This window comes from Ochlerotatus camptorhynchus, unplaced genomic scaffold, assembly GCF_037179485.1.
Source record: "Ochlerotatus camptorhynchus isolate MF236.1 unplaced genomic scaffold, CSIRO-AGI_Acam_v1.1 ptg000066l, whole genome shotgun sequence".
Taxonomy (NCBI): Eukaryota; Metazoa; Arthropoda; class Insecta; order Diptera; family Culicidae; genus Ochlerotatus; species Ochlerotatus camptorhynchus.
In genome coordinates this window covers 740879-812967 of record NW_027040556.1, presented here as the reverse complement: position 1 = coordinate 812967, position 72089 = coordinate 740879, and the positions used below count along the sequence as shown (strand labels likewise).

At 40.8% G+C, this 72089-nt stretch overlaps 1 protein-coding gene across 1 annotated transcript; it reads left to right on the top strand.

The window, feature by feature from the left end:
- The first annotated feature begins 51139 nt into the window (after positions 1 to 51139).
- Positions 51140 to 70553, top strand: LOC135697079 (aminopeptidase N-like). The gene is made up of 6 exons (XM_065216677.1): positions 51140 to 52143; positions 61538 to 61551; positions 61670 to 61674; positions 68519 to 70096; positions 70160 to 70238; positions 70301 to 70553. The coding sequence occupies exons 1-6, from the start codon at positions 51141 to 51143 to the stop codon at positions 70454 to 70456; spliced, it is 2835 nt and encodes a 944-aa protein (XP_065072749.1). The 5' UTR covers position 51140; the 3' UTR covers positions 70457 to 70553.
- Positions 70554 to 72089: the final 1536 nt, after the last annotated feature.

Genomic DNA, 72089 nt, shown 5'->3' with positions numbered 1-72089 from the left:
ACTGCGGTTGATTAGCGTAGAGCTCAGAATGTGTGATGTTGCTGAAATGTGCTGATTCGCACAAAGGGCTGTTCTGGCTGTGCAGCCCTTCTTAGTTGAAGTTGACGAAGCAGCGTCAAAACCGGTCACTAAATAGCTTATTTAATGCAATCCATCCGTCTCTCGGTTCCCATTTGTCAACCAAACCGGGGCGAAATAAAGCACCAATTAAAACTACAAAAAAGTAATAATGATGAAGATAGCACTTCCATCTAATCAAGAGGAGTGCATATAATTATCATTTCCCTTACCGTCGTTTTTTCCCACATCGCCTTCGGCGTAAAGATGGTTTCGCTGTTCGGATATTCCTTCGTGCATAAGCAGCTATAATAAATATACATATTCTTTTTATTGTCACGATGACCAACCGAAGCGATCCGTCCATTCGTGGCCACCACCGCTGCCACTCGTCGTTCGTTCGTCCATCTCCAGACGGTATTATTTGCACGCTTTTATTGGGCTAATTTAAATATTAATAAAAACGTCCATAAACTTGAAGCCCATCGGCTAGGCTATAGAGCTCTTTACTTTAAAATGGACAAGCCCCGTGAACAAATAGTAGGGAACCCCCTCATACGGGGTGGAGGGAGTTTGGGATGTTAAGTATCGATGCGAAAAAAAAATGAGTTTAATGCATTCATCCAACTTTGCTGGGTTCTGATGGATGGTGATGTCACAATTTGCTGAAATCGGAAATCTACGAAAATCTACAAACCATAGATAATTGGTGACGGAATTGACGGACTGTAATTCCCAAGTAAGTGAAAAGCTCGATAATTGGCCTTTTTTTTTTTTTTTTTTTTTTTTTTTTTTTTTTATTTTTTTTTTTTTTTTTTTTTTTTGTAAAAGTGAAGTTTTATTTGTCAGTTTAGCATACAAAGCTTTTTTGTTTTACCGTCAATTTGCTACATCAAGATTAAAGTTCAAATCAGCTAAATCAATTCTTCCGTTACAATCGTTAACGAAGCAGATATATGTAATAAACATATTCAGAATTGCCACTCTATGTCTGTCGTTTATTCCTAATAGGGCAGGTCTTAGCAAGTCTTCGAACTCGAGTCGCCTCCATCCACCCAAGATGACTGCTATTCTCTGCTGAAGAACCGTCCAAGCCGGGCCGACGCGAGCATAAGCACAAAATTTGTGGGAGAGAGTTTCTGCTGTACGGTTGCCACAATGCGTACAGTTTTCGTCATCTACTCGCCGCATCACGAATAGCAGTTTGCGGTGCTCTATCTTCTCGTTCACCAACAAGTAAAGCTTCGTCCTCTGCGCTGAAGTAAGTTGCCTCGATGCAATGTTTCGCCATATGCGTGACCAGCCACTTGCTGGACTGTTACGTTCCACCCTTGGTAGCTCAGTTTGCTGGACGAAGTACTGGTGAATTTGATCGGTGGAGGGGTTCTGTTGGATTTGGTGGGGAATTTGGGATAAGTTTGATAGGATTTGTCTAAGGTCGGGAAGATCTATTGAGATGGCTGGGCGGGGATTATCGTGGAAAAGAAGGGATCTATAAAAAGGAAGGGATTCGATCTCTTGTAGGTGTCGGTTGATTGCGAGTGACTTACATTTCAGAGCTGGTAATTGCAGCTTCAGGCCTCCATTCTCTCTGCTGCGTGCCAGCTGCATCATTGGGACACGGGCGACAGTCCCTCTCCAGAGGAACGTACCCATTGCTGATGTGATTTTTGCCGTATGCACTCCCAACGGCGGTAGTATGGACGCGAGGTACCATATCCTTGACGTTCCGAACGTGTTGAGCATGATGACCCTTTGGTGCAGCGTCAGCGTGCGCAGAGAATGCAGCCACATTTGTTGTGCGAACTTCCCCACTAGCGCATTCCAGTTCATCGTTGTCATCAGTCGTATTGAATTTGCGAAAACAACACCCAGAATTTTAACTACATTGACTGTTTGTAGCCACTGAGTGTTGATTCTGTTGCCTTCGCAAAGGCCAACATCGACGGCAACAGTTTTCCGCAAATTTAATTTTGCGCCAGCAGCTCTCTCGAAACGAGTGAACAGCCTATTTATCTCATCGATTTGCCTGGTCGATGTGACGATCACACTGATGTCGTCCGCATACGCCACTAGCAGATCATTCCCGCACACTCTTTCGAGTCTGCACACTAGTGGATGCAGGTAAAGAACGAAGAGATGCATTGATAGCGGATCCCCTTGCCGTACAGAGCGTTGAATTTCGAACGGACGAGAAAGGTGCCCATTGATCAACAACCGAGAGGTGGACCGGCTGGCGATTCGCGAGAGTAGAGCGATGAGATCCTGGTTGAAGCCGAGCGAGCGCATGGTTTCGAAGAGAAAAGAGTGCCGGACCCGATCGAAAGCGTGATCGAGATCAAAGCTGATTAACTTCCCGGCACGGCGGTGGTGGCGGAGATGTGCTATCCGGTCCTTGAGAGCAAGAGTGGCTTGAAATATGTTGTGCTCTGAGTTGGAGCATTTCTGCCCGTCGCTCAAGACGTGGTGCTCTCTCATCACTTGCTCGAGTCTGGTTTTGAGAATGCGGGAGAAGAGCTTGTAGTCGCTGTTGAGCAGCGAGATCGGACGATATGAACGGGCTGTGTCGTCGCCGCCTCTCTTCTTAACCAGCACGATGATGCCATCGACAAACGCTGGAGGAAGATTACCGCTGAGTGCTTCATTCAGCAACAGATTCAACTCTCGGTGGATGACGTCGAACATGCGGTGGTAGAACTCTCTCGGAATACCATCGCAGCCGGGAGATTTTCGTGGGGCGCTCGCTTTTATTGCAGACCAGATTTCTGCCGTCGTAATGTCGTCCGTGCAGGCTTCATTCGATGGGTCGTTGGGTGGGATAACACTCTCGCAGACGAAACTGTTCTCATTCTCTTCTGTTTCCTCCTCCGAGTACAGCGTCGAGAAGTAGTCCATCATATGCGTCTCGATCGCTCGTGGCTCTGCTACCGTTCCGTCTTGCTCTGTCTGCAGCTGCGTGATGACGGTTCTCTTCCTTCGCCTCTCCCCCAATTGGAATATTGACATGGGTTCTCCAGCCACATGTGTTTCATTCATTCGCATGAACGTGTAGGAAAATCTCCGTTGAAGTGCTAGCATTTCACCTTTCAACCGGTTTATGGTGGTTATCATTTCAGGGTGCTGGTAGTACCCGTCGTAGGCTAACCGAAGCTCGCTGTAGAGATACTGATGTTCTCTGTGGAATTCATCAAAGACGGCTCGAGATTTCCACTTGAAAAAGCATTTGATCTTGGGCTTAGCGAACAAAATCCACCATTCGATCCAGGAGCCATAATTTCTGCGCTGCCGGGTCCAATATTGCCACTGGTATTGGAACTCGGCAACGTTCTCGTCACTCAGAAGATAGGGCCGAAGGGACCAAAATCCACGGCCATGCTCTTGACCAAGATGGGGGAGACAAAGTCGGAGTACCAGCGCTTTGTGGTCGGTAAATGAGCAGACGTGTGCATGTGCTGCTCGCAGGTGATCGCGCAAATCACTGCTGACGTAAATACGATCGAGTCGCGACTGTGCGTTACGGCAGACGTACGTGAAACCTGGATCACGCGGACACAGTTTCTCCCATACGTCGTGGAGCTGCAGTTGCTGGACGGCTGTTTTGAGGGCGGGACTAGTGTTTGGGCTGCTAGAATCACTTGTTCGAAGCACGCAATTGAAATCGCCGGCCAGAATGACATGCGTGGTACGATGGCGGAGATAGTAGGCAAGCGTCCCATTGAAAAAGTTCTCCCGAGCTGCACGTAGCGAAGATCCGGAGGGAGCGTAAACATTACAGATCGTTGTGTCTTGCACTCTCAGCGCAAGCAGTCGGCCGTCCAAGCTTCTCTCGATGTGAGTGGCCTGGATGTGTTCCTTCAGGGCAATAGCTGTTCCCCTTCTCGTATGGTCCACATTGAAGAAAACGACGTAGCCAGGCAAGGAGAGCTGCTCGTTCTCTACTTCTTGTAGACACACGATATCGAGGCTATGGCTGTTTATGAAGCTTCGGAGCGCGTTCAGTTTCGTGGGGTTCGTGATGGTGCCGATGTTGATGGACGAGATGTTGTACGACGTGAGAGCCATTTATAAGCGATTGTCCTCGTCCCTCTCGTCGTCGTCGTCATCCCGGCGGGGTTTTTTGCCGGCTGGTTTTCCTCGGCTTCGTCTACTGCTCGTGGAAGCGGAGGATTCATCGGTTTCGTTCCCGTTGCCGCTTCTGCTCTGCGATCGCAGCGCATTTTCTGGCTTTTTGAACACGTCATCCAAAGCCACGACAGCTTGTGGTGGTGTTAGGAACGAACTTGACACATTGTGCGTTCGTTGTACTTGCGCAGACCCTGCTGCAGGCTGGCTGCGTGTGTGTGTTTTCGGGCCTGAGAATTCACTCTGGCTCTTCGGCAGTTCGGGGAAAACGTCTGACTCTAACGATGGCGGAGTAGTGGATTTTTGACCGACTAGTTTCGTGTTTGGTGGTTTCGCACCAGCTTTTTTGGGTTGCTGATCGGCTGTTGACCTATTGGCCTGTCCAGTTTGCTTCGTGACATTCGCGTAGCTTTTCTGGTACAGTAGCTTTTTGTTCTGGACACATGATATGCCAGTGTGCGCTTGTTCTTTGCAGTGGCGGCAGGATTGCAGCTGTCCCTTGTAAACAACGAACGCTTGCTCTCCATCGACGGTGACCCACGAGTCAATGTTCCGCTTCACTAGCATACGAGCAGACCATATGCCGAGCGGTATGCCTTCACATTCGTTACTCTCACCCCACGATACCTCGTGAACTGAGATCACTTCCCCGAACGCACTTAGGAAACTAAAGACTTTCTCTTCAGACACATATTCGGGAAGGTCGTAAACCCGCACTTCAACACTACCATCTTCCAACGTGATCCGAAGCTTGTGTTTCTTCCCCTCACACTCCACTTCATGCTTCCCGTCATGTTCGTCAACGACTTTTTGTGCCAGCGTCAAGTCACTGACTTTGACGAAGGCACATGCTCCACCTCTGTGGCACTGAAGTCTTTTAATGTCTTCCCTATTTAGACCGAGAACCGAACGACAAAAACCATAGAGTTTTTCGACCGACGGCTTGACGGAGAACTGCGAATAGTCAATCTTAAAAGTGTTTTCTCGCCTCATCGCGAAACACTTTTGCACGCGACGCGGCGCAGCGGATAGAAGGGTATCCAAAACGTAAATGCTTCACTAGTGATAAGCGCAATCGAGAAAAACGTCTGCACGTCTCAGAAGCTGAGCGATAACTGCTCTTTACTTTAAAATGGACAAGCCCCGTGAACAAATAGTAGGGAACCCCCTCATACGGGGTGGAGGGAGTTTGGGATGTTAAGTATCGATGCGAAAAAAAAATGAGTTTAATGCATTCATCCAACTTTGCTGGGTTCTGATGGATGGTGATGTCACAATTTGCTGAAATCGGAAATCTACGAAAATCTACAATCCATAGATAATTGGTGACGGAATTGACGGACTGTAATTCCCAAGTAAGTGAAAAGCTCGATAATTGCCCTTTTCACAAAATAAGGCTCATGTATCATGTGTCATGATGCTCTATATTAACGTTTCCTAAGATCACCCGCATCAATGCGCTGCTTTTCGGGCTGCTAGTTTCACAACTTTAGCCATTGCTATTTTAGTTAGCAACCGGTCGTTGCTATCACGATTGTGAATTTACGTTTTCGGCTTTCGCACCGATAGTTGCTAAACTTATCGTTGAACTTCGAGCTGAAATTGATCACAGAGTTTCGTGATTGTTTTTTTTTTCGACAATATTGATATACCTAACCACAGAGACTGAAGATTGAAGGTTAAAATCCAACTACAGACCCAGGTACTCAAGAAACGGTCCTCCGGAAGATCCGAATAGCCCAGCGATTTGTTTTTTAAATCACTTGTTGTGATGCTACATGAATGAACTTGAATGTGGTCACGAAACTGTCCTCTGGTGAATTCGTATAAAAATGATCGAAATATCGATCTTCGTATGCACATCTTATAAAAGTTGCGCACCAAAATGCATAAAGGCATTTTCGGAAGCCCATCTGGATTACTAGATTACACATTTTACCGAATTCAATACGGTAGATCTATTATCATCAGAAACAAAATTTGAATCCTTTAAGAAGTTCTGATTGATAGAAGTGTGGGGAAGTTAGAAGGTCTATAAGAGTGAGTTTCGACAGCTCCAGAGCAATCTAATAGATTTCAGGAAAATTTACTTCACCGAAGATCAAGAGCTTCAGGGCAGTTCCATTAAATTCAGGGAAATTTAAGCTTAAAGACCTATGAGTAAGTTATGTGAACTTCTGGTAAGTTCTGAAAATGTTAGGACAGTTCTATGAATATCAGGAAAACTGTGGGAACTTGAGGGACGCTCCAGTAAAATAGAGGAAACCATCAAGAAGTTCTGAAAATTTAAGGATTGAAAAAAATTTCAGGGAATGAACTTACAAACATTCAGAAAGGTACACAGATGATCCATGCTTAAAGGGAAAGGAGATTGGGCTAATCCAGTCCTGTGATGTACACGAATGATATATATCTCATTTGAAAGGTCTCATTAAGACAAGACAAAGTTGGTATGGGGTCAAAATTGTTTATCGTGGGAGAAAAAAGTTATCCCGTATATTCTAAACGATTTTGAGCAGTTTTAGTTTTTTTTTTTTATGTATATTGAAAAAAAAAAGATGTCTCACATGTCAGTCCAACAATCAAAAAACGCTTTTGAAACTAAAGTAATATGAATAAATCAAAGTTATTAAATAATACGAAAAAAATAAAGACAATCTGTTTTCTCAACTGGAGTTAGTAAACTGATTAAAAGCATTATATTTTTTTAAAGCATTATTAGCGATATTTTAGCCCTTAGTTTTTTTTTTTTTTTTTCTTTATTAAAGGGATTTTTAGTCTTAGGATTTTAGCCCTTAGGTAGTTCATCGCGTAACATTATGTTAACATACGTTACAAGAGCATACTTATGAAATGTTATTTTGTTGGATGTAGCTTAAATTCATTATGAATCTCGTAGGCTGGTCAAATCATTTGTGGATATTGGTTGATTTAAAGGAATCATATATAACATATATAAGAATCAGTACGACGTCAAATATCGAGAAAGTTTAGTACTCATTAAAAAAACGTCAATGGTAGTTCATCACAAGATTTTTCAGCTGCAAATGAAGAAACAGCATAACGAAAAATGGTTTATTTTAATTTGATGTAAGAAAGCTAAACATAATATTGTAACACAAAGATTTTTGAAAAATGATACTATTTTTTGTTATATTGCTTATTCAGCAATTACATTATCTAAAAATTGAGCAGGATGATTAATGTTAGGCTGAAATCTTGTGTATCTTAAAAACCATACTACAGTCATTATATGTGCGCAACATCCTAGGGTTCTTTTTCCAGAAATGCATGAGCAATAATAATTACATATTGCCTCTCTACCCACCTAGTCTCGACCAACAAGAATGTAACTAAAGTATTTTCGTGATCCATCTTAGCAACCAAAGACTCCTGCTGAATCGTGGAACTCTGGTAGATCCCCAGACATTCGCAGTTGCTCGCTGCCTGTTCAAATTGTTGTTTATGACGTATTCAGACAATCGATTGGGCAGGTTGATTCTTTCATTAATGGTATAAAGAAAGTCGGGGGCCCGTGCGTTGTTCGCAACAAATGGGTGGAACGCATTTTTGAGGGTTTCTGCCACTCTGAAATCTTCAAACTTATGCCACATAACCACATTGAAATAACTTTGACGGAACATCTTCAAATCTCGCGTGAATCGTCCGTTAACTACCTTAATCACCCATCGACAGATGGTAACCAACCGTGACTGATTGGCCTGCTCCGTAGTCAGTTGGTCTTGATTCCGGCTTTTTGGAATGTGGCATTCATAGCCGAATAAACTCAGTTTTTACATAGCGTCCCGAAATTCTCTGTCCAAAATAAAAACATCACCTAGCCAATTCAGAACTCCTTCATCACTGTGCAACATATTTTTCAAAATTGTTGTATCCAACGTTGTAGCTGCATAAGAACCATTTGAACCATTATGAATCCATCACAGCAAACGATTAGAAAGGGTTTCAAAAGATTATCGTATTTATCGAGACTGTACGACTTTCGCTGGAAAGAGAAGTTGCTGCTTTTTTGAATATATACGTACGTGCCATCGCAGATAACGATTGCTTTTCGCATTTCCAGTGGAACATCCATGTTTCCGTGTATTGCGCCTGGGATCATGAGATTTCTTCTCACCACGCCTTCTCGGTCAATATGATCAAACCCTTAATGCATGGGTACAAATTCCAGTCATAAACATTCTCTGGCTTTGTTGAGAAGTCGTTCATGTGTCCGTTGGCTCATTTTAAACAATGTACTTAGATTTTCGTTTGATGCACCACTACGCAACTTTACAAGACCCAAAGCCGTACCTGGAGTGTCAAATCCTAGGGGAAGTATAACTTGATCTGAAGTAATATTTGATGTAAAAATTGCTCAAATTGGTAGATATTATAATTTTTAGTATAAATATTAATGATATTAACTGTCAAGCGGAAAGCTTCAAATTCCTAATTCCTGGGAATGGAAGTGCGGCCGATTATGTGCACTGAGAACAGTTACCAAAAAATGCCGAATTTATGAGAACAAGGAGCGGATTTTGGTGGCGGTGGCCAGCAAGATCACAAAGGAATGACTTGCCTCTCGTGTGAAATACATTTTTGATTAAACGAATGTCAAATGTACACTTTAAACAAAAATAGTCAAAAGCAAACAAAAAACAACTTTCAGACTAAGTGTAAGATTCGCAAATATCACACATATTAAAATATTTAATATTTCCACTATCGGTATTGATACTGATACTTGGAGCTGTCCTTCCCCTAGGTCAAATCTGTTTGTAAGGGACGGAATTTGCTCAAGAATTTGTTCGAACTGTTGTTTTTCAAATCCTACTAAATGATAAAGTTCATTATCGTCCATTTCCATTAAGTTTTGGAAATCTAATCCAATCTAATCTAATCCAAGCAGCTCTTAAAATATTAAACATTTCTCTTGTATGGGTGCCGTTGAAATCGTTAATCCACCCAATCCAATAATTCTTCCCATTCGTTTCCTCGAAAATGTTCCTGCCACACTCTGGAATTTTGTGGAACATAGTATTAATGGTGGATTAGCAAAAACTTCTTGCTTCCAGACGAAATACGGCATCTTGTTTCGTTGTTAGTTAGTAAAAATACAGCGATTTGAAGTATTTGCTGTCGTGAATACTCGTCAATCTCGAGGAATCCCACGGTATTAAGCTGTACATTTCCAGCACGAACATTTCGGTTAGCTCTGACCCAGTAAGCATGACAGAGATATTCCTCGTTATTAAAAACAATCTATGAATGAAAAGGTTAACAATTCAACAGATATAGTAACTAAGTCTTGCATTATATTTATTGTCGCTAGACTTGGAAACCGAAATGACCCACTCGCGACAATCGATTTTACTCTCGTTATGTACGTTAAACATAACGTTGCATCTACCCAACAAACATTGGAAGCGGAATAAGAGCTTATTCAGGCAAAAATATACTTCTTCGACTAAAAAATGGCTTATGCAGCCTTTAATCAGCTCAAATTGTTTGTTGGGTAGTGCTCTGTATTCGTTAAATTATGCGCTATAGTTCGCACTAGATGCGACGTTATCTTTAACGTACACCATGAGAGTAAAATCGATTGTCGCAAGTGGGTCTTTCGGTTTCCAACTCTAGCGACAATATATATGCACAATTCTGGTTTGTGTGAGATTGAATGACATTGAAAACGGCCACATAAGCGAATGCTCAACAAAGTGAAAAATGTAACACAAAATACCGAGATGTTAACAAATTCCGGCAATCAAAATGGAGTTGGCAATAAATCTGAGTGAATTTGGTTTACATAGGATACACTACTCGAGCTCCGTCGAAACGTTACCTGAACTGATAGAAAATCAGAAAAAACGAGCGAGATCAACAAATCAGAGAATAATTATATAATAGAGGCCATGGAGTGAATTTATTTTCACATAGGTCGTTGTACCCTTATTCAAAGCATCGAACAATGATGTATGATAATACAGGGTGCGTGACGAATTTTTGCAGTAAATGGCATATTTGAGAAAAAATACACCAGTTAGTTATTCTAGCAATGAATTTTGTGCGATTTATTTTCTTTCGCAACATATGGAAGTTGTAAGTAAATTTATTCAAAAAAATTGCCTTCCCTTTCGACGACTGTAGTTAGACGCTTCCGGAAACTGCAGTATGCACGTTTTAAAATGTTTCGATCCATAGATGTCATCACTGTCTTGATTTTAGCTCTTAGCGACTTAAGTGTGGTGTGAGGGGTTCTATTGGTATCCCGTTGGACGACGCCCTATACAAAATAATCCAACGGATTGATATCGGGACTGCTTGGGGGCCAAATTTCTTCTTCCCAAATTTACGAAATATTTTCCGTAAGCCATTTCTGTGCATTATTAGCAGTATGAGCAGGTGCTCCGTCTTATCACTTTCCCAAGCCTTTTTTAATATTATACACTGTTCTTTCAGACACATTTACCGACCGAATTATTTCTTTCATGCATACTCCGGCGCGCAACAAAGCGACAACGACTGACAGATTTCTCTCTTGTTTCTACATCTTTACGTTTACTCAACATTGTTTGTTTAAATCTTACACCTAACAGTATAAGCTATCCAGTGCTGCCAAATATATCTAAATCATGATGCACAAGCATGAGAAATTAATATTTGAAATATACTGCAAAAATTCGTCACGTACCCTGTAGTAAGCATATACGGGAATCTGAGGTCACTTGATCACTGTTATTCTTTTCCGGTGCTATTGGATCCTTGTTATTAAATTGTTTATTGAATTCTCTAACAATCATCAATTCCGATACTTTTATTCACTACTCATTATTTGGCTACTCATACTTATGTACTTGTTACATTCCGTTGATACGTAGCGTTAATCTGACTTAGTAGGCGCTAAAGCCAGATTTCTTTATTAAGTACCCCGAGAGACCCAATTAAAAAGATTAGTGGTGTAAGGCTGCTCGTGTTTACCTACAAGAGTATGTGAGATCAGCGAGCTTGTAGGAGCCACGAAGCATTTGAAAACCACCGCTCTAAGGGAGTGCCGGGAGGATAAAGGCTACAGGTGACAAACACACACGCAGACACACACCACATGCAAAAAGGAAAACATGATTAAATAGCAAAATGAGCAAAAATGGCCAATTGCCAACATTACGCCAGAAATAACTTTTTTCTCCCACGATAAAATTTTTTGACCTCATACCAACTTTTTCTTATCTCAATGATACCTTTCGAATGATATATCAGTCATTGAGGTATATTCTTGGACCAGTCTCCATACATTTTTGCCCAATCTCCTTTAAAGATCTTCTGGGCAGTTCCATTAATTTCTGAACAATTCCAGGAATATCATCAGGAAAACACAAGGGAAGTTCCGTAAACTCCAGGAAACAATAGAGAACTTCAGGAGAGTCTGAGGAATGGAAAGAAGTACTGACAATTTCAGGAAGTTTCATAGGCAAACTGCGGGAACAAACGGAAAGTTCCGCAAAATTTCTGGAAATTTTTGTGAACTTCAGGCATACTTCAGGATTTTTAAAGTGGTTCCAAACGTTTCAGGAAACTGCAGGAACTTTTAAGAAAATTTTAGAAATTCAGCGATTTCCAAAGAACTTGAGGGAAATTGACATTTTAAAGAACTTCCTTGAGGTACTTAACTAGCAGAAGTTAACCTAGAGAGCTTTAGGGAGTTTCAGATACATTAACGGCCAATAACTTCATAACTTCGAGAAATTCAAGGAATTCGAGACTTTCAGGGAAGTTAGACGATTTCCGGTCAATTCAAAAAATTCAGAAAAACTTCGAGAATTTTTGACAGTTCTATTTAGTTCATGGTAGTACCAAGAACTTCAATAGATTTGAGAGCAGGGTGCCTTCCATTCATTTTGACTAAAAAAATGTTTTAGGAAATTATGGAATAATAAGATATTATGATGGTATTTTGTATGTGTAAGGAACAAGAAAAGATTATAAAGTTTGTGTTTGACACATAAAACCTGCAAATTTAGCTTTGACAGAGCCACAATGAGCGATTTTCTGATCGCCTCTTCGCGAAGAGTGGGTGAGATAAATGACAAAATCGCTTATTGCCACTCTCATGCAGCAACATTGGCTGGTATTATGTGTCAAACACAAACTCCACAATCTTTTCTTGTTGCTTACACAAACAAAATATTATAATAATATCTTATTATTCCATAATTTCATAAAACATTTTTAAAGCCAAAATGAATGGAAGGCACCCTGTTTGAGAGTAGTTCTGGAATAGAAAAAAAAAAATAATAAATAAATAAATAAACTAATTTCATGGAAATTGATGAATGTTTAAGAAGTTCCAAGAAACTCAGGGAATTTCCGAAACTTCATCAAAGTACCCCAGTGCGGTTACTGCGTTATGGTGGAGGTTGCTAAAATAACTTGAGCAACGCATTGGTGCGGGTGCTCTAACAAATTAGCCGGCTGGATGGTGAATTGTATATAGCTAAAATAAAATGACCAAGTTCTACACAACCCATCAAAAAACAGGAACCAATACGCTCATTGATTTCCTGGGATTATTGGAACGAAAGATTTCGTTGTGCTGAAGAAAGCTGCACCGTCATTTGACAAGCATAATTCAAAATGGCGCTAATCGGTAACCTCAAAAACGTCCTGCATGACAACGGCTTCGGATTTCCATTTTAATTTTTAATTATTTAAATTCCGATCAAATTGCTCAAGTACGCATTTAGGGAAGAAAAGTAAGATAATTTCTGAATGATATGATGGTCTGTGTTCGAATTTTGATGCGATTCGTTTTGACTCATGGCAGATTATGGACAGGGATGATCAATGTATTCTTGTTTATCAACCTTGTAACAGGTACGCCAAGCGTACATTCCCTCTGCAAATATAATAGAAGTGTAAACACGTTGTTCGGTCGTAGATTTGTTCTCCGGCTCAGGGTGGCCATACCTACTGATTTTCTGGAAGCCTACCGATTCACAGACAAAAGGTTAAAACTACTGATGTTTCACTTTTCCTACCGAGAATCATAGATTTTAAGTAATCTTGAAAAATGTTCAATACCTAGGGGAAATGGATGTAATGTCGGCCTAAATGCCCCTAATTTGGGCCCATACATGAATTCAGTAATCGACTATATTTTCAATAGCGAACAAAAATATCCAGTTGTACCGTCCCAATGACGCGTTCATCTAGATAACATTTTAAAATATCAGATTTTTAGCGATGGGCCCAATCTTGGATCCATAGGCCAACATTAAAGCTATGTTTTCTTTTCCGTGTAGTCAGAATAGACTTCTCTGACGTTTATGAATTAGTGCAAACAAGTATTAGTGCAGAACTGTGGGTGAATTCAAAGGTTTTTTTGCACTAATACTTATAATTTGCAAGCACAATGATGACAACGGCACTGGTGGTGTAGTGGTAAGCGTGATTACCTCTCACCCCAGCAGGCCTGGGTTCAATCCCAGTCGGCACCGCCGGGATGTTCTGAGGCATAACATCTCTGATCACGCCTTCCTTCGGATGGGAAGTAAAGCCGTTGGTCCCCGGTTCATGAGTTGATGGGTCGATAGGTAGGGTCCAGGTGTGGGAGCTGCCTTCCTGGCACGTCGGTAGCATTGGTGCTCAGCACGGAAAACAAGATCGACGGAAAAAACAAACCAAAGGAAAAAAAAAATATAATTTGCCCGAGGGGGCGACACATCTAAATCTCAACTTTAGATGGTCAACAAATCTCACACTAGCGAATCAATCTTCGAACAATCTTCTTTCATTTGTCGCATCTACTTGCATCGCTCATCAATTTTTTGCAGGAAATCTTCAGAATCGTCATCAATCTTCTTTCTATCTACTCAGCGTGCGTGCAGCTAGCCACAGCAAAACACAATATTTTTTGCATCGTAGATAGAGTCGTACCCCTCGAATTTGCCCCAAGTTCGGCACTAATACTTGCGCATTTCACAAACGTCAGAGAAGTCTATTAGAAATATTGATTTCGACACGTTTAAAGCTAAGAGAAGAGGAGAAAATACGGGGGTGAAAACCAACCACTTTTCTATCAAACGCGAACCAGCTCACGATTGGCCGATTTGAAGTGCGTGAGATAGAGATAGAGATAGATATAAAAGAGTAAGAAGCCAGTTGTCTCCTCTTCCTCTTAGGTTTAAAGCAGAAGAACTGAAAGACAGTGTATTGTCCGGAAGCAGAGTCCCCCCCCCCCCCGCTCACAAAGGTTTCAAGTATCGGGAAAGCCTTCTTTAGACGGCCTACCGATAACTGCCGATAAAAGTTTTGAGAAGCTACCGATAATGAAAAAAAATCTGGCCACCCTGGTCCTAATTATCATATAACGCAAAGGAGCTTGATATTGAACCCACGGTCTTCTGCTCAGTAAGCAAAAACGTTTGCCACTAGGCTGACCAGCTCCTTTTTAATCATCGAGTTGCTGTTATTACCATGTAGTCATGTTAACAAATAAAACGATTGAAGAATCTTGAATGTGCATTGGCTTGAGATTAGACTCATGATGTTCTGCTCAGTAAGCAAAACCGGTTGCTCTAAGGCCACCGAGCCCCTCATATCACATTATAGCGTTACTCAAGTTTTTATAACTATTCAAACCTGGCACCGACGACAATGAAAAGTTTTACAAAATACACGTTAAACAAGCGATCATACCATACATTTTTAATATAAAAGGACCTGGGACCGTGTTTTTCTGCTCAGTAAGCAAGCCACTGCAACCGACGATCTTTGAAATCCTTAAACTAAAAGCTACGAAAGAGTACTTAGGCCTTCATTAAGATCCACTTTCACGCGACGCTCAATGTTTCGATTTTCTCTTTACGCATGGTTCAGGTAACAAGCTATGACCGACGTGACGATTGTTTAAGACCTGGTTAAACAAGCTATTCAAATGAAATTACGTTCTCGAATTTCACTTGGCATGTACTGAACAACAGAAATACGCGATAATTCATATTTTCAGCGGTTGATGGTTAATTTTAAATATACTAACGGTACTGCCTACGACTACCACGGCGATTACGACGCGACTACGACGGCGCCTACGACAACGACAACAGCGAATTTGTAACTTACCATTTGTCTAGGATAAACACCTTTGCCCGGCACCTCCACTGGTTCTTCATGTCCGCTATCTGTCACTGTTTGAAAAATATCTAATAGCAATTACCTTTGTTGTAATACTTCTTGGATTGCCATGGTCATCTTGGAGGAGGATCGCATCTAGTGCTTTCCCCAGGAATCGCTCACGACCACCAGCTACCGCCCGTCCAGTCTTGGGCGTATCCTTATCCAGCTTACTCACATATCCGACTCCCAATGCAAATCGCAGGCACACTTAGTTACAAAAAACACACCCGTACAAAGAAACGGATCCAATAAACGTCACTTCCCTAATAAACAAATACCATAAACGAACTGTATTCCGGATGGGTAAACTATCCCACAAATGGTTTGGATTATACCCTGAACACGTCGTTAAGCTCTCTTTTATGGTTATTTTTATTAGGATCTCGCGAAAACACACCCGTCGTCGTCGGTGGGCAATTTTGTGATACGGATTTCCAAAATCTACCGGGAATGCAAGAATTTCACCACACCCAATTGCGAAACACTTTCAGAAGCACTTTTGGTACACTTTCTTTCGAAAAAAAACGTATTTTTTTTTATATAAATGGTTGCGAGTGAACCTACATCATCACCGCGTAAATAAACTAAAATTAAAATTAACACTCGCGATGCCACAAATTTCTGGACCGGGAGAAAAAATCAAACAACGCAGATAGCGTCAAATCTTCTGTTGCTTCTGAAGGCAAGAATGACAACTGTATCAAAACCGAATACTTCATCATTTCTCAATAGTGTTGAAGTAATACGACATGCACTAAACTAAGGACACGGGATATACTACAATAGATCAAATTACTGGTTGGAGTAGTTTTATGTCCCGAACAGAGGTGAAAAAAAAACTTCTAATTTTACTCAACCTATGAAGAGCCAAACACAGAAAGAGTGGATATGTGGGCAATATCCTCCACGTGCATCCACGGGATGGTTGAGAATCTCCTTCCAACAACAGGATCATACAATCCTGATTAAAGTGGGCATCTTAGTGGAATACCTGTATAAAGAGAGAGAGAGAGAGAGAGAGAGAGAGATGGATTAGTAATTTCCAGGTCTTTTACGGGAATCCAATCCCATTCTATCCAGGATCAAAGGTCTCCCCAAAGTCCACAAACCGGGGAATGAAATGCGAGAGAGCGTGTCTGCAGTTGGTTCCCCCACCCACAAACTAGTCACAGAGTTCCAGAGTATTCCGAATCAGTTCCAGAGTAAAGCAGTTAGTAACACCCAGGAGTTCGCCCAGCAACTACAATCTTCAGGAGATATCAACGAGGACGAGATTATGGTATCTTTCGACGTCACAGCTCTTTTTTTTTCCCAGCTTACCGATCAAGTATGCGATCAACCATTTGGAGGACTGGCTATTAACACAACGAGAGGATGCAGCATAGATAAACAAGGTTCGGACGAACCTTAAGCTGACCCACCTTGGAAGACGAAGAAGAAGAAGAGAACTACTTCTTTTTCCGAGGTAAATTCTACAAGCAGACGAAAGGAGCCCCAATGGGAAACCCTCTATCTGCGTGAACTTTTCATGACCAACTTGGAGACAATCCTGAAGGAGAAAGGACTATTGCCAAACCGTTGGTGGAGGTTTGTTGACGATATCTTCAGCGTAGTTAAGGCACAGACAAACAGACATAACTCTCGCAAGTTGTTCATCGAACAAGCATTTAACGGACAATTTAAAAGTGTCGTAGTTGGTAATACCGCCACCTGTGGCGCGCACAGTCAATTCTCTTGCGTTTGACGTTTACACACTACCGCCACCTGTTAAGCGTAGTGCCTACCCGAGCAAAGCTGGAGATCAAATTGAAATCAAAATTTGCTGTTATGATGTAACTTATTTTGAATACTCCAGTTGATCTCATTTTGGTTGACTTAACGGTTAACACAGCAAAAATGAGAGCAAAATGTTACACTGTTGAATCAAACGGAAAACTAATCCTGCTATCAATTAAATCAATTTGATTACTGATTTTGCATTCATGTTGTTAAATTGAATACGGGCCTGGTATAAATGGTTAGCATCCATGCTTCTCACGCTGAATGACTTGAGCTCAAATCTCACCCCGGGCAAAACACGAATGATCTAAAATGTGTTATGCAAAACAAATAAACAATAATCGTTAGTACAAAAACAGATGAACTTAAATTAAATTTTAAAAAGGACGTTAACAGCAGAACTTCAAGTTAAGTTGTTTTATTTAAAATGTCTTGACTGCATAATGAAAGCACAATATGATATCAGACTTCTGTTGCGGCAATTGAAATCAAATTTAGTTTTCATTATGATAGGAACTGCAAACTTTAATATCGATTTGCTTTCATTTTGTTAACCTACTTTGCTCGGGTACCTCAGTGTAATCAACAGATGGCGGTTATGTTTTAGTGACGATGTTTCACAGTGAGAAGTTTTCAATGTGTTATGTCTGTTTGTCTGTGGTTAAGGGGTTACGCCTACCTGCAAACTTTCAAAAAATCGATTTTTTTTATTGTCCTAATCGAAAGTATATAAAGTCAAGAATATTTCCTCAAAAGATCAAGTTGATCCGATGAAAATTATGAAAGTTATGCGACGTACAAAAATATTCACTTATAGTGGACTACACCCAACTTGAAACTTTAAACGCGATTATCTCGGAATCATATTTTCAAAACCGGTGCCAAAAATTTCTCGAAATGTATACATTCGATTCGTCCGATTCGTTTTGATTTCTGTTCAGTACTATTTTGTGCAATCCACGATCGTTCGGATTTCGTCTATCATTTAATTTCGATTTTTTACAGCCGATCAAAGACAAATTTTAAGGATAAAAAATCGGCACTTCAACTTTGCAAGGCCGCCATTTTGTCAAAAAAATTAAAAAAAAAACCGAACGATCAAGGACTAGTCTAACACATGCTTAACGATTTGGCATGTTTTTTTTTTTTTATTTCAGATGATTACATCACAAACCACAGTCGGCACTGCAAAAAGCGTTTTTTAGAACATCGTCCACGGGGAGCAGCCGTGCGGGGCACCAGGACCTCGTTTTTACAGCATCGACTGATAAATGTACCATTTAATGTGTGTTCAATAAACGGCAGAAAACCGATTTTCAATATGTTGCGTCGTTTTCGAGAAAAAAAATCCAAACTTTCGCTTTTTTTCGGTCTTGCAGGTAGGCGTAACCCCTTAAACGGGAAGCCCTTCCACCAATTTTAAATGAGATCAACAGAATTCACAAGGATATAAAATTCACTCACGAGGTAGGAAAAGACGGGTAACTCGTAGGTAAGCGTGATTACCTCTCACCCCAGCAGGCCTGGGTTCAATCCTAGTCAGTGCCGCCGGGATGTTCTGAGGCATAACATCTCTGATCACGCCTTCCTTCGGATGGGAAGTAAAGCCGTTGGTCCCCGGTTCATGAGTTGATGGGTCGATAGGCAGGGTCTAGGTGTGGGAGCTGCCTTCCTAGCACGTCGGTAGCATTGGTACTCAGCACGGAAAACAAGATCGACGGAAAAAACAAACCAGAGGAAAAAAAAACAGCAAGCACTAAAAGAGTTATCCCCTATACTTCCAACCATTCGTTCCAGTAGAAAATGGCCGCCTTCATCGGATGCAGATTCTTCCACTCAGCGGTACAGGAAAGTTTAAGGAATTTCAGTACATCTACGAAACAGTGAGACTCAACGGATACAAGGAGACCACAATTCAGGCAATCATCGATAAAAAGCGAGAATTCTACAAAGGGGGTTATTGACAACCCTCACCGCAGCACCTGAGCCCTTGGAACAAGTGTCCGTTCCATTTGATCAAGATATTGCTTGTAACCTAAGACCAAAGTTTAAAACAAATCGGATTAGATTTAGTTTCCACCAGTAGACATAACCAGTTTAAATCATTGTCATGATCCACTAAAGACCCAGTTAATGTTTTAGGTAAAGCAGGTGTATATAAAATAAGCTGTAATCATTGTAACAAAGTATACGTAGGACAAACCAAGAGAACTTTAGTAACTAGGTTTAAAGAACATATAGCGGGGGCTCATAAGACCAAAAAGCAAGAGAAAAAGGCCTAATACATGATTTCAAATCAAAGGTTGCAGAACACATCCTCACATAGGACCACCAACTATCGACGGAGGACATCACGATTTTACGAACCGTATCTACTACATGGAAATTGGATGTTGCAGAGAGCCTAGAGATCAACAAACAACGGAATTCAACTTTACCCAACAGGGATCAAGGAAACGGACACACATGGCTTTTCAAGGACACATCAACGAGTAAACGGCGGAGTACCTGCTCCTACAGGAAATTAAATTTAAGTCTGCCTAGCTTCTATATGTGAAAATGTACCTGTGTTAATATATATTCGGTAAAATGCGATGTTTTTCTTCAGTCGAGTATTAGTACAAGACACTGAAGAAGTCTGAACATTGTACACGAAATACGTGGATCTGTCAAGCATAAGCAAATAAGGATCATACAACTGGTCAAGAAACAAACCATCCAACAGGATGAATGGGGAGAAGAGACCTCCATCTATTTATGAAATCAAAGGTCTTCAAAATGAATACATGTCTTCAAATCTGGCATCCCTGCTCTATGGGAGATAAGCATCTCACCGGCGCGACGAAGCCAATAAATAGGATAATAATTTTCGACCAATAGCCATTGATACAACCGAATACAGCATAAGCTTGAACCCAATACAGTGTCGCTCTAATGATAAAACGATATCACTGAGGCAGTATTGTGATCTGCGTTATCAATACTGATCAAGTTTGATTTAGATCCTGCACCCGAAATATATTCAAACTTTGAAACTTTTTCCAAAGTGGATTTCTCACAAAATGCAACTCAAATAAATGTTCCATGTTCAACCATAAAACATTCTTCATGAGACAAGTATTAAAAACCTTCATGAAACCGGCACATCCCTACCAGCCACGATTCTCAGGAATGCGACACTCGGTAATGCAGGAACCAGAATACGATATTAAAACTTTTCCTCTTCCTTTATATTTAATTTTAATATTTGTCTAGCAGCCTTTATGGCTTTCCTTTCCCCGCAAATCGCCTGGCCGCGCACCGTGAGTGTGTAATGTGATGGATTTACGCTGAAGTGGCGATGAATTGTAATGACCACCACGGTGTTACCATCTTGCAGCTCATCAACGTCGCCGTCGTCGTCGTCGGCTTTGGAAGGGGACAAACAGGGGCCACTCCGCAGGGTCGTAAAACAGAACTAAATATATGTGCAGCCGAAGGTAATTAAATAACCATATCTACAATGTCGCCCAGCACGAGTCCCCCTGGTGGCTTCCAACCAAGATCGTCGAACGATGATGGGTTATTGTAAGTGAATGATATGCAAATCCTAGCAGTAGAGGGGACATAAAAATGCAAACTCCAGCGTGCGAGCAAAGTGCAGAAAAGATGAATGAATTGCTTTTGGTTTCGGGGAGGTCCGAGAAGTGCTCAGCTAGGGTCATTTGTTATTCCCGTAACGAGCCTCGGAGAGCAACATGACAGTCCGATGCATATCGAGGGCCAATTTGGAAATGACCTTCCCTCGTCGTTGCATCGTTGCTACCGGAAAAGAAACTAATTGAGAATTATGCAGAGTAGTGTTTGTTCTTGTCACGACGACGACGACAACGACGATGACGATGACGACGACGACCGACGCATGGAATGCAACGAATCGATTCTCTGTGCAAGAGATTCGCACAGGGATGATGCGACAGCCGTGGTCGAAGATATCGCGATGAGCTGATCGGATATTGAAAAACACCGTCGGAAAACAATGCACGCGTTCCACATCTATACCGAGGGAAAACAAAGCAGGCATCAACGGGATGCATAGTCTTTTTTTTTTGCCTTCCTCACCGTTGCGATTTGGCTGCTGGTCTGCTACCGATTGTGTTGAGCATGGCTAGTGGGAACAACCGTTTGTGCGATCAATTTATGTAACCGACAGAATGCAATTTGTATGTGCAAAATTGAAAATTCAATTCTGCACTTTTCACACTTTCATGCGGATGGAAAGGACACTTTTTCGCCACTTGGATTCCGGTGGAGATAGGAGCGCATCCATTGTCCTCTTTTAGCTTCAATGCGTTCTAGAATCTAGGGTTGGTACCTCTACCGAACCTTTGTTATTGACTAACACAAGCCAACCTTTGTTAACCTCCAAGTTTGTCGGCTCATTGAATCAACGCACCTGCTTGAAAAGATATCGAAGTTTTCTGTAATTACGATGATAGGCGGTGGTTCCATGCCATCAGTTCAGAAAAGCAGTAATCATCAAATTAACCGCCACCCTAGTCCCAATTCCTTGCATCGCGATTGAATTCGCCTAAATCAAACATTTATGAGTTATTAATTTATTCCATTTTCACTTACACCGGTCGTCGTCGATCAATACCGGAAACAACCAATCACAGCTCCCATAAGACAAACCCATCGATATTGCGTATGTAAATTGATTTCGTATTGCAAACGTTCTATCCCTAACTCTAACTGCATTTGGGAGATTTTACCGTCACACAGGATAAGGGTTTCGAAATTTGTCAGATGCATCCCTTCGTTCCGGATGAGTATGGTGATGATGATGGTGATAGTGTAGAGCGTTGAGACTACGTACTCCTCGCTTTTGTCGTCGTCGTCGTCAGAGTAAACGGATAGTAGGTACCTATGTAGCCTTGCCCAACCGCAGGCAGCCAGAATTCTTTATGCAATGGCGTAACATTTTTCCACCAGTGGAAGGTTTAATCAAATTATTCAAATGGCAAAAATGCATTTCATGTTTGACAAACATGAATGGGTCCTCAACATCGTCGCTCCGCATTTGCTGCGGGATCAAATTTTTATGCAACCATTTCCTGGAACAAAGTGAGTGCTGTGTCCGAATAAACAACATCAACTAAAATTCATCAATTTGTTTCCATTAGAAGTTTCCCCCCGCTACTTACGACGACGACGACCACGAGGATGGCTGATGCAGTTTGAGAATAGACTTCTTTGCATACATCTCGACTTGCTTGAGTAAGGGGACGAATAAATCACATCCGAGTAAATAAACGTTCTCTATGCACAACGATTAGTTTCTGGTGATTCTACGTCTCATCCAGGGGGCTTGCATTAAAAGCTGGAAACAAGGGTTAGATTTATTAGTGACAATTATTTTTCCATTTATTTCCATTTGGAAACGTGTTACGTAGTTAGTGTGGGGGCGTTCCGCTGCGCAGCGGTTTCTACGGAGATTATATTGTATGGGTGGAGAGCTCGAATGAAACATGCTTATTTAATTTTCTCATCACAAGAAAGCGCGGTGCCCAGTGCTGCTGAATGGGAATAATTGTCTGGACTGTAGGTGAAATTTATGGTTGTAAGTAGGAATATACTTGCAATGCTCAGATTTGTTTGAGTAATAAATTGATTGGGGCCTCGCTTAACACGATTCAAACTGTAATATAATTTCGAATTCTCACATTTTTAGCATATTTTCAAAGATATTCGTATGAAGATTTGTGAACAGATGGATTAAAATTGAGTGGTGCGGATTCACTCAAAACGGTTGGCAAAAAACAACACGTTCCATCAAAAGTAATCGAACGATCGAGGCCAGCAAGAAGGCTTACGTCTCTTAAACGATATCGCTCGAAAGATAAAGCGCTGTGATCAATGTTCAAAATATAAATCTGATGTTTACATGTCGAATTCGCTTATCTGGAAGATAGAAAAAAAAAATCACTCCGGATAATCGAAGCATTTTTGTTTTTCGTTGCCGCTTATCCAAGACAGTTTAGTAGATGATGCAACATTTTTTGCACTGCGTAGGGTTTTTGATCTAATTTCCGTCCTACTAAGCACATATCACACTTTATCTCTCTTTTTTGAAAGTGTTTGAACAAAACATGAAATCTTTTCCATAGAGATCACTTCTAAATTTATTCACCTTTCCAAACGTACCGTTGGATTTGATGAGTAGTCAATCAATGTTGAGATATTATTAAAAATCTAACACTGTTTCTTGAATCTAAATTCGTCCTACGAGTTTCAATTCCGTCCTAACGCATTGAAACGCCATTAGATTTTCGTCGTCCTACGGATGATGGTAGAAAAAAAAAATGGATTTGCTAGGAGCGCTGCTTTTTTTTTTGATAACAATGAGTGTAAATATGAATACAAGTGCTGTAATAGACTTCATGCTGTGGCTTATGAACTAACGGATCGGAACAAACGTATTATTGTTTTGTGCATGGTGAAATCATTGATTTAATTGATGATTTCTACTCGATAGAACGGAAATTGGCGATTACGACGAAGTGTGTCCAAATTGAACGTTTTAAAATTATTTTATTCCTTTTTCTTGATGATGGTCACATACAGAGATGCCATATTTACAGACATGTCTGTGAATTTACACTTTTATTTTTTTCACAATCATTTTTTTCGTGACAGACATTTACAAACTTTTGTAATAAAGTGAAAATTTTAAAATTTATTTGGTTACACCACCTTTAATCAAATTACACGGGTGCTGCATTTTGTAACATGCATTAGAAATTCGTGCGTCTTCAAATCCACCACACGAATAAGCTGTCACTGTTATAGAGATAAGTGACGTTTAACGTACGCACACTAGCTTGCATCGCCGTGAAAAGTTTATTATTATTTTCCTGCAGTTTTAGTGCTGAACGAAGCAGCAGTTTTCGCCGTTTTGTACGTGTATACTCAATTAACATTTTAAGTTTTATGAAATACTACAAAGCAACTATAGAGCAACATTCATAAAACCCTGGTCAAGGCTATTTTGTCATTAATGCATCCACCAAAACCTCATTAAGACTAGAATATGTCTTGTTAGCCCACCCTGAAGAAGGTTCTGAAGGGTGTATTCTCGAAGCTCTTAAAGATTGATTAACGAACGCATTTGAGAACCTTTTGAAAGCTACAATAAAAGCTATTTACCAACAATAAAAATCCTTTCCGAGCCATTTCCCCTAGCCGCTTGCTAAATCCACAAATCAATTAAGATAGAATCCGAGCTTATCAAAATAATTAAAATAGAAGCTGGTGGTATAAAAATTGAATATCCAAGTGGCCTAGTTTTAAGTGCCTTATTAAATGTTATGTGAAATGTACGTGAAAACATCGAAAAAAATAAGCCCGCCCTCGTAAAACGTCGATTTGACTAATTATTTTACATTGAAAAAAAAATTATTCTTAAGACCAAGCTTGGCCGAGGTTTTTTTTAATGATTTTCGCATTTAAATGTTTGCTCAATTTACCAAAATATATTTATATCCAAAGAAATTTTGATCGAAGATTGCAAAAAAACAAGCAAACAAATTGTAACATGGCGGTGGCATAAAAAATGATTTTCATGGGTCATTTCTGAAAAAGTTGTTTTGCTTTCAAGAAATCCTTAACAAATTCATAAGGTTTTAAAATGGCTTTTATGGATAAAACTTGCAGGCTTAATTGTATTTATCCAAAGCCATTTTGCTTGAACCTAACTCGTTCAGATTTATGGCAGCTTTTATGCAGGCAATGTTGCCTGCGAAAAGTTAAACGTCAAAGTTTGTTTATTTTTCGATAGTTGCGCTGTGGGATACAGGGTTCTTCCAGGCGGTTTTCTCCCGATGGATTGTGAGCAGTTACTCAGATAGTTTGCGATACTGTTTTACAACATTTCGCATTTCGAAGCGCAATCGTTCCCGAAAAAGATCCCCTTCTTCTGGATGGTTACAGAAGTGCACCATCCAAGAAGGCGGGGATGTACGCTTGAATGAAATTTTCGAAGAGTTGATTCTTTCGTCGAATAAAATCACTGCTATGGATCGGAAACCCGCTAATCTCAGTTAACTAACAGTTTCAGTGGTTTACTGTCGGTTGTTATTTCGATTGTCATCTATTCGCAAGATCTCGAAAAGGCTGGTATGTTTTTAAACTTTCGACAATGTTTTATGAATTCGAAGGCCACGCTCACTTTACTCTTCTCCGCCTGATGGTCAGTCGTTGATGGTGTGCTGGTTCTTCTAAAGAAGTAAATTTTACTGAAATCGACTACATAAATTTCCTTGTCATAAATTTAGCTTTTATTAACTATGAGGAACCATCTTTTAAGCTCAATTTGTAAACAAAGTAATTGGTGAGTTTATGATGCACTTCAAAAAGCCTAAAAAGCAACAATAAATGCTTTTTGCCCTAATGCAAAACCTATTGGTTTTATGGCTGCTTTTATAATGATAGAACACGTTTATAAAGTATTTTATCAAGACATTAATAAACAATTGCTAATGACGTTTATGCTTGAATTAAGTTTTAAGGAGGTTTTAAGGAGGGGTTGAGAACTCTTTTAAATTTATTTTTAAAACAAGACTGTTTTTGACTTTCTTGTCAGACTATAAAAGGTTTTTAAAACAGCAAAAAGCTGATTTACTAAGCAGGAATGTTTTACACTTTGAAATGCTGTATTTAAACTGAATGGATTGTTCATTGCCGTTTTAAAACCAATATAAATCAGAGTGGATGCCAAATGGTTACGGAATTGTTACTTGGGTAAGAATCGTAAAAATGTGGATAAAATCGAAAAAAATCACAAAGGGAACCCGAGAGGAAACCCCATTACGAACTTTTTCAACGGATCAGGTAAGCTATAAGTAAAGAAAAATCAATATATTGCTGATTGCATCTGAAACTGGACTGTCCCAAAAAAGCAAAAAGTGTGATAAAAGTGCACGTTTTCGCAAAATCGTTTTGATGTCTTCGGAGCACTTATTGCTTGCATCCTAACGAATAAGTGCACCGAGACACCAAGACGATTAGACGTAAACTTGCAAATTTTATCACACTTTTTAATAAATGAAAACGCGCTTACTTATTTGGTGTGAAATGCGCAATATATACATATATATATATATATGCACTAATCTTTATGTTGAGTTCCATGTGATGTGAGGTATCGCACGATGCATTTCGGCGCATGTCAGAATCTGTTTACTTTCCAGGAGTACTCGGTACATCTGAAAGAGGCCATTGTGATCATTGGGTCTGAATATGTCCACCATTGATCTAATAGTGGAATTCTAATGTGATTTAGGTGTCGCATGATGAGTTTTTGATGTATCACTCTTTTACGGAATCTGGAATTTACATTTTTGTTCTTATCTTCGGAACCATAATTCCGATCGGGAAAAACATCAATAGCGATCTATGGGGATCTGAAACTAGCAATGGGCGATCTTGGATCGAAACACAAAAGATCGATTATGTTGGTTCGATTAATCGATTTTTTTAATCGATCTCAAACACGACAAAAATCGACTGGATCGATCCTTTTCATTCGATTTTTGTTTCGATCCAAAAAGAAAATTTCAGTGCATTTGCATTTGCAATTTAAAATTGATTTTTTTTGTCTTCACCTTTGCGCATCACTTACCTTGAACATGGCTTCTGCAAACAAGCAGTGTGACAGTTCAGTAGGCAAGAACGAGAAAGAGAAACTCCAGAGACGATTATAGACATTTTTGACGTTTAATTGTCTTTCACTATTTAGCACACATGGATGAACGGACGATTTGTTTTCACACTAATCTGTTTACCTCTTACTCGCGCTCTTTCGATTTAAATGCTGCAATCTACACTGATAAAGTTCCACACATTTTTATTAACGAATTTCCATGTGAAATTCCACATGATTTTCATGTGACCACACATAAACAGAATCCACCCAGAAGCACACATGAAAGTTATGAGTCAAATGAATAGTATGTGTGGTTACACATGGCTTTAATGTGTACACATATTAAGTATGTTTCCGACACATAGATATCATTTGTTGATCACATTACAAAAAATCATGTGTGGGACTCATAAAAACAATATTTGAAATTTTTGGGGCAGCCAGCTGTGCGCAGTATAAATAAATTTGCACGGAGTAAAATATAGTTACTCAATATTACTCAAAATTGATCTAAATAGTCTAAAAATAATCGCCAGGATCTTTAAAAAAAATTAGTGGAGAGCAGCAACAATTTGTGATCTGCCAGCGATAAATTATTGGTTCTTAATTACTATACAAATTATAAATTTTATTGCTATACAACGAAAAAAAATTAGCTTCAGAACAGCTTATAAAAGCAAAAACTAGCTGCACAAACCCATTTTTCTTCGTCCAAACCGTTCTGCAACTAAAATTATTAATTGGGTGAACCATGTCTTAATAACATACACGATATGCAGCAGAGCTAAGATCTAATTTGGGCCCTACTAAACACAACCCGCCTTTTGCCTCTATTTTTCGAGTGGATTTTTTTCACAAAATGGAATGTTTTCACTGCAGATGACTTCTAAATTTATTAACCTTTCGGTACGTACCTACCGTAAGATTTGATAAAGAGAATCAAATTGTTGAGATATTGTTAAAAATCTAACACTGATTCTTGACTTCAAACTCGGCCTACGGATTCTAAATTCGGTCTAACGCATTGAAACGCCATTCAAACGCCTTTGAATACACTTCGGCCTATGGGATGAAGATAAAAATTGATTCGGTCGGAGTGCTTCTTTTGCTATGAGAATAATTTGTGCAAACATTCATATCACGCGTTCTTATTGACTTCGTTTGGTAGCTTTTTAACTAAAGTGTCGTACCAAATACATAATCGACTTGTTAACTCTGAAATCATGGATTTATTTGAAGTTTTCTGATCGATTAGGCCGAAGTAGTTCTCTACCCTACAAAGTGTAACCTCAACTCGTTATAATCTTCCGCTGTGTAATTTGTGATTGAATATAATGGATGAAGTATTGAACATCCTCGATAGTCAAACAAAAAGCATTGCCAGTCTTTCCTTTTGAGTGACTTTCATTGTGTATTCTGGGTTTTGATGTATCAGCAATCAAGATCTTCATATTAATTTTGATTTGCTCAAAATTTACTCAAATATCAAAAGCTGTCTTAACCCTACACACTTAGAAAAAAATCATGTAAATTTAGTCATAGTGACATATACGAGCGTCAACTTTGACATAAATTTCAGTCATAACAGACGTGAAATACTGCTCAATCAAACGTACTTTTCGTTGAACAACGAACATTTATGTCTCGGAGCTCTTAATATTACATGACATGTTTGTTTATGTCTCATTTTGTATGTCAATGAAGGATTCCGTCACGTGTAAAATTAGTTATTTCTAAGTGTGTAAGACTCACAGATGGCGAGTGGATGAAAATGGTAATGACGTTTTGATATCTGTCAAATTGGTGTTCGGCCGAATGCCGTTTAGCCGAATGGGTCGTTTGACCGAATTTCGTTTGGCCGAATACTTGTAAAGAGGTTTCCAATTTTTAATCACTTCTTAAACCTTATTGGCAGTCCTGTAGATTTTTTTTTGTTCTTTCCACAATCATGTTTTTTTTTTTACATTATATGTATGGGATTGTTGATTAAATTGTATATTGTATAACACTTAAATTTTATACTTTCGATGTCGATTCCACTTCTGTCTTTCACACGAGAAAGTCCCACGTCTCACTCTGTCAAGAAAAATAAGCCATCGATAGGTACGCGAACAAAAGACTGTTAAATCACTCACCTAATCAAGTATCCTGAGCAAAAACTTCCACATGTCAAATGAAATCAAAATAGTAATATACTATATTCTCATCATGTATGTATGTTACACTCACACTGAATGATATCAATCACCACACTAAATGACTATTATAAATGAAATGTCATAATAAGAAAGCTTATGTAACGTAATTTCAACTTTAGACTGAATTTGGCAATAATCTGCACCAACTTTCCTATGATCCGTTATATTTGAAACATTTTTGTGCCATTTTGAAAAATGAATCGATTCAGAAAGGCGAGATGCTCTTTGAGCTGAAGAAGGATCCTACTATCCTAAGAGCTCAGCCTTCAAGGAGCTCGTCGAAAAGTCTCTTGGCGAAGGGGCGAGCGTAAGAGCTCTATCCCAGGAGACATTTGGTCGAGTGCAGGGACTTGGATGAGATCACTACAGAAGAGAAGCTGAGAAGTGCGTTGAGAATGCACTGCGATCTGGGAGACGTCCCGATATCAATCCGTATGAGGAAAGCGTACGGCGGCATGCAAACGGCGGCGATACAGCTTTCGACAGTTGCAGCGAATAAGCTGTTGGAGACGGGCAAGGTCAAGGTTGGCTGGTCAGTGTGCTAGCAGAAAGCCACTCCTCGGGTTACCAAGCAACTGGAGCGATGCTTCAAGTGCATGGGCTTCGGTCACCAGGCGAGGAACTGCAATGGCCCTGAAATATCTGATCTGTGCAGGAAATGCGGAGAGAAAGCTCATATTGCATGAGGCTGCACGAAGCAACCGAGGGTTATGCTCTGCAAAAAAGAGGACGGAAACGATCATACGACGGGAGGCTTCAAATACCTAGCATATAAAAAGGCGATGACAGGCCAACAGTAATGGAGGTAGCCCAAATAAACCTCAATCATTGTGACACTGCTAAGCAACTGTTGTAGCAGTCGACAACAGAAACAAAGTGCGACGTTGCAATCATTGCGGAACCGTATCGAGTCTCTCCCGATAGCGGTAACTGTTAACGGCTAACGGCTATACAAGTTATGGGCAGATACCCTATTCAAGAAGTGGTTGCGTGCATTTACGAAGGTTTCGTGATCGCCAAAATTAACGGAATCTTCATATGTAGTTGTTACACACCCACCAGATGGACGATGGAGCAGTTCCATGAGATGCTGCATGGGCTTACCGAAGGTAAGGAGCTGATTGGACGACGACCGATAGTCACGGAGGAGACTTCAATGCTTGGGCAGTGGAGTGGGGAAGCAGATGTTCCAATGCAAGAGGGCACAGTCTGCTCTCTGTTGCGTCCAGTTTACTGGTGGAATGAGGCACTTAGCACCCTTCACGCTAGTAGTCTCAGAGCCAGAAGACGTGTTCAGAGAAGAAGAACAGAAGCAGACTGAGAGGAACGAAGAGGAGTGTTTCGAGCAGGCCAGGGCCGCACTTAAACGAGAGATAAATCAGAGCAAGTCAAACTGTTTTAAGGAGCTGTGTCGAGACGCTGACACCAACCCCTGGGGCGACGCATACCGAGTCGTGATGGCGAAGATCAGAGGTCCAACGATGTCCGCTGAAATGTGTCCAGAGAAGCTGAACGTCATCGTGGGAAGGACTTTTCCCGAAGCACGACCCAACAACCTGACCACCTTCACCGTACGGAGAAAGAGAGGGAGATAACGTCGCAGTCACCAACGAGGAACTCGTAGCAGTGGCGAAAGAAATGAAGGTGAAGAAAGCTCCCGGTCCGGATGGAATCCCCAACGTAGCGTTAAAAACGGCTATCTAGGCGTCCCCAATCATGACATGTGCTGCAGAAATGTCTGGACGAGGGTCATTTTCCTGATAGCAGGAAGATACAGAAGCTAGTGTTGCTGCCGAAACCAGGAAAACCACCGGGGGATCATATAGGCCCATATGCCTGCTGGATACACTCAGAAAACTCTTGGAGAGGATCAACCTAAAAAGTCTAACGAAATACACGGAGAGTGAGCACGGATTTTCGGAGAGGCAGTTCGGATTCCGTAAAGGGAGATCGACGGTGGATGCAATTCGGACAGTGATTGACAGAGCCGAGAAAGCTTCCAAACAGAAGCGAAGAGGAGATCGACATTTCGCCGTGATAACGATCGACGTCAAGAATGCGTTAACAGCGCCAGCTGGGAGGCCATCGCCGAAGCGCTGCATCTAATGAGAATCCCTGACTACCTGTACAGGATCCAGAGGAGTTATTTCCAGAACCGGGTTCTGGTCTACGAGACAGAGATTGATTAGAATCACAGCGGTAGTTCCACATGGCTCCATCCTTGGTCCAATGCTCTGGAACGGGATGTACAACGGTGTGCTAACGCTGAAGCTGCCCAAAGGTGTTGAGATCGTTGGCTTTGCGAACGACGTCGTCTTGACGGTAACAGGCGAGACGCTGGAAGAGGTGGAAGTGTTGTCAACCGAGGCGATCGACATGATTGGTAACTGGATGCAAGGAGCGAAGCTGCAGATAGCCCACCACAAAACGGAAGTTTTATTGGTCAATAACTGTAAAGCGGTACAGCGGGCATAAATCACCGTCGGGGAGCACGCCATAGCCTCGAAGCGTGTGTTAAAATACCTGGGAGTGATGATCGATGACCGGCTAAACTTCAACAGCCTGTGAGAAGGCTTCGAAGGCCATCAACGCAATAGCTAGAATCATGCCGAACAACGCTGGTCCCAGCAGTAGCAAGAGACGTCTTCTGGCCAGTGTGTCGTCATCGATACTGAGGTATGGAGGTCCAGCCTGGCTTGCAGCACTGGAAACGAAGCAGAACCAAAGGACACTGAGCAGTACGTTCCGGTTCATGGCCATGCAAGTCGTGAGTGCGTACAGAACCATCTCGTCGGAAGCAGTCTGTGTTATCACCGGTTTGATCCCTATCGGCATCACCCTGGCGGGGGACAGCGAGTGCTATAGGCGGAGATAAGCCGGAAGAGTACGGAAAGTTGTGAGAGTGGAGTCATTGGCTAAGTGGCAGCAGGAATGGAACACGACGGAGAACGGTAGATGGACACATAGACTAATACCGATTCTTTCGACCTGGTTGAACAGAAAATACGGAGAAGTCAACTTTCACTTAACGCAGTTCCTGTATGGCCACGGCTGCTTCAGAAAATACCTGCATCGGTCACGCAGTGTCACCCCTCTGTCCGGAGTGTGGCAACGTCGATGAAACGCCGGAGTATGTGGTCTTGGACTGTCCACGGTTCGAGACAGTGCGAAGGGAGATGCCCGTCCTTAACGCGGAGAATGCCATCGTTGAAATGTGTCGATGGGGAGGGCACTTGGAATGCCGTCAGCAGGGCAGTCACGCAGATTATGTCCGAGCTGCATCGTAAATGGAGAGAGAACAGCGATCTAGCAACACCAGCTAGCGCTGAGAGTATGATATGTGCATGAGCATAGCCACCTCCTGAAGTAGTAGCTTCACAGTGGTCCCGGGGGGATCCAGGCAGAGGAGAGAGTAAGGAATGATATTGTTCCGCTCTCATACGCTCTCAATATCACGCATGATATTGGAACAAAATATCATGCTTGATATTGATTTTACAAGCTCCTTTGATATTACGAGATTATTCACAGCATACAAAAATCAAACTGAGAGTTGATTCGACACAAAAATGATTCCGTTGCTCATCGTTGTCTTAGAAAGAGTAAGCATAGTTTGCTATCTCTTTTTACTCTTCACCGATGGCAGACGCGAAGGGACTGCTGCAAGCCGTTATGGATGTTTCAGTTGCATTCGGGTGTAAAGCAAAAATCATTAAACTCAATCTCACCACAGTTTAGGGAGATTTGCAGTTGGTGAGTTTTGTTAGCTTGATATTCCGAGCTACGATATCACAGCTTGCAAATCAACCGCAGATGTTTGTTCGTTGATTTTTGTCTACGAAAATCAAGCGTAAGCAAAATGCGTGTCGATTAATGTTGACATGACTGGTTCTTGGCAAATTGATTTCCAAATTTTAAGATTTAGCCTCTTTTTGAAAGCTATGACTTTCTAATTTCTTAAGGAACAGACAGGGAACCGGTTGGACTTGTGGTTGACCAATCGGAACGGAAAAACCCCCAACGGAAATTCTGATTCACCGGAAAATGGTCAATTTCTGAAACTAGAAAAATAGACCCACGATTTTCTCTCACAATTCACAATGAGCATAGAGTTGATATGCCATCACCACATCAATTCTGCTACCAGGTGGCCAGGAAACGGTCCTATGGATATCCGGAATCACTGGCAAAATGGTCAATTCCTGAAAGTAGACCTAGAGATCTGAGATTTTCACTAAATTGCAAACAATCTAGGTTTTTTTCCAAATGTTTATTGATGCCGATATCTTGAGTATACAGCAAATGATGACTAGAATATATTCCCTGGACTTCTGAAGTAAAGTGTTGATAGCTTTACCCAGTTGTTTTATTTAATTAGTGCTGTAAAGTGAAATGTCATAAGTAGTAGAAAAACACGTTTTTTTTTAAATGTCCACAGGCAAAAAAAAGTTTGAAAACACTTTTAAGTGGATAGATGAGGGTTACACGCGGTCTTCAGCCTTATTTACGAAGTATATTGTGATCATAATCAAGTACACTCCTAATAGCTAAGTTAAATTTACATATTTTTAGATATTTTAACCAAATATATGTTTTGGACAATGTCACCCCACATAAGGTTTAACATTGGTATCAATTTCAATCAACAATTTCCATGTTAGTCGTTAATAATCATTGATAAATATATTCACATGCTTAAAATTTGATTTTCTTGCTAAAATATGAATGTTATAAGGTAGGGAACAACAATTTTTTATTTTTTAGCCCACTTACGGTACTGCATACTGGATAAACGCTGAGCATTTGTACATTGGAGAGTCCTTCCTAGCTTTTCTTTTGAGGTTAGCTCAAACCGTCTGATAACCTCCAACAGTTTCTCCCTCTGATCCTGTGTTAGTTGATGCTCCGTCTCGATGTTTTCTGAATTTGCATCCAATTCCGTTTGTTCTTTCGTATATGGGAATATCCAGAGTTTCGTCGTTCTCCGCTTGTTGTATGGTTGGCAGTTCAGGCTCAATTGTAGAACAAATGACCTTGTTACCACCCTAGTCGCAGTTTTGAAAATAAATGGGACATTTACGTACCCAATACACTTATATTCCGATGCAGGTTTTTTTTTCTGGATGATGGATCATTCTCATCATCCGTGAGCATATCAAATTGATTGCTCAGATTAATTTTATCAGAAGGGGGATCAAGCGATTACCCTTTTCTTTTGCGTTTAAACGCCATGGCGGCAGTAAAACGTTTCTCCAAATCGACTTCCAAGCAGATTACTATAAGAATCCGAAGGATCGAATAGCAATTTTTCAAGTCGATGTTCAAGCAGGATCACCTCGGGTATGGTGAAGTGAAAAGTGCTGTTTACATTTGTTGTAGCTTTAGGTAGCAGTGACACTTCCTTCAGCAAAAAGTCAATAGCACGGCAAGAGAGCACGATGCGGACTAACCTACATCATAATAATATTAGTTTGAATACCCGTAAAAAGTTTCAACAGAAGCCAGCCACGACGATAGTAGGAGATGTCTTCACTGTATAATATTACAGTCACTCTACGTCTATCCTCTAGAACCATTTTATAAAACGCTTCACGAACGCACATTCAATAATGACAGAAGGTCGTAGCCTAACCATTGTGCGAACAACATAAAAAATATATCATCAATTCTGCCAAGATAACTAGCTACTGCTATTTTGATTTCTCAAGATAATTCTTCCTTGAGCTTATAGGAGAAGAAATTCAAGGAATTTAGGAAATATTTTTAAAGAATTCTTCAAAACTGCAGAAGGGAATTCAAAAGAATCCGGAGCAAATTTCCAACATAACTCTGAGGAGCATTCCACAGCTCTCAAAGTTCTGTGCAAAGTTATCCTGCATCGGATGCAGGAGAAGATAGACGTGGCTTTCCGACGTCAGCAGGCAGGATTACGTGCCGTGAAATTTTGTGTGTACCATATAGTCACGCTCCGTATCATCCTGGAGCTGGTCAACGAACTCCAAAAGTCCCTGTATTTGGTACTAATTGAATACGAAAAAGTATTCGACCGACTCAATCACGAGTATCTTTGGGGCAGTCGGAGGAAGCCCTAAAATCTTCATGCTCCTCGAATAACAGTACGGGGAATTTACGTGGATATTTAAGGCCACCAATGTTATCATCTTCTTGGCTAGTGAGTCACAACTGGAACATTGCAGCTAACCTCAACTTACAGGCGCCCAGTACTTCTTCGGCACCTGTAGCGAATTGCAAGTTGTGTGGAGGCACAATCCACCTAATGTATGGAATCAGGAAACTCTTTTAAACTATTATCCTAAGCGTCAAATTTCCCCCTTGCATAGATTATCCACTGTCAGGCATGCTAATCACCTGTTTCACCTTTATCGGCCCGAGCACAATCTTGAGCACAAAAGAAACCATCATTCAGTTTCGGATAATAACCCTTGCCACAAATAACTACTATCGGTGTTGCTTTGGTAAGTGACCGTACTGCAGTTCCAACCAGAAAACAGTCAGCTCCCAGACAAAGAGAGGGTGGCACAGAGCCAATAGCTTCGCGGCTTTCGTCCCATATGATTAATGCCCTTTTATGCGAAAAAGCTGCTATTCACGCCTGACCAACGTGAACGCGAGAAACCGTCATTTACATCTCTATCTGGCAGGTAGATCAACAAATCTCCCATCAAGCTCCCATGGGTCGAGATATCATCTCGCTGCTGCTATGAATGCGCCGCGGCCGGCGAGGTAAATCTCCGATTTTATTTATATCATTCGATTTACCATCTATGCCTTGCTTTCTTACAGGGCGTGTACAGAGCTGACCTGGGAAGCAGCCGGCCGTGGTTAGCCCTTCAGTAGGAATTCTACACACGTCAACGATGGCCTACCTACCACACGGTTGTTGGCAATAGTTGTTAACTTTCCCCCCTGGTCCTGTTGGCCATCTGAAAGGTGTTGGTGATGGAACTCCGACGAAGTACCTATTAAAGGAGCAAGAGTGGCATGGGATACGTCTATTTATGACGCGGCAATTCCGTTACGGGCTCACGTCGAGAGATCGATGATCTTCAATAACAAAGTACCGTTCGCTGCTAAAGATATTGCCTTTCACTCGCGCGAGTAAGTACTTACGCCCACAGCCCGACCCATGATTCCCTCGCCTGGGGGATCTGGCGAAAAGTTTGATTCGCAAACATGCCATTTCAATATTTGCTTGAAATTGTCACTGTGACCAGAAGGGAGCGCACCATCGATCGGTTCATTTGAAATAGAATCCACATACGTTACTCACTTTGAATTAAATAAGCAAAATTTGAATACAAATTGATAAACACATAATCAAATGAGTCCACAAACATTGGGCTAGCACACAAATGTTGAGGAGCCTCATTTCCAGCATCGGCGGCGGTGACACTAATAGATGCCACCGTGGTCAAAATTGATTAAAGTGTTGATGTACAAACAACACCTCGCACGTTCGGTTGCTGGCTGACACTTGCACGTGGGTGGTACCAGCAATGGCCGAATCCGCGTGGACCGTGTTGGGAGTCAACATATCCCCACACGGTACCGGGCGATGCGCGGCGATGATTTGGTATTCCTACTACGCGCTTCGGCCTGATGCACTTCCTACCTACATGTATCTAGGATATCGCCGTATGTTTGCACCTGGCAAATAATAAAATTCAATTTAATTAAAATTAAAATTAATACTGGAAATAATTACAAATAAATCATAATTATATCTGTGGTTAGATTGTGTGGGAGCTAATTATATGTCAATACTTGGAATGCAGTGCGATGGCCCGGTCGGTGACTATCCATTCCCGCGGGAAATGGCCCACGAAAGGTTGAACCCCAGAGGGTGGCTCGGAATTGCGCGTTGTAATAGTTGGCGTGTGGTTCATAGTTTCTTCTCAAATCCAAAATAAATAACGGCTAAAAAAATAGGATGCAAAATCAGCTCCCCAATCACGCCAAAGTCACGAGTTCAAATCTCATCCCCGGACAAGTCATGAATGTAGAAGACTTCTGAGAAGTTCTAGAAGGTTTCCAACAATTTATTCTATTTCTATGGAGCTCTATGGACTACTGTAAAACTCTTTAAGGTTCCCGTTACATTTCTTAAAAATCTATTTTTATTTAAAACTGGAATAGTCAATGCAGTTTCAAGATGTAAACAAGGGTGAGCAAACTTAACAACCCCCTGCTCCCCATAGCTCTTTCGATTCGTATAGAGGTCAACAACAACTGTAGCCCAATTTGAACGTTTAGTTACGATCTGGATTTGCGGGAGAGCTTTAAAATAAGCTGTTCAATTGCTTGTTAAAAATTAAAAAATCTCTCAACTTTTACCAAACCAGGGACTTAGATTGACGCGCATACCTGCTGGCATTCATATAAACTTGAGGCATGGGGCAACTAGGCATGAGTGGAACATTAGGCCAACAGTAAAATTATAGTACTTTTTCCACAGAAGTCGAATCGATTTGCGATCTTAGAAGAAGTTGTTCTGTATAGCTTTTTAATCTAAGTCCTATGTTTGGTAAAAATTGAGCGATTTTTGAAATTTTCAAATGCAAATGAATAGTTTTGCATCCAGATCGTCAAATCCCGCAAATCCAGATCGTCACTGAATTCGTTCAAATTTGGCACAGTTGCTGGAGACCTCGATACGAATCGAAATAGTTGTAGGGAGCAGGGGGCTATGATCCGCCATATATACTTGACCCACCCTAATATACACTGAACTTCTCGATTTGTTTTCCTATGTTCATGAAACTGCACTTAATTTTTGAGAACTAATTCTTGAAGATCTTTAAACTTCCTCGAAAGACTTGCCTGACGATTGCGATGCTTCCCTGAAGGTAATTGAACGGCGTTAAAATTCACCAAACTTTCTTAAAGTTCTCTATACTTCCTTGAATTTCTCAGACTTTTTTATAAGTTCGAGGCTATTTCTTGAAGTATATGGAGCTGCCTCAAAGCTCTTTGAAAATTCCTAGAAATTCCCGAAATGTTCCTGAAAATTCGAAACTTCCTTTGAGTTCACGAGACACCTTTTAAAAACTCAACAAATATTTGAATAAGCCTGTTCTTAGCTGCATCAGGTTGATCTGCAGCTAAAAATGGTTAACGGTGCCGGTGGTGTAGTGGTAAGCGTGATTACCTTTCACCCCAGCAGGCCTGGGTTCAATCCCAGTCGGCACCGCCGGGATCTTCTGAGACATAACATCTCTGATCACGGGGAAGTAAAGCCGTTGGTCCCCGGTTCATGAGTTGATGGGTCGATAGGTAGGGTCCAGGAGTAGAAGCTGCCTTCCTGGCATCGGTAGTATTGGTGCTCAGCACGGAAAACAAGATCGACGGAAAACAAATCAAGGAGAAAAAGTTGGAAGGGTTGTATACTAGATACGTCCGCAGGGTTGACGTTGGATAACGTCTGTTATGTGTTGTACTTAATTGTGTATATTATATTTTAGGAATATTCCTTAATAACTCTTTTGCGAAAGTTTGGTGGCCCTGAAAAGGGCCGTTTTGTTGGGCTGATGTTGTTGACAATGATGGAACGGGCGACCTTGTTGGACGCTTATATAGTAGAACAGAAAATATCAGAGGTGTCAGATACTCGCATACGTACGTTAAACTCTTTCTTGATAATGTTGTGGCCATTTTTCCAACGCGCTCGGCGTAGTTGCCTTTGCGGAGCAGACGGTGAATACGACCGACTGAGAACTGCAGCAGCTGGGCATTCCACGACGGCGGCCCACTATACCGGAGCACTGGCACCAACGCACTCGGCGTAGTTGCCCTTTCGCCCCCAGGCTCTGCTGCCGCTGCTCTGCTGCCGTTGCTCTGCTTCCGCTGCTCTGGTACTGCTGCTCTGCTGCTGGGTCGACGATCGGAAGAACAATGATGGAACGGGCGACCTTGTTGGACGCTTATATAGTAGAACAGAAAATATCAGAGGTGTCAGATACTCGCATCTGATGTCTCGGTTGGAGAAAGTATAAGAAAATAAAAAAATCAATCGATTTTCACCATCTTTAGACAATGGTTAACTTTTAACCATTTTTCAATAGTTTACAGAATGAAATCAATAGTTTTGAAACATTCAGCAAGTTGCTAGAAATATTTCCAATCGATTGATGCCATTATCTCGTAAATCTATCGAGAGACGGTTGAGTTATTATCGTTCAAAATCTTTTAATTTTTCGTAACGCATCCAAAATGACTGTTTTCAATTTTGTACCCCCGTATGTTGCCGAAAGACGTTCTCCAGCGTCAAAAAAAAAGCTAAAATTGTTTGTTGGGTTCTAAGACATTTCCTGAAGTTGTTGGCGCTTCTCTGAAGTTTCCTTAATTTTCAACAAGTTCTTTGAACTTCCTTAATGTCCCAGAAATTTTCCTAGTGTTAACGAAACTTCCCTGATGAGTCCGAAATTTTTGTGAAATTTATAAACATTCCTGAAATTTTTTGAATTTCTCATAATTCCTTGAAATTTTTTGATAGTGTTTGGAATTTTTCTTCTTTGATATTGATCGAAGTAATCGAAACTTTTTGGAAGATAAATAAACTGCCTAGAAATCTCTAAACATCTATGAAGAACTTTGACTGAAGATATTGGAACATCTTGAAAATTCAGATTTTTTTTAATTATTGGACTGCTTTGAAGTTCTCTGATATTAACTGAAATTCCCGAAATTTTCCGGAAACTCTCGGAATTTTGGTAAAGTTTTCGGGAATTTCCTGACATTCTCCAAAGTTCTAAGAAAGTCACATAAATTCATTTCACTTTAATTGAACTGCCCTGAGGTTCTCTGATCTTCTCTGATGTTCTCCTTAAGTTCTCGACAATCTCCTGAAGCGCTTCTATGAAGCTCTGAAATAAATGGAAATGACAGAAAAATCTTCATGCATCGCTGAGGTTCTCCGAATTTTTATGATGTTCCCGAGCGTAAGTTTTCTGAGCTTCTCTACAGTTTTCGGGATATTCCTTAAATTCTAGGAAATTCTAAAATGTTATTTAAATATTTGGAAATATCCTAAATTTTTCGAAACTTTCCCAAAAGTCTGAATTATCCTAAACTTTTTGAAATATCCCTCTTAGCTTAGCTTAGCTTAGCTTAGTCTGACTGCACGTATCGATAGTTGCACTCCGTGATTGATCTGAACCAGTGAAATTGTACAAAGAATCAACTGAATGGGGCTGGGTAGTAACCTGCCATTCTCAGTGTACATGTTCCAGTGACTCCTACCTTTAAAGATCAATAACGTCACCGGCCACGTCCTTGCAATCAGGTGGGAGAGGGAAGGAATGTTAGTGTGTGACTTTTGTTGTTTTGGGACCGTGTTTACCTCTGCATCCCACAAAAGTCACAGGAAGGAGGTTTTGTTAGTGGGTTAGGTTCGTTGGATCAGGATTCACCTTGATAAGTGATGCGATCTTTTGTTTTGTGTAGTTATTTATAAGTGTTTTCGATTTATGCTCTAAACAGCCGGCTGTCTAGAGATGTAGATCATTATTAGATGTGTGTATACCGATTTAAACCAACAATAAGGATACTGTTGGGGCCCCTCACAAAGTGTGATGATGGTTTATTTTATTTTATCAATGACCAAAATAATTAATTATAAGCGGTTTGAACCGATTTAAACCAACAGCAAGGATGCTGTTGGGGCCACTCACAAAGTGTGATGGTGGTTTACTTGATTGAATATAAAATAATTATTAGAACCGATTTGACCCGATTTAGACCAACGGCAAGGATACTGTTGGGGCCACTCACAAAGTGTGATGGTGGTTTATTTAGTTCGGGGGTTATTGTTTATTTATTATCCATTTTGACTTGACTTGGTACCGTTCAGTTTTATGATGACAAAGTTGCCTGGAGAAAAGTGACAGTTCAAAATGTTTCGGAAGGGAGTCAGCTAGTGTCGTCCAAGTTCAAGTGCGGAAAAAATGCCATTTAAAGTGATACAAACAATTGAAAGATGCGAAACATGCCTAACCGTAATTCTTTCTGGTTGGAAAGAAGCTGGAATCCTACACTGGCCGGAAAAAAAAAAAAAATAAAAAACGCGGTAGCGAAACTCTCTCAAGACGAGTTCTCCATGTCAAACCCAATGTGGGAACGTATCAATTGAGTGAAAAAAAGAGAGTTCAAGACTCGCTTGGAGGCTGAAGCAGAATTGGAACAGATGTAGCCAGTTTCGGATACGGAGGCGAACGAAGGGAATAATCCACCACCGTCAAAGAAAGTTTGCCCCGAAGTCTACAAGTCCCCCAGTCGGAAGGGAAACACAATAAGAGACTTTAACGAAGTTTTCCTTATTCCTGGGCAGGAGGTTGACACCTGTGAAGCTGACTGTAAAATCCAGAATCAGATGAGATTATAATATATGCGACACAAATTCACTTTTTTATAGGGGAACATGTGATGTGAATAGAACCCACCATCAGTGCAAGGATTACATATGACTGCAGATACTTCACTGGTTGTAAAGTTCTGCCTGATGGTTTGTTGCAGCTGGGTGAATCAACTTCATTGAAGACCTTTGGAAGACAAACGACAAGATGTACGTCTATCAACACGTGACAAGGGACTGGCAAATCCACGAACACTTGTCCAGTCTACAAATCCATTGAAACCCTTAGGCTGCCCCCCCTCCCCCCAAACCCAACATATAATAATGTTTGATTGATGAAACGTATTCAAAAAAGGGATATTTAGAGAGAACAATCTTCAACTGGAACGTACTCACCAAATCAATACATCCGGGAGCGCATTCTCGATGCTTAATTTTCTCTAGTCATTTTTAAACAATTCCTCCTCCAGCGAATCCAAACACACAATAACTAAATATCACTTTTCTTCTTCATGTCACTCTGTGCACAAAAGCAATGCACACCGCAAAAACCTAATAATAGATCAGCGCGGTCGAGTCACACTGTCAACAAAGGGAGCGAGAGCACACCAGGCACCAAAGCAACAGGGGAAAAACATCAGCACAAATCATTCTAAATAGAATTATCGCGTCCGGGACATAAAACTATTCAAATGCGAGCACCGAAAAACTACACGGCAGCACAAAGATAGCCCGAGCTCTAAAAAAAAAAAAAAAAAAAGCACGCAGCGGAGCAAAAACACACAACCGTTCTCGGACGCTTCTCAAAGCGGACTCTATCCTAAACTTTTTGAAATATCCCTCAAGTTAAAACTGTCCTTCCGAGCTTCTCTGAAGATCTCTAATCCTAGCTTCCCGGAGGCTCTAGGAACTTTTTAAAAGTTTTTTACGAGCCTCTTGACAGCATGGAGCTAAGTTAAGTTCTCGCCAATGTCCTGAAGCGTTTTTCTGAATATTTTGAAACCTCCCCAAAAATCTGGACTATCCTAAACTTCTTGACATTTCCCTGAAGTAATTGAAACTGTCCTACAGATCTCAGAACTTCTCTGAAGATCTTTAATCCAAGCTTCCCGGAAGTTCTAGGAACTTCAATAAAGTTTTTGCGAGCCTGTTGACAGCATGTTCAACTTGGATTGGTATCAAAAAGATGTTTAATACTCTTCAAACTATTTTGGAGCTAAGATATTGACGTTCTACAGACTCAATAAAGTATTGAACAATTTCCAAGGGAGCCCCTTGTCAACATGATTGATATCAATAAGATATCTATTGCTCTCCAAAAGATTCTAGAGTTAAGATCTTGAAGATCTGCAGGCTCAATGAAGCGCTTCTCTAAATTTTTCGAAACTTCCCCAAAAGTCTGGACTATCCTTCTTGAAATATACCTGAAGTAATTGAAACTGCCATAAAAATAAATTCTCTGAAGATCTTTAATCCAAGCTTCCCGGCAGTTCTAGGAACTTGTATAAAGTTTTTTGCGAGCCTCTGCATGACAGCATGTTCAACTTGGATTGGTATCAAAAAGATGTTTAATACTCTCTAAACTATTTTGGAGCTAAGATCTTGACGTTCTACAGGCTCAATAAAGTATTGAACAATGTCCAGAAAACCTGCTTGAGTCCATGAAGTTCAAGGGAGCCTCTTGACAATATGCACTCAATGGATTGATATCAATAAGATATCTATTGCTCTCCAAAGGATTCTAGAGTTAATATCTTGAAGATCTGCAGGCTCAATGATGTCTTGTACAATGTCTTGAAAATCTGTATGATTCCATGAAACTCAAGAGAGTCTTTCGGCAACATGCAAATCATTGATTGGTATAACTAAGATATTAATTGCTATCCAAACTATTCTGAAGCTAAGATCTTGAACATCTACAGGCTTCATGAAGTCTTGAGCAATGTCCTGCAAAGCTTTATGAGTCCGTGAAACTCGAATGGGTCTCTTGGCAACATGTTCAACTTGGATTGATGTCAATAAGACTGTTAATACCTTCCAAACTGTTCTGTAGCAAATATCTTGAAGTTCTACAGGCTCAATAGAGTCTTGAACAATGCCCTGAAAATCTGTAAGAGTCTATGAAGCTCAAGGGAGTCTTCTGACAACATGAACACCATGGATTGATGTCGTTGAGATATTTATTGCTCTCCAAAGTATTCTAGAGCTAAGATCTTGAAGATCTGTAGGCTCAATGAAGTCTTGAACAATGTCCTGAAAATCTGTATGAGTCCGTGAAACTCAAGAGAGCCTCTGAACAACATGCACATCATGGAATAGTATATATATATATATATAAGAATAATCTCCAAACAGTTCTGAAGCTAAGATCTTGAATATCTACAGGTTCAATAAAATCTTGAATAATGTACTCAAAATCTTCGAGCTACTTTTGCGAGCATTACTCAATTTGGATTCGTATCAAAAAGACTGTTTAATACTCTCCAAACTGTTTTGGAGCTAAGATCTTGTCGTATTGGAGTATTGAACAATGTCCAGAAAACCTGCTTGAGTCCATGATGTTCAAGGGAGCCTCTTGACAACATGCACTCTATGGATTGATATCAATAATATATCTATTGCTCTCCAAAGGATTCTAGAGTTAAGATCTTGAAGATCTGCAGGCTCAATTAAATCTTGAACAATGTCTTAAAAATATGTATGAGTCCATGAAACTCAAGAGACTCTTTGGACAACATGCAAATCATGGATTGATATCACTAAGATATTAATTGCTCTCCAAACTCTTCTGAAGCTATGATCTTGAACATCTACAGGCTCAATGAAGTCATTAGCAATGTCCTGAAAACATTTATGAGTCCAGGAAACTCAATAGAGTCTCTTGACAACGTGTTCAACTTGGATTGATATCAATAAGACTGTTAATACCCTCCAAACTGTTCTGGAGCTAATATCTTGAAGTTCTCAGGCTTGAACAATGCCCTGAAAATCTCTAGGAGTCAGTAAAAATCAAAAGAGCCTCTGGACAACATGCACATCATGGATTGATGTCGTTGAGATATTTATTGCTCCCCAAAGTATTCTAGAGTTAAGATGTTGAAGATCTGCAGGCTCAATGAAGCCTAGAACAATGTCCGGAAAATCTGTATGAGTCCGTAAAAATCAAAAAAGCCTCTGGACAACATGCACATCATGGAATAGTATATATATAACAATACTCTCCAAACAGTTCTGAAGCTAAGATCTTTAAGATCAACAGGTTCAATAAAGTCTTGAATAATGTACTTAAAATCTTCCGATGATTCCGAAATTCTCCTGAAACTCTTGGAACTTTAATAAAGTTTTCGGAAATTTCCTGACTTTCTCAGAAGTTCTAAGAAAGTCGTGTAATTTCATTGACGTTAATTGAACTGCCCTGAGGTTATCTTATCTTCTCTAATGTTCTCGGAGCTTTCCTTAAGTTCTCGCCAATCTCCTGAAGTGCTTCTCTGAATTTTTCGAAACTTTCCCAAAAGTCTGGACTATCCCAAACTACTTGAAATATCCCTGAAGTAATTGAAACTGCCCTAAAGATCTCCGAGCTTCTTTGAGGATCTCTAAACCAAGCTTCCAGGATGTTCTAGGAACTTCAATAAAGTTTTTTGCGAGGCTCTTGACACATGTTCAACTTGGATTCGTATCAAAAAGATGTTTGATACTCTCCAAACTGTTTTGGAGCTAAGATCTTGTCGTATTGGAGCATTGAACAATGTCCAGAAAACCTGCAAGAGTCGATGAAGTTCAAGGGAGCCTCTTGACAACATGCACTCCATGGATTGATATCAATAACATATATATTGCTCTCCAAAGGATTCTAGAGTTAAGATCTTGAAGATCTGCAGGCTCAATTAAATCTTGAACAATGTCTTGAAAATATGTATGAGTCCATGAAACTCAAGAGGGTCTTTTGACTACATGCAAACCATGAATTGGTATCACTAAGATATTAATTGCTCTCCAAATTCTTCTGAAGCTATGATCTTGAACATCTATAGGCTCAATGAAGTCATGAGCAATGTCCTGAAAACCTTTATAAGTCCGTGAAACTCAATAGAGTCTCTTGACAACATGTTCAACTTGGATTAATATCGATAAGACTGTTAATACCATCCAATCTGTTCTGGAGCTAATATCTTGAAGTTCTCAGGCTTGAACAATGCCCTGAAAATCTGTAGGAATCTATGAAGTTCAAGGGAGCCTCTTGACAACATGCACTCCATGGATTAATATCAATAATATATCTATTGCTTTTCAAAGGATTCTAGAGTTAAGATCTTGAAGATCTGCAGGCTCAATGAAGTCATGTAAAATGTCTTGAAAATCTGTATGAGTACATGAAACTCAAGAGAGTCTTTTGACAACATTCAAATCATGGATTGGTATCACTAAGATATTAATTGCTCTCCAAACTCTTCTGAAGCTATGATCTTGAACATCTACAGGCCCAATGAAGTCGCCGCGCAACTGTGAACGAGGCTCAGGACAACCACGAGCGGCTAAAGAAGCGACTGGAAGCCGGCGAGAGGGCGGAGAAGAGAGAGCCGAAGTCTACCCAGACGGACGCCTTCAATTTCGCAGGCAACAGTACGATGGCCAGTGAGGCCCTCCACTTTGCCATGACGCAAGGGCAGAAGTGCGACCAGCCCTCGTCAGTAAAGGGTGCGGCATGCCCTAAGAGCAGTGGACAAGCCGCAGAAGTGGCCCAACATAGGAAACAGAGCGATTGAGAAAAGTGGTGCTTTCAAACAGGGTGGTAACAAGGGCGCTCCCCCGAAACCCCCGGAAAAAAACTGCCCCTAAGAGCAGCACTGCCCGGAACAAGCTCAAGACGATGGGCGAGGCTCTCATTATCAATACGGAAGCGTCGAAGTACGCGGAAGTTTTGAGGAAGATGAGAGTGGACGAGGGTCTTGCGGAGATGGGCAACAACGTGAGGAGCATCAGGCGCACTTGTACTGGCGAGATGCTCCTGGTGCTTAAGCGTGGTGCTAAAGACCAGGGACCGGCTTACCAGAAACTGGCAGAGGAGGTCGTTGGTAATGGGGTGTAGGTGATATTACTAGGCTCGACAATCACCATCCAGGTTAAGGACTTGGACGAAGTGACGGAGGTGACCGAACTAGTCAAGACGCTCAGGGAGCAGTGCCAAATCAAGGTACTGCCAATAGCGGTTACCCTGAAGAAGGGGCTGTTCTCCATCATCAAGCTCCCAGCAGCTGATGCCAGAAAGGTGGCAGCCACAGAGATGGTACGAGTGGGCATTCCCCGACCGGTTACGGCTTGCTTCAGGTGCTTCGGTCAGGGCCATCTGGCTCGTAACTGCAAAAACACCGATAGAAGCAAGCTGTGCAGACGGTGTGGTTCGGAGGGCCATAAGGCGGAGAGTTGCCAAAAGCCACCGAAGTGCACAATATGCGCGGAGAAAGGGAAATCCCACACCAACCACATGGCAGGTGGCCCAGCGCGGGGCAGCGCGCCCCGGCCAAGAGCAATGCTCAGCCATGTTCGAGGTAGCGCAGTTGAACCTGAACCAATGCGCGGCTGCCCAGCAACTGCTGTTGCAATCGGCAGTGGAATGGGGAGTGGATGTCGCAATCATCTCCGACCCGTACCGGGTCCTATCCGGCAACGGGAATTGGGTCACGGACGCGTTGGGGATGGTGGCGATATGCACGATAAGGGAGCTTCCCCGTTCAGGAGGGGGTCTCTTCCAACTCGAGCGAGGTATTCGTGATCGCCAGGGTCAACGGAGTATATCTAAGTAGCTGTTATGCTCCGCCTAGGTGGTCCATCAGGCAGTTCTCGCAGATGGTGGACAGACTCACTGCGGTACTTGTCGGCCTAAGACCGGTGGTCATTGTGGGCGAATTTAACGCATGGGCGGTGGAGTAGGGCAGCCACCACACCAACTGAGAGGATGCATCCTACTAGAGGCAATGGCCAAACTGGACGTTGTACTATCCAACAGCGGTTCGGTTAGTACCTACGGAACGGTGCAGAATCCGTCATTGATGTGACGTACTGCAGCCCGTGTTTGGAGGGCAACCTACAACCTACGACCATCAGGCGATTCGCTATAGTGTGGGGCCAGGTGAGAGGCGAGTGGCAGGAGGGAGTCCTTCATGCGCTCGAGGCTGGCGGACGTCGTTCTTCGATGAAAAGGTCTTCAGCAAAGCACTGAGACGGTAGCGAATAACCCTTGATCTGACGGGGAAGAACTGATAGCATCGCTGACAAGGGTGTGCGATACAACCATGCCTAGGAGAGCCTATCCCAGGCATGGTCATAGACCGGTGTACTGGTGGAGCGAGTCGATTGCTATGCTCAGGGCGTCTTGCCTCCACGCGAGAAGAAGGATGCAAATGGCTCGTAGGGCCGAATCTCGAGAGGAACGCCGCGTCGCTCTTCGAGCAGCTAAGGCGGCCCTCAACAAAGAGATCGCCAGACGCAAGCGTGCGTGCTTCGACAGCTTATGCCAAAGCGCTAACACGAACCCCTGGGGAAATGCCTACAAAGTGGTCATGGCAAAAACCCGTGGCGTGGCGGCACCTCCGGAGAGATCGCCGACGATGCTGTCGTCAATCGTGCAGTTCTTGTTTCCACGTAGGGACGTTGACTCCTGGCCGCGGGATATCCCAGTCACGGAACAGGGAGAAGTGTCTAGAGTGACTAACAGTGAACTGACCGACATTGCCAAGTCGCTGGTGGTGGACAAGGCCCCGGGCCAGGATGGGATCCCGGTTGTGGCTCTGAGAGCGGCCGTTGTGGAAAATCCAGACATGTTCAGGTCTGTATTTCAGACCTGTCTGGAAGAAGGCATCTTCCCATATGCGTGGAAGCGGCAGAGGCTGGTGCTTCTCTCGAAGTCAGGAAAACCCCCTGGGGACCCGTTAGCATACAGGCTCATTTGTTTACTGGACACCAATGGTAAACTGCTTGAGAGGGTCATCCTCAACAGGCTGTCGGCTTACACCGAAGGTGTAGACGGCCTGTCAAGCAGCCGTCAAGCAGGGTTCCGAAAAGGCAGATCTACGGTGGAAGCCATCCGTGACGTCATCCAGACGGCAGAGGTGGTCCATCGGAAAAGAAGGGGTATTCGTTACTGCGCGGTGGTAACTCTAGACGTGAAAAATGCGTTCAACAGCGGATGCTGGGGGGCGATAGCCCGCTCTCTACACCAACTCCGAATCCCCCGGAGGGCTGTACAAGATTCTGGAAAGCTATTTCCAGAATCGTGTGATGAAGTACGACACAGAAGATGGCGAAAAATGCGTAAGAGTCACCGCAGGAGTGCCACAAGGCTCCATCTTGGGCCCGGTGTTATGGAACGTCATGTACGACGGAGTGTTGAGGATAAGATTCCCAGTAGGCGTGAAAATCGTTGGTTTTGCCGACGATGTCACGCTGGTAGTCTACGGTGACACCGGCTGACACCGGCTCACTCCGTTAAGCTTGTGGAGGAATGGATGAGATCTAGGAAACTGGAGCTCGGCCATCACAAGACGGAGGTGGTCGTAGTCAACAATCGCATGTCTGTACAGCATGCGACGTTGACAGTGGGCGAGAGCACAATTAGATCTGTGCGCTCTCTGAAACTCTTGGGGGTTATGCTCGATGATAAGCTCAGCTTCGGCTGCCACGTCGAGTACGCCTGCAAGAGAGCGTCTACGGCTGTGGGGGCATTATCCCGCATGATGTCAAACAGCTTGGCGGTGAGTGCTAGTAAGCGAAGGCTCCTCGCCGGGGTTGTAGAATCGATCCTCAGATACGGAGGCTCTGCCAGGGGCTTTCTTTATCCTATCAATCAATGAATAAAAAAATAAAAAAATTCAGCATGTTACTCAAGACTATATTGAGCCAGTAGTTGATTTCCGGCAACCTCAAAACCAGTATGTTCCTTCGATGAAAATTGAACCTGGGACTATCAATCAGTCTACCAGTTACATTGCCCCGTGGCTAGTTCATCGACATTCTTGAGCAGCTGGAAGCAACACAATGTTAAACTATCTGGCTATTTTAAGGTGGCCGGAATTATCGGTATTCGTAAGATTTGAATTGGTTTTCTTGAATTAAACTATTACTTATTGACATTATTTACAATCTACCTTACGGATCACCAAAGTGATCTTACAGCTTATATACAATTACCTACCTATGAATTCTTAATAATATTATAAGAGACAGGTAAATATTCGATCGTGATCACTAATTTCGATCCCGATCGTACTGATCCGAATGCAAGGCAAGCTGAAAGCTGTGAGCTTAGATGATATAGATCCGAAAGGTCATCTTATTGGTTGAGGTCAGTATTCGCATGGTTTTCTACCAAGTGCGTTTGCTAGATACTCAGCCATTTTTCGTCGTCCCATAGTGTGATTGTTAGAAGACGTTCCAACGACGTCTCGATTACGGCGAGACTGTTCGATCTGGTGATTAATTTCTCAGGTGTTGCTCGGCCCATTTCTTGCTGAAAAGGAAGGTGAACTACGATAACAGTGAAGGAAGACATCAGTTACGCGTGTGTGGTTATATCAAACATCCCATGTTCACATTTTCTGGACCCAGAAAATGTTACAGAACATTGTTAACTAAAGATTAAAAAATTCTCCAGAAGGAATCCCGCTCTTAAAATACCACAATACACTTAAAATAGCACATTGTTCGAAACTAGAAAACAGTGGCAATTTTCCCAAGCAATTCAATACCAAGAGCACCCCATCATCAACGGGTCCCACGCCAGTCGATGTGGGTTTATAATGAGCCCCACTTCGACCCCAAAAGGACCACACAGGCATTCGCCACCGCACGTTCGCGCCTAGTAATGCACACATACGGTTTGTTTACCATCACACGCGTTCACATCGCTGCTATCTCAATTGAGTATCGATGATTGACTCGCTCCCTACCGCCTTCCACGTATTGATGCGATGATATCTGAATGTCAGCGAGCGAGACTCCATTTCGGATTTCCCCACACGGTGTGGGGCATCAGAATAAGGAAGAAATTAATCAGTCCCGTTCAATAGGCTTATCGGTTTTTCGAATCATCATCATCGTCGTCGTCGTCATCGTCGTTGAGGTAATAAAAGGCACGCGAGGTGTGAACATTCGCACATAATTTACCCACATATCTACTACACCTCTCCATGTGCCCACATGATCCAAAATGCACGCATCGAGCCGTTGTTGTTGTTGTTGTTGTTTAATCGAGTTCACCCGTTTCATCGGGTTCGATTGGCTGTGTTAAACTTCATCGTTTGATCCCATGCATTTTTCGGTGAGGGGACCAGGTGAAAATTATACATTTTAACCACATGTACCGACCGACCGGTTGTGTGTGCAACTGATTGTTGTTGATCGAGTGCCACTTGTTCAAATAAAGAATGAATCGAGCGGTAATCGATAGCGGGACCAGGTTAAAGGACAAGCAATTTATTTATTTTTAAATCATTAAATTCCAATTACGAACGGCTATGAATGTCAAGTGGGATCAGTGGGAAAAAATGTGCAGAATCACTTGTAATTTTGTTGGCCCGTTTATCGGTTAGTCCCCGGCACAGAATGCCAACCGATTAGATTAGGACTTAATTCGTTTATACGTATTGGCAATTTTCCCATAAACTTATCATCCGAAATAAAGATTATCTAACCAGAAAAATTCAATGTCATAACGAGTATTTGGCCGAAACCGTTCAGTTTGGTTTGTGTTCTCACAATGACACCTTGGAAGTTACTAACTCTGTTTTGCGCCATCTCCGTAGCGTACGCCCACCCAAAAGCCCGAGATGGCTACAGTTTACCGGATTTGATCAGTACGGAGGAGAAGTTCGCAGCTCTCCGAAATCACGAATCAACAACCGCAAGAAATCCTATTGAAGCTCCCTATCGGATTCCAAGCTACATCGAACCGTTCCATTACTGGGTTCGGATCCGGACCGGGATTCACGAGGGAAATCAAACATTCGATGGCCGGGCAGCTTTGTACTTCAACGTTAAGAACCCGGTGAGAGCCATTTACGTCCACCAACGTGGACTCATTATAGAAAATGTGGATTTATACATGTTGCCCGCCAACGCCACATACGAGGATAGGATTCTCCTGGATAGACCCAACTATATGCTGAATCGCGATAGAGAATTCATCATGTTTTCATCGCAAAGAATCCTGGTACCCACCGAGTCGTACATTCTGTATTTCCGATACTCCGGTGAGCTGAGGACCGATGAGGATGGAATCTACGTATCCAGCTACTTAAATTACAACGGAGATCGCAAATATTTGATCGCAACTCAATTCCAAGCCATCAGTGCCAGAACTGCCTTCCCGTGTTTCGACGAACCTGCGTTGAAAGCTACCTTAGACTTGGAAATCGTTCACCATGGCAACTACAGTGCAGTGTCCAACACACCGATCGAAGAGGTTGCAAACTACGAGCGCGAAGGTTTCGAAGGTTACGTCCGGACCTCGTTCGAAAGAACCCCGAAGATGTCGGTATATTTGCTAGCTTTCCTGGTGTCCGATTTCCTGTACACCACAGAGGACAATCAGCGGGTGTTTGCCCGTTCGAATGCAATTTACCAGACGGAATATGCGTTGGATTCGGGATTGAAAACACTGCAGGCCATGGATGAATATATTGGCATTCCGTACAGCACGTATATGGACAAGATGGATCAGGTGGCTGTTCCGGATTTCGCCGCCGGAGCCATGGAAAACTGTATCGGTAAGAAGCATAATATCAAGGTCTTTTTCACTCACCAAATTACTTCTGTAATGATTAATGATTTGAGGGATACACATCATTTCGAAGTAGAGCAGTTCCACGTCAAATGACGAAACGGAAAACTCGACTTGCTCCGATTTGGAGAAAACTTTGCATTTTTGTGTGTTATTCACATTTTTACAAAAAAAATCGGCAAGTTTGGTTGTTACTATTTTTTTCTTTTTTCAACATGGCGTCTTTGTCGATTTTCAATAATTTTTAGCATGAAAACTTCACTACTGATCAAACTGATGTTTGAGACGAAGTAATAAAGAAAAATAAAGTCTTTCTAATGTGACAACATTTTTTTTTTGTGATTTTGAGTAAAAACTCAAAAAAAAGTTTTAAAAACTAAATTATCTTATAAAGTAGGGGAAATGACGGCTTCGGCATGACAGACTATTTTCGGCAACCCAAATTGAAACACTATTTTCACTGGATTTTCTTACGAAAACACTTCGCTGAATGCATGCAAACGATTCTTTATGCTTTCAGCTTCAATTTGACTATATTTTTACCACTGAGAAAAAGCCATCTAGCAGAGTTTTCTTGAAATGAAACACACGCACTACAAATTGTAGCTGATTTCGAGTTGCCGATAATAGAACAGCAGATTTACATGCAGTTCAAATGGAACGGTTGCCGAAGAAAAACTGGTTGCCGACAATACTCGCTCTCACTAGAGAAGATTGGAGCTTTGTAAAAGCGTTTCAAAACAGTTTTTGACAATTCTTTCGACTGAAATTGTTAGAGCAGCTGGCAGCAAAAGATTGTAAATAAACCAATACTGCATATGTGTGCGTTCCATAGAGAAAAAGGCTATAGAAAGAAGGTCACTGCTTAGGTTGCCGAGAATACGTAAATTCCCCTATACCTTCAATTTAAAATTTAAATAAACAAGCTCATAAAAAATGCAAACTTTTGGAATATACAAGTTTTAACACATCAAAATTGACAAAAATCGTTGAATAGTTCTTATTGGTAAAAAATTTTTACATTTCGCTATTACGAATTTTATGTAATTTCTACACAGGAAACAATACAGACAGATTAAACTGTTATCTGTGTATAAATTTCATGAAAAAGCTTGTCAAGGGGGATTTCCAGTTCAATCGACCTAAACTTTGGATTTTTTTTCCAGGGAACTGGTAAGAGTTAGAGACCTGAGTTTTTTGTCAAATCTTTATTCATTCTTGCTCTACAACTGGGAATTTTTTCAAGTCCAAAAATCCAAAATGGCGTCCAATATGGCGGCTGCCCGGCGGGTACTTCCCAAAACTGCGAGCAGCCTAGAGGTCGTAAATCGTCACCTAGAAAGAAAATCGGCTCAGTTTCTTGAAGAGTATAGTTCAGAGAATGGAATGAACTAGAATCTTTGAAAAATCTCAAAATTTGACAAAATGGCGGGCATTTCAAAAAAAGCCGTTTTTTTCGGTCGATTTTTTGACTTTGACAGGCTGTGAAAAATCGAAAATTGCACATTTCTCCTTGAGTCTATAGTTCATTCCATGAAGTAAAGTGTTTTTAATAAAGGAAGCAAAGAACGAAGTCAATTGGCTGAACCGAACAAAAGCTAGAGTGCTCGCAGTTTTGAAAAATGTAGTTTCGAGAAAAACGCGTTTAAAGTTTGCGAAACATTCCATACCGCTCGGGAGGTCGATGCACTCAAAGGCCTGTAGTGACGTAAATATTTGCCGGATCGAAATATCCTTTAACCCACATATTTTAGACATGTTTAGCTTTGATTTCATGAAAAAAAAAAATCGATTTTTTGAAAATATTAAACCGGAAATCCCCCTTAAAAAAAAGTTCAAAAATATTACCAAAAGATGATGTCCTACGACTTTGTGTTCATGGTTTTAAATAGGGAAAATGGATGTAATGTCGGCCTAAATGCCCCTAATTTGGGCCCATACATAAATTCAGCAATCGACTAAATTTTCAATAGCGACCAGAAATATCCATTAGTACCGTCTCAATAACGCGTTCATCTAGATAAAATTGATAAATAGCAGATTTTTAGCGATGGGCCCAACATTAGAGCCATTTCCCCTACATCAAAAGTTTTCTCATCTTTCCTGAAGATCTCACTACTTTTCTGATATTGAAATTAATTAAACTGCCCTAAAGATTTCTAAGCTTCCCGACGCAGGGCCGTCTTTACTACCCTTGGTGGCCCTAGTCTATTTTTATGGTGGTCCCTTCTATTTGATTTTGTCTAATTTTAAGGCAAGGTTGCAAAGACTCATTTCAGCTAAAATAATGTTTTTCGGAATAATAAAACCAAAAGATGGTATGATGGTATGTTTTACTTGTAACTTACAAGAAGAGGTTACAAAGTATGCGTTGGAAACATAAAACCTGTAAATTTTGCTTTCTATGAGTCACAATCAGCGATTTGCTGATCGCTGAGTGAGTGAGTGAGTGAGTGAGTGAGTTTGTGAAAAATCGCTGATTGTGACTCTCAAGAAGTGAAATAAACAGGTTTAATATGTCAAACACATTCTTTGCAACCTCTTCTTGTATCCTACCAATTCAAAATTTGATCATGGCATCTAATTATTTCATAGTTTAGAAAAACATTGTTTTAGCTGAAATGAGTCTTTGCAACCTTGTTTTAAGGTCTACCATCCATGATATAAAAAGACTTGTGATAAACCTTTTTCGAATGAAATTTTAAGCCAACCTGATTTTATTCTAACATTCATTAAATCTTACTAATCTAAATTCGTAACCGACTTGTTAATAAAAGTGATGAGACCAATGTTCAGTAATATTTCTTGATAAATAATAACTTAGCTCTGGTTCATAGTATCCCTCAAATAATGTTACACTAATTTTAATTTTGAAACTGACTGCTATCCTGAGCAGTTGGTGGTCATCATTGCATTAAATACCCTGAGGATAATTCTCACATTCGGAATAACCGATTTCAGTGCATATGTGGGGGAAATGGCTCTAATGTTGGCCTAAGCATTTAAGATTGGACCCATCGCTAAAAATCTGCTATTTATCAATTTTATCTAGATGATCGCGTCATCGGAACGGTACTAATGGATATTTTTGGTCGCTATTGAACATTTAATCGATTGTCGAATTTATGTATGGGTCCAAATTAGGGGCATTTAGGCCGACATTACATCCATTTCTCCTATGCCATTCGCTATTTTGTACAGCTGATGATGCATGTTGGTATGCTTTTCAGCTAATTGTTTAAGCTGATAAAATTCACGAAACATGTTCACAAACTTCATAATTAATTTGAACAATGTTATGACAGTTTATCATAAGTGCATCTTTTGAGACTATTTTTAAAATGTCGAGAAAAGCATTCTTTTTTTCAACAACAGATAAAGAAGGTTAACTCCGTTTTTTCAAGTTGCACCCAAATTAAGATAAAATCGAATAAATCAGCCTTAGAACTCATCTACCTCTGGATAACAATTCAGACTAACTAACAGCGCGAGATGATTTTCTAGTGTGCATTGGAAAAACTTAGTACAAAACTTAACCAAACATAGAGATGGCGAAATTCAGTTAAATGAAAATCACCAACATCACCAACGTGGGTGCTTCAAGAGCTGTAGGAAACCTATTACCAATATCTTACTTTGACTATATGTTTAGTATTACTTCTGCGTAAAGTCAACGATTTACATAGTTGAAGATGCTATTTCGAATAGTAGACAGAAGTGGTAATTTTTATACGATAGATGAGGAGGAGATGAAAGTATTGAATTGATAGTTCCGTTTAGATTACGGCAGTGTGAAAATTGCATATAGAAAGTATATTGCGAGCTAGGACAACTTTTTAAGGAAGGTACAAATCGGTTTTATCATCTCTCTTTACCAAACTCCCCTTTGGAGAGGGATGGTGAGGGCACAGACAAACAGACATAACACATTGAATATTTCTCACTGTAAAACATCGTCGCTAAAACATTACCGCCATCTGTTGAGTACATTGTGGTGGGTAGTACGCTGAACAGATGGCGGTAGTGTGTAAACGTCAAACGCAAGGGAATTGACTATGCGCGCCACAGGTGCCGGTACTACCAACTACGATACTTTTAAATTATCCGTTAAATGCTTGTTCGATGAACAATTTTCGAGTGTTATGTCTGTTTTTCTGTGGTGAGGGGTATCCCTAACTGCCCTAAAGGGTGTCCCACATCAAATTGCATCACGTAAAAAACGCTGTAAAAAATTACCTAGTTGACTGATCCTTTTCAAACTTTCAGACAATAAAATATAACTTATTAGTAAGCTTTTATCATATTTATTCCATTCAACTTCAATACCATAAACGCTTAACTCCACTCATTAGGTTCTGTACAACATCTGGCTGCAGCTTCTTCTGTACGGAAACCCACTTTTTCTTCATGTCCCTCTCAGATTAGACCTCCTTGGGATGCTTCAGTAGTGACTGCTTCATAATAGCCCAGTATTTTTCGGTGAGCCGGTTCCGGTGCGTTGGGGGGGGGGGGTTCATGTCCTTGGCTACGAAAGTGACCCCGTTGGCTTGGTACCACTCCAGGACAACATTTGAATAGTGGCAAGAAGCTAGATAAGTTCGCGTTGATATTATTCAACGGAAGACCTTCGCGGATCGAAACAAAAGACTCGAAATACTTAGAGAGAACGATTTCAAAACGCGTGTTTATTCAAGGAACTTTGTTCGTACAGTTGGTAGGTAGAATGAAAAACGGAAATAGTCCGACAGCAGTAGTGTCGACAAATGGGGCACACAGGGTTGTGCAATGGATTGAGCATAGGCGTAGGGTTTGCATACTTAACACGCCCGCTCAAACTCTGCTACTGGTCAATCCAAGGTACTCGCGGAACTTCTTGAAAGCAGGGCCTGGCAGACTCTTTGTCAGTATGTCTGCTTGCTGCTTCAACGTAGGGATATACTCGATTCGTATCTGGTTGCTCTCCAACAGTTCTCGGACGAAAAAATGCTTCACGTCCAAGTGCTTCAGCCGCCCAGAATCCTTCGGGTTAGCGGCAATCTTCATTGTGGATTGGTTGTCCTCATGGTAGGTGATTGGATTCCAGGATCCTGACCAGCCACTGACCATGGAAGGTGGCCGCGCAAAGTGCGGTTAACTCGGCCTCCATAGAAGAGAGAGATACGGTAGCTTGCTTTTTCGCACTCCAGCTCACGGTAGCACCATACACCTTGAACACTGCACCCGACACGGACCGACGATTGGTGATTCCATTCGCCCTGTCAGCATCGGAATATGCTTCGAGCAATGGGCCCGCATCGTCTCCTTGGTAGACTAGCCCAAAATCCAGCGTTCCTTTTATGTAACGTAATACACGTCGTAAGTGGGCCCAGTGGATCTCGAAGACCCATTTGCACGTTATGGCATTTCGTCCTTCCAGGAGCTTTACTAAGGTCCATGTCTCGTTCCTCGCCAACGAATCCATGTCTTCCTGTAATGCCTGCTCCCATTAAGGCCAATCTTCCCTTTTCCGACACTCTGATACTGTTTCAGGCAAATCTTCTACATACGACATCGCATTCAGCGCGAACCCGGCGTAGTCCACTTCAAAGTCTTTGTGCCACGACGGAGCACTTCGATTTCTGACCAGACGCGCACTTCCATTACTTTCATCGGCCGGGGTTCATCGTCTTGATCACCATCGTCACATATGTCGTCGTTCACCGAATCGTTGGCATCGGAACCTCCCGACACATCCCAGTTATCGTCACTTCTTTCATCTTCTGTGTCATTTTCAAGTCCACCGACACGAATCACTGAAACACCACCTTCTTTCTTCGCGTTCTCTTCTTCGAACGTCTGCTGCTCCAGAAAGTCCACGTCACGAGCGACCACGACCGAATTTTCATTGGGATTCCACACCAAATATCCTTTCGCCGCGTATCCAACAAAAATTCCCTTCCACGCCTTTGGATCAAGTTTCCTGCGGCGCTCCTGAGGGACATGTACGTAGACTGCACATCCCAAGCTCCCAAGTCTGGAAACATCCGGCCGTTTGCCTTCCCAGAACTCAGAAGGTGTCTTGTTCGAATCGATTGCACACGTCGGCGATCTGTTTATGACATATGCTGCGATGCGGACCGCTTGAACTCAAAACGATTTGTTGAGTTTTGCACCCTCGAACATCGCACGAGCCCTTTCGATAAAAGTGCGATTCATACGTTCACTCGTCCCGTTAAGCTCCGGGGTGTACGGAACCGTCCACTGAATTTCAATCCCCTTTTTTCAGTTCAGATCACTGCACATTTAAATCGACCGTATACGATTTCCGGGCATAACTCAGAATCAAGTGTCATGTCGGTTTGTCGGTGGTAAAAACTATCTCGCAGCGGACGCGCTTGATGAGTGACAACAACATTTTGCTGATCATCCAAACAGGGACGGTATTAAAAGTGAATCCGAGTTGGTGTTTACCGCCATTAGGGATTTTAGACTTTAACGCCAAGTCACTTGTTTGAATTCAGATTCAGAGCACACTTTTTAAGTAGCTTAAGTACTCATCCCCTAGGTAAAAATGTCAAGATCACAGGTATAAAAATGAAACTACAATGTGTATAGTCAGCACCTACCTAACTAATAATAACCAAAGATTTTAGTAATTTAATCTAATATAAAGTAAGTAAGAAAAATCTATCCAATTATGCCCCGCCGTTTCATAGCATAATTCTTCGTGTAGGGGAGACTTTCAATGTCATTCTAACAGCATGAACACAGTTAGAGGTAATGCATCACCTTGGTTGGGACGTTAGAGAAGGCTTTCAACTCGAGTGGGAAATTATAATTAACAAGCCAGTTAGAAATGCATACGTTCTATGCATAGCTGTGCTGCATACTATCAAAACATTTAACAGTTCAATAACTGAATCCCCCTGATTTTCAATTAATTTTATACTAAACACATACTTATTCGAAACCAAACTTTTGATTTGAGAAAAGTCACAGATAGAATACTAGTACGGGGTGAGTCGAGCATCCTTTTCCTCAAACAATCATTTTGTCAAGTTTCTGCATTCATGTTCCATCAGATGTCACTGCTGTTGTTTGCGGTGACATCTATCGAAAACTACTCATAATCTGTTTTACGTTAATTGTTTACAGAGGACAGTGCAGTGCAAAACATGTCTGGTACCTATATATATGCACACTTAAAAAAATTTATGTAAATATAGGCGCTCTGAGACTGACATATACGAGCGTCAATTTTTACATAAATTAGAGTCATAATAGACGTGAAATTCAGCTCAATCAAACGTATTTTCGAGCTTTTCAGTCTCGGAGCACTTAATTTTACATGACATGGATGACAGGATGAGCGTAAATCCTTTATGTCAAAGATGGATTCCGTCACGTGTAACATTAGGTGTTTCTAAGTGTGTGCATTTAGATTAATATTCGAAGTCCCTCCTTTTTTACACATTCTGCACACAAAATAGCTCACCTCTCACAGAATTTCCCGCCGATTTTTATGTATGGGCGGGGCAGAAAGTATCTTTTGCGCAGAATTTGTAAAAAAGAAGGGACTTCAAATGTTTAACTAAATGCATATATACACACTAAGAAATACCTAATCTTACACGTGACGGAATCCAACTTTGACATAAAGGATGAGACGTAAACAAACATGTCATGTAAAATTAAGTGCTCCGAGACTGAAAAGTTCTAGAGTACGTTTGATTGAGCTGAATTTCAGTATCAGTCAGTCTCAGAGCACCTAAATTTACATCAATTTTTCTAAGTGTGTAGAGGTACCCGACATGTTTTGTAGTGACAGTACTCTATTTTGTAATCTGTGAAAGGGAAATCACCAATCGAGTGTCATAAAAATACATGGCATGTTGAGAGATGCTCAATAGACTGATGCAAAATTTGAAATTTTTCTCATTTAGTGAGAAACTGACTTGGCACAAACCATTTGAAATTTATATGGAAATTACTATGCGAAAACAAAACTTTTTGTTCATTGTCTTCTAGCCTTTTTACATATAGTACTGTTAAAAAATTTTTTGCTATGCTTATGGGAATTTTTATCAGCTACAACTTTGCAGAAAATTGTTTTTGAACCAAACGTCAAATTAAATAGTTATTAATTGTTTAAGAGATTGATAATCTTATGGCAAGATTAAGCAACTGTATTGTAGGCAACACTGTTATCTGCAGTGTGACATAGTAGACATGATTTTTGTCCTCTATTCTACGCGCCATAAACACCAATGTTGCCTGCTGAACAGTTGATTGAGCATAATCATAAGACATCAGTGACTTGAATCATTAATCATTTTTGTTCCTTACATTTGATCGAAAAGTGAAAGCTAAGCTAAGCTAAGCTATAAATTTCAAATGGTTTGTGCCAAGTCAGTTTCTCACTAAATGAGTTCAAATTTAGGAAGGCTGATCAGGACCCAATTTGGAACCGTTTGAGCACTGTGGAGCGAAAATTTCAAATTTTGCATCAGTCTAATGCTCAATCGTGAGAGAGAATTTTCTCTCTCAAAATTGAATTCTTTGGCTCTCTAAGGACTGGTAGTAAAGCAGGTTAAACTGTATGGGGAAAAATCATTTTTATTTAATTGTAGGTTGCCGTTCACTTTTTTTTCAGTGAATATGCACCAAAAGCGAATTATCCCCACTTCTCTCAATTTATATATGGGTATTTTGATCACTTTTCACCAGCGGAACAGCGCCATCTCTGTGGAAAATGACAGATAACATATTCTATATAATTTTGCATAAAACGGTCACGCTGTAAAGAAGAAAATGATGATAAATGATATATTTTTATTAGGGTTCTCCACCAAATTTTAGAACAAAGGGGTGCTTAAATCACCCCTTTATGATCGTTATACCCCTTCCTCCTCTACATATAAATCTACATTTTGTTCAATATTTGAGAGTACCGTCTTCTGATAAGGAAAACACAACTGCCTGTTGCGTTATCATAAAATGCAACTTTCACCCTCTTCTTTGCTTCAAAGACCTAATTTAAAACTGGAAAAAAATAAACGTATTTTAATGGGAAATATTTTATTTCACAACCTTCATGGCGGAGAGGTTCACTGGTTTTAGAGAAACATTTTTTATTAGATAATTTTCATGAAAAGCCCCTTCAGAAATCAAAAATCAAGGTGGGGAACTTGCTTACACACTTAGAAAAAATCATGAAAATTTAGGTGCTCTGAGAGTGACATATACGAGCGTCAATTTTGAGATAAATTTGAGAAATAACAGACGCGAAATATAGCTCAATCAAACGTACTCTTCGTCGAGCAACGAACTTTTCAGTTTCGGAGCACTTAATATTACATGACATGTTTGTTTACGTCTCATCTTTTATGTCAAAGACGGATTCTGTCACGTGTAAAATTAGTTATTTCTAAGTGTGTATATTTCGTCTTATGTTCGTTTTTTAATACTCATATCTGATTGCAATTTAGGAACCACATTCAGAAGCATGAAGAGAGCAGTTGAGAAAGCACAGGTCTGTTAATCGCAACGTTCGTGTTTCTTCGAGTCCAGTCGGCAACCTTTTTCCTATTGTTTTTTTTTTCGGCAAACTTATTTCACTCACTAATACACTCCACATTTTTCGATGTCCAATTTTCTTGCATTGGACCGCAGCTAATATATTGCATCCTCGGTTCATGCGGTCTCCACTAACATCCTCTGATGATGAATCCCACATAATTGTGAGCGAATATTACATCCCCCGGTTGGGTGTAGGTTACTTAAACTGTATTTTAAATCAATATCAAGAAAAATGCACAAGATGTGCGCTAAACAGCTTAACGTAGTCTCCGTCAACCTTGCGGTCGTGTCTTGTAAACAACCTCACCAATTTTTTTTAGAGGTGGATAGAACGACTCTGAAGTTCTCCATTTTTTTATGTTTTCGGAACTCGGAAAAGCTTTTATTTTCCGCATGATTATGGAACAATCCTGAAGTTCTTGAAGCATACCCTCTCTAACCTTCCCCACAGATATTTGCACTTACCTGAAGTTTTCTAATGTTTTTTTAAAGTTTGTGTAATGCTTCTGTTTTTTTTTTTTTTTTTTTTACGTAGGAAAACGTTTTTTGACAATATATTGGGGGTGCAATTTCCAAAATCTACCACTTATTACTCTGTCTATAGCGGATAGAATTTAATTCTAAACAAGCCAATCGATTAGAAATGTTTCTACGAATCTGCTAAAATGAACACTCAATTCCATCAATTTTCAATAGGTCACTATTGAAATTTACAAAAAAAAAGTCCAACTGTTGAACTGCTGATTAAACTTATCACCGATTGCCTGCAAAAAGTGCTTTCCCTAACATAGGCGACATATTGATACTGTGAAGGTTTTAAAATATTTCATCTTGGGTTTTTTGAGAAAAAGTGTTTTGAAGTACACTTAGCCATGAAGGCGTATATGGATTATTGACTATACACAACTGTTACGTATCGAAACAAATTCTGCTGAAAATGATTCAAAAGAGATTAAAGTAGTCAAACATTTCAGTCGCATTTTCGGCAGTCACCTCATAACGATGTTAAAAAACCGAGTCAAAACCTACGCCAGAATGATTATAAAAAAGCCATAAAATAAAAGCTTTAAAGCGCGAAAAAGGCATCAAAACACTATAATGGCATTGAAACGTCAAAACACCAACAAGGCCTCACAATTGCTTAAAAAGATTAAAACGTCCTAGAATTGCATCATAAACGTCTATCGGTCTATTGGTCTACAAATCTTATCAACAGTCTAAAAATGACAACTCCTATAATAATCATGACACGTTAAAATGGTCCTAAAATACCCAAAAATGGTCCAAATAAGTCAAAATGGCCTAGACTTTCCAAACTGGCTGTATAATGCCAAAACGGCTTTTAAATTGATAACCCCTGCATAATTTTAAAATCGGATTTATTCTACATGCAAGTTAAAAAAAAAAATTATGAATTTATGCGAAATACCTGAGGATAGCCTGTATCCACTGATGGGTCGCGACTCATAGATTGAGAAACGCTGCTCTAATGCTTTTGGCAACAAAGTGATCCTTAATTTCGTCAGCCGGTTCGGAGAGATTCTGAAGTTTCTGGTTTTCACTACATGTATGACGTTTCCCAGGAGAAAACTACGTCAGACATGATTTGTAAATTTCTACACAGCCACACAATTCGACAGTCAAAATGGTTTGAACCTTTTGTTAACATCTTTCTTCTGAATATTTGTGAACCTCGATCTGATTGTTTATACCGGTAAACGGCAATGCACTCAAAAAAAATGACGCGTTCCATTCATGTGTTTTGGAATGTGAAGACCGTTAATTACTTGTCACCATGTTCTTTTCGCACGGATGTCATGAGATTTAATTACAAAAAATATGTTTTTGTTGCTTATGAAATCAATACTACATTGATTTCATGTGCTAACTTATCGAAATCAAAGAGATCCCCATATATTTCTGCGCTACTGTTTCCTACTAGTGTATTTAACGTGTATGACATGACATGAATTGCATGGGATCTTACTGAGAAGAGTACCTACCTTAAGAGTCAAAACAAACATGGAAGGCAACAGCGAAGAGAGAAGACGTGTTAGTGGAGTTAGGTTTTCCTAACAAAATCATCGAAATTATTAACCGTGAGTATGTGAGTATAGTTTGTGGGAAATTAGTGACGGAATCCGTCTTTGACATAAAAGAAGAGACGTAAACAAACATGTCTTGTAATGTTTAGTGCTCCGAGACAGAAAAGTTTGTTGCTCGACGAAAAGTACGTTTGATTGAGCTATAATTCGCGTCTGCCATGGCTCAAATTTGTGTCAAAATTGACGCTCGTATGTCACTCTCAGAGCTCCTAAATTTACATGATTTTTTTTCTAAGAGTGCAGTTTAAATTTGACTGTACAGAGTACAGAGTCTAAACTGGAGTCGCTTTGAATGTTTGAAAGTGGATAGGACTGATCATATGATTTTAATTCTAGAACGAAAATGAATTCCTTTGGACATCCGTATACGTGTATACGTATACTACTACTATGTATACAGGAAAAAAAAGCACAACTTTATTTACGAAGACAGCGGTATTTGATTTGATAGGTTAAGTTATCTACTACGATTAATCTACTGTACCCACAATATGAAATTATAAATAACCCGTTCAATAATTATCTTTTAAGCAGACCGTAGTAATGTTTTGAGTTTCAAAGGTATTGGATAATATGTTATTCTGTTTGTACGATAATATTTGAATGTAGTATGCATGACTACGATTTTCTCAAATGAAACTCCGTTATCATTTTCAAAGCAACAAATAAAATCTAAATCCAATAGTTATACTATTAGATTGCTACAATATCTTTCAACAAATGCATGTGCATCACGCAAAAATTTAGCATGTCTGGTACAACATTTGCACATTTCATGATTATAAATCAAGCACATGACTTTGACGTTTAAATCACATGAAATTCATGTGTGCTGTCAGCGAATGAAGCATAGGTAAGGTATGGCTGATTTCATAAGTTATACATTTGAAATTAATGTGTTTGCCACATTGCGCCAATTCAAATGCGAAACACATGAACGGCGCGTGTAGATTTTTTAAAGTGTGTAACATGCGTGAGCCGTAATCACGGTATTTTTTTTTAGGTGGCGAACTCCCATTTTTTACGTCTTCCACCCTGCTCATGCCGTTGATCACATTTCATAAGGGAAGCGTAAAAGGGAAAGATATATCGCAACAAATTCTCTCTATCATACCTGTTTTCTAAGACATGGAGTGGAAGTTGTTCCATCAACGACCTGATAAGTTAGCTTATAGAAATTAAATTCAAATTCAAATCCCTGTTCAGAAATTTTCCCTTGATTTCGTTGAACTTCGTTGAACTTCGATGAAATTCTTTAAACTTTCCTGATGATCTTAGAACTTCTTTGAGGTTCGCAGAACGTCTCTGAGTTTGTCATTTTTTTATCTGGATGTCTCAGATATTTCTTAAAGTTCACAGTACTTTCCTAATGTTTGTAGATTTTCCCTGTGGTTCACAGATCATCCTAAAGTTTGCAAAAATGTCCTGGCGTTTAAAGAACTTTTTGCAGAGCATCATTATAATTCTTATAATGTTGCTATAGTTTACAAAACTGTCTTATCTTCGTAGAACTTACCAGGAGGACATTAAACTCGCCTGAAGCTCACAAAATGTCCCTGAATATGGCATAATTTTCCTGAAGTTTGTAAAACTTCCCTCCCTGAAGTTCAATGAGCTTCTCTGAAAGTTGCTAAAACTGCAGAACTTTCCTAAAATTCGCCACAGTTCACTATAGTTCGCGGAATTTCCTAGAAAGTCGCTGAACCTTCCTGAAAGTTTCCTTAGACAAAATAAGGGTACTGCAAGAATCTCTTGCAATTCTTTAGTAATTCAAGATGAGGGCTACCTAAACTTACTGGGCAAGAGTTTCTAACCTCGTGTGGGTTTCATTCCTGTATTATGGCCATTATCGGTTAAACGATTTTCAAACAAATTTGTCATGGTTGCCAGAATTTATTTTCGTACTCGCCGTTGAGTCAAACATCTTTATTTATTTTTAAAAATCCAAGCAAATTTACCACCTCTCAGGACTGCAATCGCCACATTCGCCACCTACTGAGTACGAGACACAACAATTTCGGATACTTACTATCTCCTGGATTAATAGTTTGGTAGCGTCAATAGTCCATATACGCCTTCATAATCAGCGTTTTAAACTTCAAAACACTCTTTCTCAATAAACCCAAGATGAAATATTTTAAAACCATCACAGATTTGTTTGTTAGGATCAATACTAACATCCTGTGAAGAAAACACTGAGGTACATGAATGTTGCAAAAAAAGTGCCTTCAGACATAGCGTGCGTCAAATCTACGGTCGTGTCTTGGATACAACCTCTTAATTTTTTTGACGTTCTCTGATTTTCTCTATTGTAGCAAAATTGTCCTGAAGTAAGTTTTCGGAACTTACCCTCGAGAATCATTGAAATTCATAGAGTTCTGGACTTTGCTTTAGTTTTCGGAAGTTTCCTGAAGTTGAAGTTGAAACTTTTCAGAATGTTTCGGATGTTCCTTTGAGTTTTTTTTTTGAACATCTCTGAATTTTTCAAAATTGCTATATAGAGCTCCTAACTTTTTTGAATATCTCAAACCTTCTATAAAAGACCTGTAATTTTTCAGAGATTAAGGAAATGCAGGTTATGTTTTAGAAATATTCTGCAAAATTTATCTTAATTTAAATTAATATTTTTACGTAGGATTTCGGCAACATATTGGGGGTGCAATTTCAAAAAACCAACATTGATTGCATAACGAAAAGTGGTCAGGTTTTGACTACATATTACTCTGTCAATAGCGAATGAATTTTAATTTTTAACAAGCCAATCGATTAGAAATTTTGCAAAATTGAACACTCTTTTAATTTTCAATAGGTCACTACAGAAAATTACACAAATGTCCAACTGTTGCAATAGTGATCAAAATTATCACCGATTGCCTGCAAATAGCGCAATCCCTAACACAGATTTCAAAATCGAATTCGATCCTTATTCAATCACCGTGTGTGGTGGTGTACGGTCGGTCGTCAGCAGCAGCAGCAGCAGTGCTTTCGGCGCGTAGCGTTGAACATTGTACACAACGAAAGGCTGCCCGCAAGCAGCGAGCTGCAGCCCACGTGACCGTCGATTCACCGAAGCAGGAGCCTCCCCGCTACTGATCAGGATCCATCTTCGTGAGTCGCTGTGGGCCATCTATGCCAAGCGTGTCACCCTCATTCCAAACAACATACAGCTCGCCAGTATCATCCATGTTACTCAATCATTACGACCAAACAGTCCTTTTAAGGCCACCATAAATTTGATAAAGAGTATTTTTTGGACATTTCAAGCTGAACATTGCATTAGGTTCTAAATAAAATTGATCGATTCACTACTCCGACTTTCTCTTTCATTAATAACTTGAGCACATAACCGTTTCTTTTTGTGTTTGTTGTAATAGATGCTAGATAAAAGCTTCTTTTATCGATCTGTGTGCTGAAAATACCTAGGCATGTCATTACATGGCCGTGGGGATACAAAGAGAAAGTCGACGAAGAGAATCTATACATGTTACTTAGGACCTAATGCAAAGTTCAGCTTGATTTGTCAAGGTTATGGTTAAATCTAACATACCATATATTTTTAATGCAACATTGACAGAGCAATTTCAGAATAGAAAGTCGGTCGCGGCATGAAAGTGGTCTGATTTTGATCCAGAGATGATGGATTTTAATTCTAAATACGCAAATCGATTTGAAATTTTTCAGTGAGTCTGTTAAAATTAAAGATTTATCATTTTTCAAAATAACACTACTGAAAATTGCACGAATGTGCAAGTGTTGCTATGATAATAAAATGCTCACCGATTGCCTGCGAAATGTGCTATCCCTAACACAGATTTCAAAATTGAATTCCATCCGGTCTCACCACATGACCATTTCAAATAACCAGAAACAGTTCGATAGGTTTTCTCCAGGACGCTAAAAAAGCAAAAAAAAAACCCAAATTTATATGATTGATCGCGAAAATCTCGCGATTGGAAAAATTTGATCAAGAAATTCCACCAATCAATTTTCGCTTTTTTATTATCTATTGAATAAACCAAAAGTTCTGTGAGTTTTGTGCACGAAAATGCGTAATTTTGACATCAGAAAACGAGGCGTTTCCGTGATGGGAAAAGTGGTTTCCCTAACACAGTCACCGAATATTGATACCAAGCACTGAGCATTGCATGCCTTATGATGCAAATGTTAAGCCACTCTTATTAAGAGAATTATGCCAAAAGAAATCTTGCCGTATTCTCTTAATAGAAGGGGCTTAAAATTTGCGTCAAAAAGCATAAACGTAGGCTCAGATTCTGTGATTGATGTGATTTCCCTAATACATATTTCATTTCCGCACCGCTATCATCTCCAAGAACATCGCGGACAAATTTTCACAACATTGTTTTAAACTAGCTTTCTTTTTCCATCGGTCCTTTTCAGGACCACAAATGACTGATAAAAAAAAGTTAACTAAATAGTAAGAGCTTGAATTGGCTTGTACTACACGGACATCGACAGAGCACCTCACAAACAGAACTCTCAAATTGCTTCCGAATTTCAACCTATCGAACTTTTTCACTGATAACGAGTTAAGAAATCAATCTAATATATACTATAGTTTTGCTCTGACATCAAACTACCTCTCGTAATCCTACGTCAAATCTACGGTCGTGTCTTGGATACAACCTCTTACTTTTTTTTTCTAACTATATCCACCTTCATCCACTCCCGCAGGGAATCCCTCCTGCTCAACGACCCAGAAGTAACGACTTACCGCACCCGCACATGGATTGACACCATCATCGCGCACGAGTACATCCACCAGTGGTTCGGTAACGTCGTGACCAACGAATGGTGGAGTTATCTATGGCTGAACGAAGGCTTCGCGACGCTATACGAATTCTACGCTGCCAATCTGGCCAAGCCGGAGATGGAGTACTTTGAGTTGTTCACCCTGGAAGTCACCCAGTGGGCATTGGATGCCGATTCATGGGAAGGAACGCGTCCAATGAGCTACAGCAGAGGTGCCACTAACGATGCAATTATTAGCTTGTTCGATAACGTTGCCTATTCGAAGGCCGGTGCTGTTCTGAACATGTTCCGAGGCGTTCTTGGGGATGATGCTTGGAGTGAGATGATTAAAATCCACCTGTTAGATAATGAACTGGGCGCAGTCAATCCAGATAGCTTGATCGACGCGATGGAACAGGCTACCGTAGACCTCGACATTCTACCGGAGGGGGTTTCAATGCATGACTTTGTCAAAAACTGGACTGAACAAGCTGGGTATCCGGTGCTGGAGGTTCGCAGAAACTATCGCACCAACGAAATCATTCTTTCGCAAGATCGGTTCTTCGATAACAAAATCTTAAATAACGATCCCACCTTGTGGGTTGTACCGTATAATGTAGTCAATCAATCAGTCGCAGACTTCAATGAACTCTCCTGGGATTGGTTGACTGATCGTGCTGTGCGCCTTTCGACCAACGTACAAGATGATCGTTGGATCATTGTCAACAAACTCCAGACTGGATTCTATCGCGTAAACTACGACGTACAGAACTGGTACCTCATCATCGACGCCTTGACTGCCAACTGGGCCAGTGTGCACAGGTATAATCGAGCACAACTTCTGGACGATGCCTTCCACTTGGCTTTAGCGAACCGCCTGGATATGGAGGTCTTTTTGGACTTGATGGTCTACCTGCAAAACGAGATGGAATATCCTCCGTGGACTGCCGTGAGTCCAATCATTGGCTACTTCTACAACCGACTCCGCGGCACGGAGAACTATGAAAACTTCCAACGATTTGTGCACAGCTTGTTGCAACGTGTCTACGGTACACTTTCGATCGACTCGGTTGGTGAAAACGAAACCAACCTACACAAGTTCATGAAGCAAACCATCTCCACTTGGGCTTGCAGGACTGAACAAGAAGACTGCCTGAACCGCACCCATGTTCTACTGAACGAAACTGTCCAGCAGAGTGGGTTGGTCCACCCGGACATTAGCGCCGTTACGTACTGCTTCGGACTACGTGGATCTACCAAGGAAGCGTTCGTATATCTGTACGACATACTCAAAACTAGTGACAACCAAGCTCTGCGGACGCTGCTCATCGACTCGCTGGGATGCTCCGACGATCAGGTAGAATTGAGAGCTTACCTGTACACTGCAGTGGGTGGTGTCATCCAAATCAACTACTCCCAGGCGGAGCGAAGAAGAGTTCTGAACGCAGTCGCAGCCGGTAGCCGCGAAGGTGTCGATGTGCTGATTGATTTCCTCGTTGATTTGTACGACTATGTTTTGCAGTAAGTTCTGGCAGTGAATTAGAATTAGATTCAGACAAAAATACAAGATAACCGTTTTTTCAGACATCTCGGACAAGGCTTCCTCAACAGCATTGTAGTTAACATTGGCTCCAAAACGAACAATGCTGCTGAACTGGATCGGGTGAGATTTTGATTCGGAACTCATTTGTTAAACTTTATAGCAATAATATCGGTTTCTTGCAGTTGGAACACCTCCTACAATCGCTTGACCGTGCCATCCCACAGGCAGTGGCCAATTCGGCACGAGCCGCAGCCGCTCGTAACCTGGCCTGGCCCTCGACCCGGGAAGGCCTCATTGTGGCCAGCTTCCTGGAGAACTACAGCAGCAATCGTGTGTAGTAAGTAGGTGAAGTCTTCGAAATGCTGACCAATTATGGAAGGGATAATAAAAATTCTATCGAAAATTAACGATGGCAGCCATCTATCTTTATGGGGAGCACTTTGTGTTTTATTACCAGCCATGGCTTCGAAACTTAATTGCCTTTATCAGTTGGTAGAACGCATCGGGTATTCCATTGAAAGTGTTGGCATTGGCATTAAGCAAAGTGCTGTGGCTAAATTTGACCCAAACATATTTAGAATTGAATTTCAATCAAGTTCACTAGGGTGGTCCTAAAATTATAATGAATTATATTTTTTAAAGATCAAAATCCATTATGCGACGATTCAAATCACATGAGAATTCATCTACTTCCTCTATGCTCTGTTTAAGAAAGTTGTGACTAGGAAAGTAAACAGGAAATTATGTTGCAGCCGAAGCACACCTGATAGCCAATGCAGGAAACAACTAGGTCAAACCAGAATACAAATATAAATTAGGAATTTTGCCAAGCATTCAAACTTTTATATAAAATTAATGCAATGATAGTGTGCTGGCATGAAGTTAACCATCTTTAAGTAGTATTATACTGCACAAAAATTTTGAAAATGTAAGTAAACGTTCTTCTTTTGGACATTCTTAAGTGAGCTATGTTGATGAGAAAATTAATTAAAAGAGAGCAATTTTTGAAAACACAATAAAAGCAAAACTAAATATATCACAAGGTTAATCATTAGAACAAATATTTTTCTTTATATTTATGAGTTTTTAGAAGAAGTTTCTTAGACTTTATTGGATTAAATTATCGCCAGTAAAAATAGGTCCCACATGATTCATTTTTGGATAGGTCCAACCAAAATTCATTACTCCAAAGGTTGTTACAAATTAATTTGAATCTCCTACCTCGAGTTGCCTTCACCTTCTCCAGCGTCCCAACCAATAGATGGTAACGCATTACCTTCAATCAGAACCCCTTGCCCCCTTGTGTTCTGATTGAATTTAAGAATTTGATAAGCTACCTACTTAATCTAAAGCTTAACCTAACGTGCCAGATTCCTAATGATCAACTGATCGGATTTCCTACAGCAATCTCTGAACCTTTGGATGGTAGCTGTTCTCCGTAGCTCCAGCGTCTGAAGACCAGCCAGGCGATGGACCTCAGAGTTCCTCATTCGTGAAGGACTGTTGAGGATCATTCTCAAAAACTTGTTTTGGATCCTTTGTAATTTGAGGTCATGGGAATTTGCGCTACTCTCCCAGATTGGCATCCCGTATTCTATTACAGGAAAGATTATTTGCTTATAGACAGCAAGCTTGTTTTTCAGGGACAGAGTGGATCGCCTGTTGATGAGTGCATATAAGGATTTCATCAGGATGTTACATTTGGTTTTTGTATTATCAATATGTTCCCTGAAAAGCAGCTTGCTGTCGAGTGTAAGGCCGAGGACCCGAGGTTTATTACCTCTTTTGACCATTCCACCATTGTGCCGTTCAAGTTGATGTTATTATTCTCAGACGGAACAAGTCTGGGTGATTTGGAATGAGGAAAGATGATGACCTGAGTCTTTGCCGCGTTGATACGGATCTTCCAGCTGTTGAAGTATTCTGACAGGACATTTAGGCCTCTCTGAAGTTTGGCGGTCAGAGCTCCGA

Coding starts and splice junctions, on each gene's coding strand:
- LOC135697079 (XM_065216677.1), top strand. CDS start 51,141: ATGACACCTTGGAAGTTACTAACTCTGTTTTGCGCCATCTCCGTAGCG. Junction 70,097..70,159: donor TTGTACGACTATGTTTTGCA/GTAAGTTCTGGC, acceptor CCGTTTTTTCAG/ACATCTCGGACAAGGCTTCC. Junction 70,239..70,300: donor ATGCTGCTGAACTGGATCGG/GTGAGATTTTGA, acceptor GGTTTCTTGCAG/TTGGAACACCTCCTACAATC.